This window comes from Raphanus sativus, chromosome 2 (genome assembly GCF_000801105.2).
Source record: "Raphanus sativus cultivar WK10039 chromosome 2, ASM80110v3, whole genome shotgun sequence".
Lineage (NCBI taxonomy): Eukaryota > Viridiplantae > Streptophyta > Magnoliopsida > Brassicales > Brassicaceae > Raphanus > Raphanus sativus.
In genome coordinates this window covers 18150272-18221163 of record NC_079512.1, presented here as the reverse complement: position 1 = coordinate 18221163, position 70892 = coordinate 18150272, and the positions used below count along the sequence as shown (strand labels likewise).

Sequence of the window (70892 nt, the reverse complement as noted above, 5' to 3'; positions counted from 1 at the left end):
GAACCTGGCCAGACACATAAATTCCGTTCCGTTGTCACTACGGACAGTTTTGACTTCCTTTGAAAACTGTTTAGAAGTCATGCGACAAAAATTTTGAAGTACTTGTCTAACTTCCGACTTCTGTAGAAGGAGATACGTCCACACTGATCTGGAGAAATCATCGACAATAGTGAGAAAATACACGGCTCCAGAAGATGATCGAGTTCGATATGGACCACAAACATCACAATGAATAAGCTGAAAACACTCTTTAGTTTTATTCAAACTCTCATAAAAATTTTCTCTAGTTTGCTTAGCCTCAAAACAAACGTCACAAGGACTATGAGGAGCAGTTTTATTCAAAGACATAGGTAAAAACGATAACACTGAAAACGAAGGATGTCCTAGCTGCTGGTGCCATGGAAACTGATCAACCGACTTGTGAGATTTATCGACCACTTGAACACGAGCAGCCATAACCTCTTTGAAGAAATAAACCCCATCTCTCTCTTCACCTGCTCCAATCAGCGTCCTCGTGAAACGATCCTGTAAAATAGACAATGTATCCGTTAGAATGGCAAAACAGTTTGTCTGTCGTAAGAGCTTGGAGACTGAGATAAGAGAGCAGTTTAAATTGGGGACAAACAACACATTCGACAGAATGATATTATTTGACAACTGAAACACTCCAGTATGAGTCGCATAGGTCTTGTTTCCATCCGCGAACCCAATTGGGCACGGTGGAATACTCTTAACATCTTTCAGAAACGAGAGTTCTCCAGTCATGTGATGAGAAGCTCCTGTATCCAAAATAAGATCACCATATTGCTTACCAGTCAGCTTATCAGATGATCTAGTTTTCTCATTAAGCATCTGAGTTAAAGCCTTCCATTGTTCCTCGGTGAATGCAGGAAAGGTAGATGAGTTTGACGAGGTAGCATGAGCATTGTTAGCTCTAACCCCACTGTTTCTATTGCGATCTGATCCAGAGCCGCTACGTCCACGACCTCCTCCACGACCTCCTCTGTTCTCTCCGCGAGTCGTAGGTGTTTCTTCCCACCAATCGGGAAAGCCAACCAGCTGCCAACAATTTGTTTTATCATGTCCTCGTCGTCCACAATGAGAACAAGCAGGGATGCGGCGAGTCTGACTCTGATTACTAGACTCAGGTTGCTCCTTCTTAGTAACAAACCCGACGGCGTTGGTTTGTGTTTCTCATTCCTTAGCTGAGGCAAGGCGTTGCTCTTCTCTGATTACCTTCGCATAAGCTTCACCAAGGTCAATAGAAGAGTCCGACGCGATGATCCCTTGACATACGATCCCAAACCTGGATTCGTCTAAACCCATCAGAAACTGGTGCACCTTTTCTTCCTCTCGTTCGAGTTCATATTGAGCAGCTGCACTACAGCTGCACGCTGGAAGAGGTTTGAACGTGTCAAGTTCTTCCCATAACTTGGCTAAACGTCCAAAGTAATCCATAACCGACAGACCATCTTGTCTACAAGAAGCTAGCTGTTCTTTAAGATGATGTACACGCACTTTGTTTCCCACCGAGAAACGTTTACGTAAATTCTCCCACAACTTGTGAGAATCTGAGATGAAAGTAACCGTGGATCTCACACGCGCTTCAATCGACGGACGGATCCACCCAACTATCAGAGAATTAACTGACGACCAGAGCTCGAAATTTGGATCCTCTATTGACGGTTTAGGTATGGAACCGTCTACGAACCCCAGTTTTCGCTTAGCTCTTAACGCATTAAGCAACTCCGTTGACCACTCATTGTAGTTGTCACCTGTGAACAACACAGAAGTAATCACAGCTCCTGGATTGTCGGATGCGAACAAGGAGTACGGAGTTGATATGTTCACGACGGACTGCTCAACCTGGACAGCGGAACTCTTGATAACGGAAGACTCGTCTCCGTCGACCATGACTTGTGCGTTTGTTCTTGCTTAAGAACCACGCAACCACACAGACGAAATCAAACTTAGGTCACAGAGATTTTTATTGCTCTGATACCATGTAAACTTGAGAAGAAACTATAAACTCTCAACTTGTATTAACATGAACAACGACCTCGAGTGTATATACATAGGTGAGAACCGACTATAATATGTTAACCTAGATACAAATAGGAAATATAACATAAGTCAATGACGGTTTATCAAGGTCTTTCCTAATAAGAAATAAAGAAAGATATAAATAAACTGGTTCAATCCTATGCATTACATTCATGGTCCTTACTCATCAAATAAGTTCTCACTTGCCACCACCTCCTTGTCAAAGTAAAAGTGTATCCCAGAAGTTGCATTGCGAATGAGTCGGCCTGCATAACAATTTTGGAAAGTGTGGGAGGCCTCTTTGAAAAAACCTTAATTTGTGAAAATATTTGTTAGTATTTAAGGAACCATTTACCTCCTACAGACTTGGGGTTGATGCTAGCCGCTATCATCACTCTGGCAGCCACCAGTTTCTAGTCTCTTATCTTAGAAGGAGTGAAGTGAGGCTATTGGAGAAGAATGGTTATTGATCCGGTTTCCTTTCGCTGGTTCAATCTAATTATAGAATTGGTTTAGTTGGTTTAGTAAGATTACTTGTATATAAAGAAATTGTACAGTGACCGTTTAACACTAATGAAAATATCTTTCATTTCTAACAAACTCTCTCTCTCTCATCTTCTTCTTCCTCTCTCGACTCTGGATCGTAATATGGTATCAGAGCCATCGAGCTCTTCTTCCGTGTGATTCTTCTTCTGATCTCATCGCCTTCGATCAATTTCTTCATTGATCATCTTCTCCGATGGTTTCGCTGAAGAAAATTCCTCGTCGATCGACTCGTACTCGAGCTTCTACGAGCTCAGCTCGTCCTCCGACTCGGATCTCCTCTCGAGCTGCTACGGATGTCGAAACTCCTCCACCTTCTCCTCCGATCACGATCTCTCCACAGATCGGATCTCCTCCACCGACTTCTGTAACAACCTCGACTGATCCAGCTCAATCGCCTCTGTTTATGCACAGCGCCGATCATCCCGGTTTGCAACTCATTACTCTTCGTCTCGATGGAACTAACTATGATGATTGGAATGCTGCTATGCGTATTGCTTTGGATGCGAAAAATAAGATTGGATTCATTGATGGTTCCTTAACTCGACCTGATATCTCAGATCCATCTTTTCGCTTGTGGTCACGATGCAATATTATGGTGAAATCGTGGCTCCTTAACTCTGTCTCTCAACAGATATATCGAAGTATTTTGCGTTTGGATGATGCTGCAGATATTTGGAAAGATCTCAATGGACGTTTTCACATGACTAATCTCCCGAGAACATTTAACTTGACGCAAGAGATACAAGATCTTCGTCAAGGTTCAATGTCTCTCTCGGAGTATTACACGAAGTTGAAAACGCTATGGGATTATTTGGAAAGCACTGATGAACCTGAGAGACCATGTATCTGTGGTAATGCTGCACAACTTAAGCTAAAGGCAGAGCGTGCCAAGATTGTCAAATTTTTGGCAGGTCTCAATGAGTCTTATGCTATCATCAGACATCAGATCATCATGAAGAAAGTACTTCCTTCTCTGGTGGAAATCTACAATATTCTTGATCAAGATGATAGTCAGCGAGGGTTTTCTGCAATTACTCCGGCTCAGGCTTCGTTTCAAGTCTCTGAGAATTCATCTCTGACTGATCAAATGATCTCATATGTTCAAACAGGTCCAAATAAGGGACGTCCTATATGCTCATTCTGCAAACGTGTTGGACACATAGCTGAACGTTGCTACAAGAAACATGGTTTTCCACCAGGTTTTGTCTCAAAGTACAAAGCGTCTGAGAAGAGTGGATCTTCTGCTAAAACAGCTGCTCAGGTTACACTTCCCACACCTTCCCCTGGTGCTGCTCCATCTCAGACTGTTGAAAACATGATTGGCAACTTAAGCAAAGATCAGATCCAGCAGTTTATTGCCTTGTTCAGCTCTCAACTACAGGCTCCTTCAGGTTCGATTCACCCTGAAGAAATTCCATCAACTTCTGGTATCTCTTTTTCTCCTACGACTTATAACTTTGTTGGTATCCATATGGTTGCTCAACATCGTCTGTCTACTCAAACATGGGTGATTGATTCTGGAGCAACACATCATGTTGAACATGATAAGAATCTTTTTATCTCCATGGACTCTTCTATTACAAGCTCTGTTAATCTCCCTACGGGTTCCACTATTCGAGTTAGTGGAGTAAGAACTATCCGTTGAATGAGCACATTCTTCTCCATAATGTGCTCTTCATTCCAGAGTTCAGATTGAATCTTCTAAGTATAAGTTCTTTGACTGATGATATTGATTCTTCTGTAACATTTGATCCTTCTTCTTGCACGATTCAGGATCCTATCAAGGAGTTGACGATTGGCCAGGGTAGACGCCTTGGAAAACTCTATGTCTTGGATACTCACTCATCTCCAATCTCAGTCCATTCTGTCGTTGATGTGAGTACTTGGCATCAGAGACTTGGTCACCCATCGTATAAGAAGTTGGATGCAATCTCTACAGCTCTCGGAACCTCAAGATTAAAGAATAAAGGCAGCTCGTTTTGTCATACTTGTCATCTTTCAAAACAGAGGAAATTGTCTTACATCTCTCACAATAACATTTGTAAAGACAATTTTGAGCTACTGCATATTGATATTTGGGGTCCGTTTTCAGTTGAGACTAATGAAGGATATCGTTACTTCTTAACTATTGTGGATGATCACTCTAGAGCGACATGGGTTTATTTGTTACGCACAAAGGATGAGGTTTTACATCTCTTTCCAGTCTTCATCACACAGATAGAAAAGAAGTATGATACTAAGGTTAAGTCTGTTCGCTCAGATAATGCGCATGAGTTCAAATTTACAAAGTTTTATCGAGATCATGGTATCATTGCGTATCACTCATGTCCTGAGACACCTGAGCAAAACTCAGTAGTGGAGAGGAAACATCAACACATACTCAATGTTGCTCAAGCATTGATGTTTCAGTCTCACGTTCCTCTTTCGCTTTGGGGAGATTGTGTTCTCACTGCGGTTTTCTTGATAAACCTAACACCATCTAAGCTTTTGAAACACAAGACACCGTTTGAAATACTTACTGGCTCTGCTCCGGATTTCTCTCGACTGAAGACTTTTGGTTGCTTGTGTTATGGGTCAACTTCACCCAAGCAACACCACAAGTTTCTTCCTCGTTCCAGGGCATGTGTATTTCTTGGGTATCCTGCTGGCTACAAAGGTTATAAGATTATGGATTTGGAAACAAACAAGATATATATCTCTCGTAATGTTGTGTTTCATGAAGATCTTTTTCCCCTGAAGAAGGGTCCTAATCTTCAGGTACCAGAGTGGATCACACCATCTTCTGAGCCTCCTCTTGTTCCTTCTCCTTTATCATCACCCTCTACTCCTTCCATCCCTATCTCACCATCAGAAATTTCTAAAACTCGTGTTAAAAGAGTACCTGTTCATCTACATGATTATCATTGTTATGCACTTGCATCAGACACTACTCCATCTCTTTCATCTCCTTTTTCACCTATCATTACTCACTCTAAACTTTCCTTATCTCACTCCGCTTACATAAACTCCATCACTAAAATTCCTATTCCCACTTCTTATGCTGAGGCTCAGACAGATAAAGATTGGTGTGATGCTTCTGACTTGGAATTTAGTGCTATGGAATCTACAAAGACTTGGGAAGTTACTAGTCTACCGAAAGGGAAGAAAGAAGTTGGTTGCAGAGTCTTATATTCATTGAAATTCAACGCTGATGGCACTCTTGACAGACGGAAAATTCGAATTGTTGCCAAGGGATATACACAGAAAGAAGGATTGGATTTCAATGAAACTTTTTCACCTGTTGCCAAGATGGTTACTATCAAGTTGTTGTTGAAAATATCGGCTTCTAAGCGATGGGTTTTGCATCAACTTGATATTTCAAATGCATTTCTCAATGGGGATCTTGATGAAGAGATTTATATGAAACTCCCTGATGGCTATGCTGATAGACTAACCAAACAGGGGGACTCTCTTCCTCAACATGCTACATTGAGACTCAAGAAATCGATATATGGTTTAAAACAGGCTTCGAGACAATGGTTTCGTAAATTTTCTGAATCTCTGCTCATGATGGGTTTCAAGAAGTGCAGTGGTGATCATACTCTGTTTGTCAAAGGTCTTCTTGATGAATTTGTGGTCGTGTTAGTATATGTGGATGACATCATTATTGCTAGCACAAGTGATGATGAGGCTATGCGGTTGACAAGTGATCTCAAGAAATGTTTCAAACTTCGTGATCTTGGGGTTTTGAAATATTTTTTGGGATTAGAGATTGCTAGAAATTCAAGTGGGATCTCTTTATGTCAACGAAAATATGCTCTCGATCTCTTGACATCTGAAGGAATGTTGTCTTGTCGTTCATCCTCTGTACCTATGGTTCCTAATCTCAAGCTCTCCAAGACAGAAGGTGATCTTCTTGATACACCGGAAAAATATAGGCGTTTGGTGGGACGTTTGATGTACCTAACTACCACTCGTCCAGACATTACGTTTGCCGTCAACAAACTTTGTCAATATTCATCTGCTCCTCGCCTTCCTCATCTTCATGCAGTGTATAAAGTTCTTGAGTACATTAAAGGAACTCTTGGACGCGGCTTGTTCTACTCTGCTGAAGATGATCTCTCTCTCAAAGGCTTTGCAGATGCAGATTGGGCATCATGTCAGGATAGTCGTCGTTCGACAACTGGTTTCTCGATGTTCATTGGCTCTTCTTTGATATCCTGGCGATCAAAGAAACAGCCCACTGTCTCAAGGTCTTCAGCAGAAGCTGAATATCGGGCTCTGGCTTTAGCTACTTGCGAAATGATGTGGCTGTGTCAGTTACTTCGTGACTTGCGTATTCATCGTCTTCCTCTTCCGGTGTTATACTCTGATAGTACTGCTGCTATCTACATAGCCACGAACCCGGTTTTCCTTGAGCGGACTAAACATATTGAGCTAGACTGTCATACAGTTCGAGAGAAGCTTGATAAAGGTTTACTTCGCACTCTTCATGTTCGTTCTGAAGATCAAGTGGCTGACATTCTTACTAAACCTCTCTTTCCTCATCAGTTTCTTCATCTTATATCCAAGATGAGCATGATTGATATACACAGCTCATCTTGAGGGGGACTATTGGAGAAGAATGGTTATTGATCCGGTTTCCTTTCGCTGGTTCAATCTAATTATAGAATTGGTTTAGTTGGTTTAGTAAGATTACTTGTATATAAAGAAATTGTACAGTGACCGTTTAACACTAATGAAAATATCTTTCATTTCTAACAAACTCTCTCTCTCTCATCTTCTTCTTCCTCTCTCGACTCTGGATCGTAATAGAGGCTGTCAAAGCGATAAGGCATACAGTCATGTCCCTGCATAGGAAGAACATTGTTTATTTATAAATTAGGAGTTGTTATTAAGCTAGATGATATATAAAATACTCAATAATCTGTGTGGGAAGAGATTACTTATCAACTCGGATGTTAACCATAACACGTTGAGTTGACTGGCTGTGATCATCCCTTAGTCTATATTTGAGAAGTGATTTTGCCACATGCCATCTCCACAATCAATTTCACAAAAAAATGATGACATGGTTACTAAAATTGAGGACATGGCTTATAGTTAAATATGACATGGACAATAAGATTTATTGCTGATATATATTTTTGGTAAACTTTATAAAATATGGCAATAATTCATACATTACATTTAATGCCGATTTATATTTTTGGTAAACTTTTTAAAATATGGTAATAACTCATAAATCATCCCTAAAATAAATATATTCAAATATGAATTATAAATTTCGAAATTTTATTTAATTTTACTTTTATAATTATAAAATTTTTATTACTCAAATTTTCAAACTTTTCTACATCTTTTAAAAAAGTAAATAAATTTTTAATCGTAATATCATTAGTTTCTTTTAGATATCTAAAATTTTTAAAAATATTGTTTAGTTTTAATCTCTGTATTATTATTTGAGAAGTCAGTTTCCTATGTGTCGCGCTCACGTTAATTCTTATGATGGTTAATTATAATAGTATCCTTAATGAATCAAATATATCTATTTGTCATTATTAAAAAGAAAAAATTTCCTTTTTATTTTGGTTTCCTTCTCTAAATAACCTATATAATGAAAAAAAATTGTAAATTTTTAAAAACGAAAAATATCTTTTATATATAATGCGATTCATTAAAAGGAAACTTAACAAAATAATTTTGATTTTAGAGTAAATAAATAATTATCCCTTTAAAATATAATCTTAAACAACATAATATATATTTTAATATAATTATTTTATTTTAATTAATATATTTCTCAAATTTATTACAAAAACAATTAAGTAACATAACACAAGATATTTTAATGAATAAAAATGCATCTTTTATTTTCTAATTAAGTATCCTTTTATATTTTCCAAATCAAATATATAATAAAGAAAGTATTTAGAAAATTTATAGTGAAAACATTTTTATATGTGATGTGATTTCATAAAAAAAAGAAAAAGTTCAGAAAAATAATCTTGACTTTATAAGTTTATAAGTTATTTTTATGCAACTTCGTACCGATCATGACTTTACTTTCTAATTTTGTTTTTGCAAATTAACATATACCAAATTATAAAAGATAGTAACATACTTACATATCTATGATGAAGAACCAAAGGAATACAAGTAATTCAATTTGGTTGAGTTAAACTAGAAATAATATATTTTAGTTTGAAGGAATATATGTAACACAATATATCCACAAAATGAGTAATTGGACTAATCTAATTTTTAATACAAAATCAAACACTTAACTAAATATAATGTATTATTGTTCATATTAATATTTTTATAAATATAAACTATAGAACAATGTAACATACTATTAACTAATATGAGATCTCAATTAATATTATGAATATATATTAACCAACTATTGCAACTGTAAGTTCTTTTCTATAATTTATATATATGCATGAGGTTTCATAATACTATCGTTGTTATATTAATATCAATAACTTTGAGTCAATTATAACTTTAATTTATTTTTACTATTTAATTCTAAAAACATTATATTAAATTATACATAATATTTCTAAAATATATTTACAAATCTACGGCAATATCAAATTAAATGTAAACAACAAATTAATCAATATTTTAATCTATAGAATAAACAAATTATGGTTGAATCAGAAAATTAGATATTATCTTATATATCCAAAATTATACCTATAATTAAAATAAAATAATATTATTTGAAAAATAGCATACTGATTACAATATAAATTACATAGTAATTTAAAAATAAAAATAAAAATAAAAAATTATAGTAAACTATTTAATATATTCATTTTATAAATATTTATATCCGTGCATGCGCACGGAAAAATCACCTAGTTGTATGTAGTCCTAATGTCGCACACCTCACCCATGATTTCTGAAACAAAAGACATGGATGGTATGAGATGTTCTTATATTTTTTTGTGCACTGAGATATCTTTTATATATACTAGGGTTTGGACCCCCGCGAATCGCGAGGGAAGCTGTATATTAAAGTTGAAAAATACATATCTCAAAATATTTTAAATTATTATATGTTGATTAGAAATAAAATATACCAAAATACTATGCAATCCTTCAAACTCTTTTTTCAATATTGTTAGCAAAATATAATTAAAATGTACTTAACAGTGAGTTACATGAGAGTGACGTAAATCTTAAAAAAAATTTACAGTGTATAAAATGATAAAATATATAACTTTTGATGGAAAATGAAAATTTTAAAATATATTTTAGACTACTGAAGAAATTTTAGGTTAAATTATGTGATCATTATACAAATGAAAGAAAATACTTTTTGTTATCGGATAGAAACTCAAACATGGACAGTTTTTTTTGAATATTGAGTATCAGACTGTCCGTCATTATAATCTGCGAAAATAGTTATTTTAGCCATATTTAAATACTTTGAAGAAAAAATTTGAAACTGGCGAATTTTAGTGTTTAAATGTGTACACTAAGAAATAACCATTCAAATGTGAAACAAGAAAATATTGGAACAACTGTACATACTATCGTGCAATAATATTTTAATATTATAATATAATATTTATATGAAAAATAAACATTTAAAGATTTTATTTTAATTAAAGTGGTTGCTAAATAAAGTATATCTACTAAATTTATAATAGGAATATAACCATTTGATGATATCTGCTTTTTGTTATGTAGAGTTCTATTGAAACTTGAACATACCTATAATTTTGGTCTTTTCAATCATTTTTGTACATCTCTAATCGTACAATTGAAATGATTTTAATATTCTCTCTGTGAATTGGAACCCAATTCTACGTTACTTTATATAATTTATAATTAATAACCAAATTGTTTTAAAAAAATCTTAATTTGAGAGCACTGTCAAACTAAAATCTAAATTTGAGTTGTTGTTATATGAAATTAAATAAATAAAGTTCAAACTAAAACTATTAAAAATATATTAGTATAACAAAACTAAATATTTACATATTACAGTAATATATTTAAATGGTCGCAGTGATTCATTAAATACCTAAGAAAATATTTATTCTACAAATTAAATTACATTTTTTCTTTCAAAACATGTTTTTGTTTGGAATTGAACACACTATGATACTATTGTTTATGAGTATTTTGATTTGAGAATATTCAAAACTTATGATATGTTGTTGAGAAGTTGTCAAATAAATAGAGTTCAAAAGAGAAAATATTTAGGATTTTAATTTTTCTTATAAACATCGGTAAAAAGCGTATAATATATAATGTATAATAAATTAAATCTCTTGTATAATTAAAAAAATATAATGTATAATAACATTATGAAATAAATTTTAATGGAATGTCACATTCACAAAAGCCTTTTATTAAGATAACATGGTTATGAAAGATGTATAAATGATATTTTATATATTTATCTCTATAATATTATTTGAGAAATCAGTTTGCTATGTGTTATTCTCGCGTTAATTCTTAAAATGGTTAATTACAATGATATCTTTAATAAAAAAAATAAAAATTATAAGTAATGTCATTATTAACATTTTATAACCTTTGTTATGTTATTTTTATTTTAGTTTTCTTTTTATATTGGTTTTCAAATCACATATATGTAAATGGAAACTTAGCTTCCTAATACAAAGGACAATAAATTTGTATCACAATCCTTGTGACTAAAAACAAAAAAAAAAGAATGGTCGCAGTGATTCATTAAATACCTAAGAAATATTTATTCTACAAATTAAAATTATTTTTTCTTTTAAAACATGTTTTTGTTTGGAATTGAACACACTATGATACTATTGTTTATGAGTATTTTGATTTGAGAATATTCAAAACTTATGATATGTTTTTGAGAAGTTGTCAAATAAATAGAGTTCAAAAGAGAAAATATTTAGGATTTTAATTTTTCTTATAAACATCGGTAAAAAGCGTATAATATATAATGTATAATAAATTAAATCTCTTGTATAATTAAAAGAAAAATATAATGTATAATAACATTATGAAATAAATTTTAATGGAATGTCACATTCACAAAAGCCTTTTATTAAGATAACATGGTAATGAAAGATGTATAAATGATATTTTATATATTTATCTCTATAATATTATTTGAGAAATCAGTTTGCTATGTGTTATTCTCACGTTAATTCTTAAAATGGTTAATTACAATGATATCTTTAATAAAAAATAAAAATTATAAGTAATGTCATTATTAACATTTTATAATCTTTGTTATGTTATTTTTTATTTTAGTTTCTTTTTATATTGGTTTTCAAATCACATATCTGTAAATGGAAACTTAGCTTCCTAATACAAAGGACAATAAATTTGTATCACAATCCTTGTGACTAAAAACAAAAAAAAAGAATGGTCGCAGTGATTCATTAAATACCTAAGAAAATATTTATTCTACAAATTAAATTATATTTTTTCTTTTAAAACATGTTTTTGTTTGGAATTGAACACACTATGATACTATTGTTTATGAGTATTTTGATTTGAGAATATTCAAAACTTATGATATGTTTTTGAGAAGTTGTCAAATAAATAGAGTTCAAAAGAGAAAATATTTAGGATTTTAATTTTTCTTATAAACATCGGTAAAAAGCGTATAATATATAATGTATAATAAATTAAATCTCTTGTATAATTAAAAAGAATATAATGTATAATAACATTATGAAATAAATTTTAATGGAATGTCACATTCACAAAAGCCTTTTATTAAGATAACATGGTTATGAAAGATGTATAAATGATATTTTATATATTTATCTCTATAATATTATTTGAGAAATCAGTTTGCTATGTGTTATTCTCGCGTTAATTCTTAAAATGGTTAATTACAATGATATCTTTAATAAAAAAATAAAAATTATAAGTAATGTCATTATTAACATTTTATAATCTTTGTTATGTTATTTTTTATTTTAGTTTTCTTTTTATGTTGGTTTTCAAATCACATATATGTAAATGGAAACTTAGTTTCCTAATACAAAGGACAATAAATTTGTATCACAATCCTTGTGACTAAAAACAAAAAAAAAAAAATTTACTTTGACTTGAGAGAGAAACAATAATTTTATTTATCTGAGAAAATAGAATATGTTTACAAGAAAATGTCAATTGATTTATATAGACATGAAACAATACGAATAAAAGAGAACGAAAGGCAAGAGACATAACTCTTCTCTCTTGTACACTTTAACATAACAACTACTCTTATAAACAGACACAATTTTTAACATACTCTTTGATTCAACATATATAATTTCATATGTAACTATTACAACTGAACTCAATTTTAAACTGACAATCTATTTATATAAAGTACACTTTAATCACTCCTGAGCCTATCCACGTCACCATCCAGCCTGGAAATTCGTTTGTTCTCGCGTCAACACGTGTCCAGCCGTACTAAACTCGGCGTTTCATTAAGTCAATGTGTTGGGTTTGGGCTTATTTCTTTTATTTTTATGTCGCTGTGATCTGGGCTCCGACGGGATGCGATGCGTCTCTCCTCTTTGTCTGCGGTGACTTCTTATCTTCATCTGAATCGTTGAAACGCTCCCAGTTTTCTTTTCTTCGTGTTTAATCCCTTATTAATTTCGACAACCACCATCTAGCCTTCAATGCGATCTTTCTTCGCCAAGTTAGTCTATCTAAGACTATAAAAAAGTCAGCAATCTTCATCTCGAAATCATCTTCTATTTCCTTCTTAGTAGACTTATTCAGATTGCTAACTCAAAGAGGTTCATCGTCGCCTGCGAAAGCTTATTTGGCATACCATCATGAAGTTCTGAAAGTCTCAGAGAGAGAGGTGTCTCCATCAGTAATCGCTGCTTCTATGTCGGTTCTGTGTGCTTTGATATCGTCTCATCTCCTCAAAATCGCTAATAGCTCATTCAATGATTCTAACCCTTCTTTCATCCAGTATATCTCCACCTATAGAAAGGTAAGATCCTAATGCCTTGGGAATCATCCTCACAATTCCAATAGCAATATAAATTTCTTTCTCACTTTAATGGCTTACTCCTCTGTTTCTATTTGCTGATTTCTTTCCACAGTGGAGGTGTGGCTGCTCAGGTTCTTGGAAGCCAGAATCGGTGGCGATTTAATGGGTGTTAACATGCTCTTTGTCGATTCTCAGGTTCCCCGTTCTTAAACTCATAATAATCTCAGTTTTTATTCAAACTCCGCTTTCTTCTGACTCTTTAGTAGTTAGTTTCAATACCGCTTATTAATTATGTTTTCTTTTTGCACCTGTGTTTCAGGTGACTCTCATTCCAGCCACCATTGAAAAGGCGGTGCAGTTCATAAACAGCACTCGAGATTGAAGAGGTAGTGGTTCATGGTACGTACGATCCCTTAAAACTTAAAGAGTCTACAACTAAGGCAGAGCATGGTCAGGAGAAGTTACTGATGTGTAAGAAGTGTTTCTCTACGATTGGCAGGTCTGGAAGTTAGGTAGTTTGCTACACATATGCAACATGGTTTGCTCTTGGAGGCTTGGCACGAACTGGTAAAACATATGAAAACTATTTAGGTATGCGTGAAGGTGTTGTCTTCCTTCTCAAGAAACTAAACAGCAATGGAGGTTGGGGAGAAAGCTATGTGTCTTAGAAAAGGTAATGTCTCTTCTATAATCAGTTCTAAAGATTTAAGTTCCTGAAAATCTCTTTCCATAACTCTTGAGTGTTCTTGGATATGCAGAGATACATGGAATTAGAAGGAGGACCGAAGATCAAACCTGGTGCGAACCTCTTGGGCATTGATGGGTCTGATTCAAACAAGACAGGTTTGCCAAACATATGTTACATATCCCATTTCTCAATGTTTTCCTTAAAAAGGTATACTGTGTTTAACTAATATATTATTTGTTTAAGCAGGCCGAGAGAGATTTATTGCGTCTACACTGCCTTGGGAATCTGATCATCGATTCACATTTAGAAAACATACACTACTGACTATCCTCAACAGGTGCTACACCTCGCCTTCTTTGGATCAGAGAGATGTTTTAAATTTAGATTATCATGAAAACATATGTTTTTGGTGCTGGTGGTGTGCAGGAAATGACAGGAGTGTTCATGAAGAAGAATTGTATTCTAAACTGTTACCTACAAGGAAAATAACATATGAACTTTTGAAGAAATAACTCAGTGGAAGCAAGGAATTGTATTTGCAGAAACCATGAATTTTGTTCCGAGAACTCTTTTTCTGTTTTCTAACTATTACTGGTCACACAGACAAGTAGTTACAGATAGTCAAACAATAACAGTGTACTTACTTTATGCCAGTTCAAAATATTGAGTTTTATTAGAAAATAGCGTAACACATGTGTTACATTCCGAATAATTATGAAAACCAATGTATTATCCTCACATGAGAAACGAAGATGAAGAATGTTGCACATCAGATATATCTATTAGATCTTCGACATGAACTATCAACTTTAGCCATTTAAGATTATGATATCGGGTATGATGTAACGACCCTTTAGCTGAATGATTAAGACAATCAGCATATATCAAAAACAGTTGCCTGAGCTCCAACAACACAGTTTTTGCAAGGATAACCGTATCCTGGTTTTTGAAATCATAGGGTTCACAATGAATAACCCTTACAAGATTGCTCAAAATTCATCCCTCATAGTTTCTGTTACTATTAGATTAGAATACTTATTAACAAATAAGTGTAACGGACAACGGATAAAATAATCACACCTTGAATGAATTATTAGGGTGCATTGAGTTGTACATACACGTCTTGCATCCTTTTTTATTAGAAGTACATTCGGACAATCAAACCAGCTTTAATCATATCAATTAAAACATGAGCTTCTTCGTTATATACAGACAAGTTATTTCAAAATTTACAGTGGCCGAGAAGTATCTAACCACAAATGAATGCACTAAACCAGTTTCAGAAATAAAACAATATTAAAGAGTCTAATTTCTGGAACACACAAAGGCTCAGTGCATAATACAATAACGTAGTACATGTCCTCTGACTGTAACATTACATGACAAGCAACACATGGATCTTTTTTATAAATTAAAGTATCTAATCCTTTGACAAACAAGTAATCAATCAGACCACCGAACAAGGGGAATTTTTTTAACAACATAATTTTCAACTACAACAAACGATCACACACAATGGATGACCCAAAATATTAACACTTAAACACACTTAATAATCCAATGCTCCTTACGGCCCTAGGTAATACAGACTCAAAATAAACATTCTGAACTTATACGGCGGTTGTTCAAGAAAAAAAAACTCCTACGGAATACTATACGAATCTCAAACATATTCAAACCAAATATTACCATGGTATTGACACACTCATCAACTCGATTATACACTAACTAACTGATCCTTCAACCGCAATCCGTTATAGTTGTGACATACCCAGAATGATTATATCTTCCTTCAAGATTCTAATTTGCAAGATCGATGATCATGATTTCACTTTGTCTTTTAATCATCTTGGTACACACTTGGAGAACCTCCTCCATAACTACGAGAGAAAATAACTTCATTCTACTTACTTCAATTGTATGTACTTTAAAAAAATGAGACTTATTGGTATAGTTAAATTAATTTAAATAAACACCGAGAGAAACTATATAATTGTATTTTCAATATTTCATTATAGTTAGACAAATCTATATTTTTTCTAAATGAATAGTTAAAACTTTTGTAAAAGCATTAAGCACTTTGGTACTAATATTAGTTAAAAGTAAAGTAAACATTTTATATATTATATTAAAAATGTATTTACACGCCCGTCCGTAGGGCGGGTTTACCCTAGTGTATTTATAAAATGGAAAAACGTGGTCATAATATAATAATGCCATTATTAACATTTTTATAATATTTTTTATTTTTTTATTATTTTAGTTTCTCTTTTATATTGGGTTTCAAATAACATATATAAAAAATATTTTAAAAACAATGAAACGTGATATAATATAATATATAAAAATATTTTCGGACCCTCGCAAACTGTAGAGAAAATGATGTATTAATCTTTTTTTGTCAACAATATATTAAATATTTTAAATAATTATATACAAAAATAGTAGCCAGTATTATAATAAAATATAAAAGTGAAAATTTGTTAAAAATATTATAATTTATATAGCTAAGATTAAAAAATAAAAATGGATAATTTTAATATAATATCTATTATGTTTTATAAAAACAAAATTTTAACACTACTTAGTGCTAAAATAATACATATTATTTTCAAAGATTAGATTTGATGTTATAAATAACATATAGACTTTTTTAATTACATTTTCGTCTAAACGTTTCTATAGTGCTATGATTATAAAAACAGTTACAAGCATAATGGTATGTATGATTTTTTTTTTTTTTGAAAAGAATGGTATTTATGATGCATTGTTGACTTTTGTTCATGCGTATGTTGCTGAAAATGAACATAAGTAAAATAGTGGATTGCTTATTTTTTAATCTCTGATCTTTTGATAAACATATTTTTGTGAAATTCTATATCAGCAAAAATCGCTATGAAAACGAGTATTTTATCAGTAAATTTTATGCAATTCTACACTATTTGAAATATTTTAGAAATAATCAAATAATTTTTTTCTCAAAATTATAATTTGAAAGTATTATAAAATTAAAACCTATAACTGAGAAGATATTTCTACAAAATGAAATAAATAAAGTTAACAAACATCATTGTAATAATTCAAATGATAACTTCTCATGAAATGAATGTATGGTTTGAAAATGTTGTTTTGAACTATTGGTTTTTTGAATCCATGATACCCTAAAGAGTGATAATTCATTTATTTACGAAAACTGTTTGGTTTAGCTGTCAAAAGAGTTATAAGAAAATAAAGTAATCATTGTAAGAGTTGTTAAAAAAAAGTAGCCATTGTAAAGGAAAAAAACATCTGAATGTTTCTTTCAAAAAAAAAAAAACATCTGAATGACGAGATGCCTTTATTTCTAATATGAACCCTAAATAAATAATTCACGTGTAAATATTAATCTAAACCAGTAAAAAGTAAACTTCCTAACATAGAGAGAAGAATATAAGAAACCGTCTTCTTCTCTGCGGGCGGTAGTAAGAGCCAACAGCCACCAAAAAATTTCACGTGATTATTGCTTAAATTACAAAAATCTCTCTTTTGATGTTTGATGTGTCATCAAGTTAAACTCGATTTGTTTCTTCTTTATATCAGTTTACCGTTTCTCATGTTATTATCAACGGCTTTTTCTGCTGTTGTTCCTTAATTCCCTCTCTTAGGTTATCAACAGACATGTGATCAAAAAAAACAAAAAGAAACAGTTATTTCAGTTGATTCATAGTTTTTTCTACTTTTGGGTGCAAAATTTACTAACAAGTGAACGTCGATGACTTAATTTTTCTCGAGCGTTTTTCATTTTCTTCGTTTAAAAAGATGTTGATTGAAACCTCGATGACTGTGGATGATATGGAAAGAAATTGGGAGAGCGAGACAATTGTTTCCATAACGAAAAAATACCACCGTAAGTGATATAAAAGATCTGTAAATGGTAGGAGAATAAAATTGAATGGGAGTAAGAACTAGGGTTGGGCGTTCGGGTACCCATTCGGGTTTCGGTTCAGTCCATTCGGGTTTCGGGTTTTCGGGGTCAAAGATTTCAGTCCCATTCGGATATTTCTAAATTTTGGTTCGGGGTCGGTTCGGATCTTTGCGGGTTCGGTTCGGGTTCGGATAACCCATTTAAAATATTTTTAAATTTTCAAAATTCATTATATACTTTAAATTTTCAAAATCTATAAGAAAGATAATATATTACATATAAATTTTCATAACATATATGTCAAAATATCTTAATTTAATATATAAATTGGTTTTCTTTGAATATTTGGATAAAGAATCAATAGATATTTAACTATTTTGGTGTTTTCAGTATACTTTAGCTATTTTAAACATTTACTTTTGACTATTTGCATATATTTTCCGAGTATTTTGGAAAATTTAAAGGTATCTTATATATTTTTAATAATTTTAATATACATTATATATAAAAATAATGTATATATTTAAGTATATAAATTTATTTCGGATACATTCGGGTACCCAAAATATTTCGGTTCGGATCGGGTTCGGTTTCGGTTCTTTAAATACCGAAATTTTGAACCCATTCGGATATTTAATCAATTTCGGTTCGGATTCGGTGCTACTTTTTCGGATCGGGTTCGGTTTGTTTTTTCGGGTTCGGATTTTTTGCCCACCCCTAGTAAGAACAATGGCAAAAGAAAGTATTAAAGATTATATATAGGGGATATTATAAGAAATTTTATTTTTGAAAAGGTTGTGTCTTTTGGTTTCAAGAAAAAAAAGAGAAAGAGTTGCGTCTCTTGATAATCAATGATTCAAAAATGAAACGTTAGGACACACTAATTGATGATGTCATACATTTAAACGAAACTAAAACTCGACCATTAGATTTCATAAAGAAGCAATTTCTACCATTCAATTTAAATTTTTATTGTTCTATAAAAAAGTGCTGACATCAACAAAAACCAAAAAAATAGATTTTCTGAAGAGATGCGAACCAGGAGTCGCAACTCCTTTAACAAACGAACACAATGCTTCACTACCTATGCCGACACAAAGCTTCGACTAAATTCTATTTAAAAAAAAAAGATGACATCACCTAGAAGAAGTAGAACCCTTGGATTAAATACCAAATCAATCTGAACCGTTAGATCTTCATTTTATTTTCCTATAAAAAATACTGATGTCAAAGAAAACAAAAAATGGTTTGCTATTATATATAGATATAGAATTTACATAACAAATCTATGTGGCCACTATATACTTTTTAAAAAATAGTATGTTTTTAGTGTAGATATCTAGAATTTCACATAATAAACTTTTGTCGATACTGTAGACCTTTTCAACTCAGATATCAGAATATTCAACTACTAACAACGGATGCTGCAAATAGGAAGACGTACATGGCCGCTCGACATTTGTATTTTGCCAACGTCATCAATTGCTCGAGTTTATGGAAACTGAAAATCTCAGTGGAGCCCTCCTTTTAGTATATGTTTGAAAGTGTTGAGTCCGTATTGATAGACCCCTGAATCAGGCTTGACTGTGAAATTAAACAACGTAATCACGAAGCTTTAGTTTTTTACGCAAGTGTAAAAGTGTCTACTAAAATGAAACAAACTCATAAGATACAAATCTTTCCATCAACACCCATCAGCACATAACTTTAAGAAGGAAGAGAGCTGATGGGTGTTGGTGTTGATATGGTTTTCAAAGATGGATGTAGGATGAAGTGGACATCGTCAAACTGGAATCCATAACTACATACGTTTATCAGAAAAATCAATTGGAAGGGGAAGTGGAACAGTTACGCATTCACAGGAAGGAGAGGGGTCGGCGCAAGTGACGGGACCGAGAATTTGTGTTAAGTTAGTTCTATTTGGGCCGTTTGACATTAACTCCCAATCCTTATTGTTTGAGTTGAAATGTGTGCACGGCTTAAAAATAACGAAACAAAACCGTAAAATTTTAAGATTGACAGGTGTCTAATACACCATTCGGGGAAGGATCATTGGACCAGCTCAAGATCAGATCCATGTGGATTGGCTTATACTGTGTGGATCAGACTTTGATACCATTTTAAGATAGCTAAACTTCCAATTTAAAACCATAAATAGATTAGTCCATCTATTTTATATATGACTTAAATCTCTTTCAATTTTTAATGTAGAATTTTTGTCCCTAATATATATTTATTTTCAGATTTGAAGGAACTCAAATTTGTTTACGTATATAACTGCTGTGTGAATCTAGTTATGGATATAATCAAAGGACAACTTAACCTGTGACAGACTTGTTGGTCTGTTGTTGAGAAACTTCAAGTCCCTACTTTGAGTTATCTATTCTATTAATTTTCCAGCATGACCAATTGATATTTGTTATGTCCATTTAAAATATAACTGAATTTAAATATAACTGCATCTATACTAATATTATAACTGCATCTACGTATGTAACTGCATCTAATCTAACTGCAAAACGTTTAAAAAATTTCAATTGGGTCATTCTAGGTTTCATTTAACAATTAGGCCAATTAGTCACAATTTTTAATAAATAAAACTAGGTTTTAATAACTAAAGTGAACATTTCCATTTAACTCGGTCAAAACTTACGACCCATTTTAAAGTGCATGAAAAATTATTATGTGTAATAATAACATTTTATAAATCATTATACAAAATCAAATCACTAAAATTTAATGGACACATATCATTACATATATTTAGATACTATTTCATTACTAAACAAAATTGTATATAATTTGTTATAAAAAAAAATTACCTAACTATTTTGAATAAAGTTCAACATCACAAATTCAATACAGTTTTCAAAATTTCTTGATAATCATTTAAAAAAAAAATATTATACACAAATATAATTACAAATAAACAAATATATAATTACTTGAAAACACAAATAAAATAATTTTATTTGCGTCCTTTTGAGGACGGATCACAAATTTGATTCAACTTTTTGAAAAAAAATCGATTTGCGGATGCAGGTTATGAGTATTTTATTCGGGATGGTGCGGGTTGGTAGATTTTGGATTGCGTATACCCGCTGATCCGAAAAATATTTAAAAATAAAAATAAAAGTAAACATTTTTTTAAAAAATATGGTAATTGATAAAACAATTAAAATTTTTAAAAATATAATTTATTTATTATAAATATATTTTTATTTTTATAATAATTAAATTAAAAATTATACTAAAAAAATTTATAACCCGCGGATAACCGCAAAATTAAATGGGACGGATGCCGGTACAAATTATTTGTTCACGGGTTGTGCGGATCGTACTTTTTGACCAAAACGAAACTGAAACACGCGGGTTGGCGGGTTCGACCGGCAACCCAGCCCTACCGGATCAATTTTTTAAATTACTATTATTTAATAAAATATATTTTGATTAAGATTCACACACACACATATGATTGTAAAGAAAAATAAAAATATACTCACAAAGAAAACACAAATATGAGAACTAAATTAAAGTAAAAAATATACCCGCCCTTCAAAGGGCGGGTCATAATCTAGTTATTACATAAATCCATTTAGACCAGAGAGATGAGGGAATATGATCACCACAGAACATGAAGAAACTTTGAGAAAACATTGAGAAAACAACCCTTGTGAATTGTATTTTGTTTTTAGTATATTGTCCCACACTCAATTAACAATCTCATCAAGACAAATTGCATTAAACTATAACTTTCCCAGTTGGTAAAGACAGAACCATGTGAAACCCTGCTCTAATCTGCGCCACGCTCAAGACCGCAAGCTTCAAGGAATTTTCAGAGAGGTTTCAATTAATTAGTTGATCTTTCTATATATACACATCACATTACCCATTATTTCTATCATCAACAGAAAACAAGAATATATCCAAAAACTTGAATCTTTTCATAAAAACTTCAGAATCTTCAAAAGGATTCAAATCTTTAGATAAAGAAAATATAAATGGCTTTAGTGAGAAGTCTATTGGGTGCAAAGAAGATTCTTGGCCACTCTGTAACAGCAACAGCTTCTACGAGCAAAAGAGCAACCTTGGCGGCACCACCAAAAGGGTTTCTTGCGGTGTACGTAGGAGAGAGCCAGAAGAAGAGATATGTGGTGCCAATCTCATACTTGAGTCAGCCTTCGTTTCAAGCTCTTCTCACTAAATTCGAAGAAGAGTTTGGGTTTGATCATCCAATGGGGGGCTTAACCATCCCTTGTCCTGAATCTACTTTCATTAATGTGACGTCTCGGTTCCACTGATGATTATCCAACATATTTTTCTTTTAGTTAGACATAGACTTGTTCCTTGTAAATAGATGAGTTTTTCTTTTCTTTCTTCTATGTTCTAGATTTTTGAAGTAAATACCATTATTCTATTATATTTATACATTTTGGATAATGAAAAATAAAAGACAGCAACAATTTTGAATTATATTTTAGTTGCTGTTATCATATGGATCTTTGGCTCAATTAAACCAAAATTCTCAATTATTGAAGTCTTTCAGTTAACAGAGAAGACTGAGCAGTGCCAAGAGATGACATTAGATTGATTCACATTAACATCCATCCCTTCCTTTTATCAACCAAAAGAATTCTTCCTTGTATCTTTTGAGCTTTCAGTTTATAAGTTTGCTAATTTATTAATTTTCCTGGTTATAGTGGTTTTTTTTTTTGGTAAAGGTTATAGTGGTTAACAGTAGTGTTTTTTGCTAAGGTTAACATTAGTGTTTCAAAAAAAAAAAAGTAACGTTCAGTATGCTAGGAAGCCGTACGACAATCATATAGGAACTAAAATTTTCTCCGCATCTTTGACTTAGCTCTGCTCTTACATCTTATGTATAACTCACAGTCCGTGACAAAAAAAAAAATGTATAACCCACAGTCTGCTTAGGAAATATATTTCTTGTGATGTTTCTTAAAGCATTTCCAAAAAACACTTTATAACTTCATATTTGAAATATTTTTTTCTAAACAAAAAAAAGTTTCAAATATGAAACTTCAAAATATGAAGCTTCACTAATAAAAACTTCAAATATGAAGTTTGAAGTTTTTAATAGTGAAACTTCAAATATAGAGTATCATTACTCAAAACTTCAAATTTGAAGTTTCATATTTTTGTTTGCACTTTGGTCCTTACAATTAATTACGTATTACATTTTATGATTCTTAGATATTTTGTTGTTTATCATTTTATTCTTAAAAAGTCATATCTTATAATATTTCATATTTGTTTTCACAAATTTTAGTTTTACACATAAAACTAAATATAGACCTTAAAATAAGAAGTTTTAAAGTTTAAAAACATCTTTAGACATAAATATGAAGTTTAAAAACATCTTTAAACTTCAAATATGAAGTTTTGCAAGCTTCAAAATATAGTGTCTTTTTTTGTAGTTTAATATTTAGTTATGTATTTATACTTATAATTTATATATTTACAGTAAGATTTTATTAAATAACATTAATGTGATACTTTTTATATATGTGCTAGTTATTTATTTAATATATTTATATTAATTAGAAAAATATAGGGACTATAGTGGAAAATATAAATAATTTTGAAGTTAGGTTTGAAGCTAACTTTTGGGAAAAAAACATGTTGAAACTTCAAAAAAGTTTTGCAAACTCTAAAATAGAGATTCCTTTTCGAGATGCTCTTAAATGTCCCTCTGTTTCTCTCTTTTACCGTTTTTGTTTCCTCTTCATCTCTCCTACAACATTTCTATTCATTTAAAATATATAAGTTGAGCATGGTCAAAAATTATCTTGTTTATATGTAACCTCTGATTGGCACCAACAAATTCAAAATTTGACAAAACCGGCGCTTTCTTGTTAGCAACCAGCTTCTCCATTAGTCTTCTCATTGAAACTATAAAGGAAGTCAAGAGTCCGTCTATATTTGCTGTTGGAACTATTTTTGGACAAATTGCTTTGGCCAATATTCCTGTGGATTTTGCGGGCAATGTAGTTGTCGGAATGACCGGAGTTTGAAATTATTAGATTTTTTGTTACGAACATTATGTGTATTTGTATAATAAATTAAATAAAATCACAAATATCTTCAGAATTGATAACAGAAGACGTTTTTTGACTCTGTCCATAATGGATTCAACTTAACAAAGATCCTAAGCGGATATAATCAAAGAACAACTTAACATGTGACAGAGACTTGCTGTTCTGTTGTTGAGAAACTTCAAGTCCCCACTTTGAGTTATTATTAATTAAATCCATTTAGACCACATAGACGAGGGAATATGATCACCGTAGAACATGAAGAATAGAAACTTGCTGGTCTTTATTATTGACAATAGCATATGTCTTATCTAAAATAAATATCGAGAAAGCAAAGCCCTTTTGAAATGCATTTCGTTTTTCAATTAATAATTTCATCAAGCGAATTGCATTAAACTACAAGTTTCCCAGGTGGTAAAGGCAGAAGCATGTGAAACTTTCTCTAGTCTGCCCTACATTTCAAGACCACAAGCTTCAAGGACTTTTCAGAGATTTCAACTCATTCTTTGATCTCTCTATAAATACATATAACCATTTCTTTCTATCATCAACAAACAACAAGCAATATATCCAAGAGATAACTTGAATCTTTTCATACATCTTCAAAAGGATTCAAACTTTCAGAAAAGAAAAGAAACTAGAAATGGCTTTCGTGAGAAATCTACTCGGTGCAAAGAAGATTCTTGGCCGATCCATAACAGCAGCAGCACCAAGAAAAAGGGCACCCTCGTCGCCACCAAAAGGATTTCTTGTGGTGTACGTAGGAGAGAGCCAGAAGAAGAGATATGTGGTGCCAATCTCATACCTGAGCAAGCCTTCTTTTCAAGCTCTTCTTAGCAAATCTGAAGAAGAGTTTGGGTTCGATCATCCGATGGGTGGCTTAACCATCCCTTGTCCAGAGTATACTTTCATCAATGTGATTTCTCGGCTTCGATGATGATCATGCATCCACCATTTTCTTCTTAGAATTAGAGTTAGACGTCTTCATTGTATATAGATGTATTTTTATAATTTCTTTTCGGAAGAGTTCTTAAGTTTTGAAAGTAAATACTCTATTATCGACACAATCATGAATAATGTTATATTTATGCATTTTGGATCGATCATTGAAAAAGATATGACAACACCAATTGAACAGCTATTTAAATTGTACTTTATCTTCTGTTAAATTAAACTAAATGAGAGCATTTATCATATGGATTCGTGGCTCAATTTAACCAAATTATCATCCAATGAAGTCTTTTATCTTAAAAAGAAGACTGAGCAGAGAAAAGAGATACTTTAAACGGATTGAATCAATATTCGTCCCTTCTTTTTAGTTTATTAGCTTTCAGTTTAAGAGTTCTTTATTCTGTTTAACAGCAAGGTTCAAGCTGCTATCAAGTCGTAGTATGAATCATATAGAGACTAATATTGTCTCTGAATCTCTGCCTTAGCTCTTCCATCTTATGTATAAGTGTATAACCAATATCTGCTAGAATATGTCTTTCTTGTTCTGTTTCTTGAAATTTCCTTTGTTTCTCTCTTTTACGGTTTTGTTTGCTCTTCATCTCTCTAAGAACACATATTCATTCTCGTTGAAATTCTAAAGTTAAAGATTCAGTCTTCAACGTCAAGGGAGTGAATGGATCATCCGTTATAATATCTTGTCCTTAAAACACGCTTTAGTACTACCGTATATATCAGTCTTGCAACTCACGTTACAGTGAGGAAAACAAAGTCAGTGATTTGATCCAATCTATATTATCAAAAGAGAAGTACACATATAGAATACCCCTTAGTTTTCAATGTTATTTACATTTCCATACCACTGACATTAAATAATATTTTATATTTTAATGTTTTATATTTTCTACTTTGATTAATATGTTTTCCAAAATTAAGTTTGAACTAAATACACAATTAAATAATACTTCCTATTTTAATGATTTGTCTTTTTCACTTACATTAATGTGTTTTCTAAAATTAAATTTGAATTAAATACACTTCATTAACTTCTCAATTAAATCAATGTCAAATTAAAAAAAAACATTTTTATTGGACAAACAATTCATGAAAATTATAATATCAACTTTTCATTTAACAAATCTGAACAAAAATGTATTATCAAATTTGAACCAAAACTAGATAATATCCAAACGGATTTACCATTTTGTATCTAGAGAACCATAACCAAACCTTATCCGAACGAAATATTTCGGATATTCGAATGTATTTAAATCATATTTATATAGTTCAATATCTTAGCTATTTTTCGAGTTAATATCCAAGATATAAGTTATTTTAAGTTGCTTAAAATATTTGAAATATAAAAAATAGTCAAAAACATCTAAAGTAGATAAACAATAATCAAAACACCCAAAAAATATATATATTCTTCATCCAAATATTCAAGTTAAACCTATTTTAAATTTTTAATTTAGGTACTTTAGCTTACATTACTTAAATGTACATATTATATTTTTTTTTAGATTTAAAGATATTTCAAGATATATAAATTTTGAAAATTTAAAAACAATTTAAACGGGTTATCAAACCCACAAAGATCCGAATCAAACCGGAACCAAAGTTTATAAATATCCGAATAGAGTTAGAATCTTTAAACTCGAAAATCTCAAACCCGAATATATTTTAACCGAATTCGAGTGGATACCCAAATACCCACCCCTAACTTATTCAATATAAAACGATCAAATATTACAAATATATTATTTAATATAAATAAATAAAAACTAAAATTGAAAATTAATATCCGTGCGGTCGCACGGGTTAAAATCTAGTTTCTCTTATGTGCTCCGTTTTTTCTTTATCTGACAAAGCTCAAAAGCCTAAATATTTCCTATTCTCCTGAAATGATGAACTGAGACACATTTGTATTTTTTTTACATGGAAATGTCATATTTAATCAAATAAATAGATAAATTAGTACTGACAGATACCTGTGGTTATGTTTTGTTGTAGAAGAACAACAGGTCCCTACTTTAAGTTCTTATTAGATCAATTTCGACCATAGAGCTTAGTGAAAAGGCCATAGAACCAACCACTTACGTCTCTTCTTATCTCAGAAACATTGAGAAAACAAGCTCTTGTGAACTGCCTTTGGAGATTATCCAAGTAGACAAATTGCATTAATGCATTTTTTATACGAAAGACAGAACCATGTGAAATTGTAGTAGCCTTATCCCACACTTCAACACCACAAGTTTCAACGATTTGTCAGAGAAGATTGCAACTCATTACCTTCATTGATATTTCTATATATACACATAACTCATCCTTTCTATCATCAACCAACAACAAGCAATCCAATAACTTTTATCTATTCATACATCTCTTCCAAAGAATTCAAACTTTCAGAAAACCAAGAAAATAGAAATGGCTTTGGTGAGAAGTTTATTGGGTGCAAAGAAGATTCTTGGCCAAGCAACAGCTTCTACAAGCAAAAGAGCAACCATGGCGGCACCACCTAAAGGGTTTCTTGCCGTGTACGTAGGGGAGAGCCAGAAGAAGAGATATGTGGTGCCGATCTCATACTTGAGCCAGCCTTCGTTTCAAGCTCTTCTCAGCAAATCCGAAGAAGAGTTTGGTTTCGATCATCCAATGGGTGGCTTAACAATCCCTTGTCCTGAAGATACTTTCATCAATGTTACTTCTCGGCTTCAGTGATGATTATTCACCATTTTTGTTCTTAGAACCAGAGTTAGATTTATTCATTGTATATAGATGAATCTTTTCTCTTTCTTCTCGAATGAGTTTTCCGAAATGGTTATAAAATGAATTCAGTTTTCATGCAATCTACACGATCTCATGTATTACCTTTTGGATCGATCTTTGAAAACGAAATACACCACACTTGAATAACCTAAAACCAAAATTGCTTCATAGCTCAATTATGCTAACTCCTACTTTTTAACATCCGGATCCGTGGCGCAATGGTAGCGCGTCTGACTCCAGATCAGAAGGTTGCGTGTTCGATTCACGTCGGGTTCAAACTCCCGAACATTATTCCGGACTTTTTTTTTTCTATTTCCGTTTTTTTTTCCAGTAAGGCTTTCGCTGCATTGCGCCTGGTTCGGGATACTTATTTCTCTAAACAGAAAATTGTAAATCCGATATGATTCAAGAAAAAGGAAATCCAGCTAAGTAAAATACATCATGAATATATCAGAATTTGAAATATTTTTTATGTTTTGTTTTCCAGACTTATCACTAAATCAATCCTAAGAGTACAACAAATTATATGTATTTAATATAGTTTTTAGTATATATAAAGATGCACTTTGAAATGTTGTCCAAAGGAAATAAGAAAATCTTAAGTTGATATTGGTTTTTAGATTTATTCTTACAATGCTAAGTTCTATATGATTTTATTCGTTTAGTTAAATACAAAAAAAAAAAGATTGAACTGCAGGAATTGATATGCACTTTACACAATAGGGGAATTCAATTCAAATTTTGACACAGGCTATATTAATAGAAAACTACAAACTACTAGAATACAAAACTCCTATCTCTATCCCTTGTTTCCAGAAAAAAAAGAACCTATGCCTCTCTAAGGATTGGTTTATAGTAATTCAAACTGAGCATGCAATGTAATAAAGTTATATATTTCTTAATAAAACATAATTTTTTTTGACATCATTCTTAATAAAACACTAGATCATGACCCGCTCGACCGAGCGGGAGTCATTTTTTTTATCTTTGTTTTTACTAAATGTTATACATGATCGCCAATGTGTATTAATATAAAATTTTGATAAATAACAATGTGTACTAATGTGTTTAAATAAGCAATGTGTTTAATTACTAAATTTGATTTTTAAATTTTAAGATAACGTAAAGTAGATTTTTTCTGTATTATTTAAAATATATAGTGTTATATATTTTGTATTTTCAATATTTATCATACAAAACTTACATTGGGGTATTATTTATATGAAAATATGTGTAACATAATATATTTATATATTATATAAACATATGCAGGGTTTTATTTTTAAAATGTATTCTATATTGTTTAGTTTTACGTAGTATCGAGTTTGTATAATTCAATTTTGTGTTTAAAGAACAATATCAAAACTGTCTTTCGTATGTAAAAATAACATTTTGCAAGCGTGAGTTGTGTCTTTTTATTGTAACATAAAATTTTATATAAAACTTATGTTTTTTGTACATTACGAAATTTAATTTTTTAAAATAATTATTATGTAATTTCAAAGTGAATTTTATCTCTGAGTTCCAATATATTTTGTGTGTAATGGTTCAAAGCATTTTCGATATATATTATATTTCAGTTTGGTTTGTTTTTAGTATTATTGTATAAGTATAATATTATACAATATTACTATATTCTATACAATATATGAAGCTATGTGTTATTTGTTTTAGAAAGTAGATTAGGCCCAACGTAGTTATAAGAATAGTCATATCTTTATGTATGTGTCTATGACTTATCTACCTAATGTTATTCGTACTAATAAAATTAATATGACCAATGAAAGTATACTGATCAATTTAAAATGAATTGTATAGGGTAATTATAGAACGATTAGTATTTTTAGTATTCTTAGTATATATCTTATTTAAATCGACATGTAATAAATGTAAAAATCATATATGGAATATGGACAAAAAGAAGAACTGTATTTAAGGAAATACATCAATGCAAAGTTAGACTATGATACATATTATATATAAAAAAAAAAGACATTTAATTTAAATATATGAGATCCACCTTTAAAAATTTACCTAGAAGAAGTTGTAATGTTCCTATTTTAATAAGATAGATAATTAAGTACAGTATATACAAAAGAAAAGTTATATAGTATGTGGTGGACCAAAAGTATACATACATACGAGTTTCAAGTTAAGTAATATATTATATATGGCAGTAAAGTAAATACATGTCAAGTAATAAAACAAGAAATATGTGGAAAGTCTTGTTGAGTATTGAGTTACTAAAACAAGAAATTTGCTCTGCTTTTTTGCGTGTCTGTGAAGTCTCACTCTTACTCATGTTTCCTTGTATTATTACCAAACTAATTAGTTTGATGACACATGTGAATCTGTCTCAATTAACCACATGTAAGAAAAATATTTCGAAATTAATGTTGTGAAAGAAAACATTAAGAATTTTGGAAGCTGACTTTGGCTATCTTAAGGGGAAAAAAAGTCTTGCAGAGTCTCTCTCTCCCATACTTTGCCCATGACCAAACAGAGAGAGAAATAGAGAAAGGGGCTTTAGATTTAAGAGTGAGAGGTTGAAGAAGGGTTTCTAGAAAAAAGAAGAGATGGTGAGAAACAGTGGGTTTGGTCAGATCATGGAAGAAGGCGACAGTCCTGGATTCTTCAAGATTCTTAGAAGGGAAGACTTATCATCTGAGATCATAGTAATTTTCTCATCCTTCATCACCGAGTTTAGCTTCTTGCTAGCTTTTGGTTTAAAACATCGAATCTTTTAGGGTTTTTTTTCATGTTGAAATAGGTCTCTAAAACAAATCTACCACTTGTGGTCTTATGAACTTAGATCTGTTTCTTGGTGACGTTTTGCTCTGATCTTTTCTTTCAGATTTCTTGTGGGGTTTGTGTGTGAAATGATCAGACTATATAGTCACTGAAACCGAAGTAATGTTAGTTTCTTGATGTCCCTCTTTTGATATCTCTTGATTTTGTTGTGCCATTGCAGAGAATGATTCCTCATGACATCATAAGAAGCATCCCCGACAACTCGTCTTCCTTTAAGATGGTCTTAAAAGTGCCATGGGGAAGCTCATGGACAGTCAAAATCTCCAAGAACCCAAGTTTTCACTACATGGAAGATGATGGATGGAACCAGTTTGTGAACGACAACGCTTTGGGTGAAAACGAGTATCTTACCTTCACTCACGAGGCTAATATGCGCTTTAACGTCAACATCTACGAGCCAGATGGTATGGAGATCCTTAGACCAAGAGAATCTGCAACCATTGCTTCTAGTTCCGGTAAGTGCCCCTCTCTATGAGATTCTTTTGTGATGCTTATGCAAGAGACGAGTTTTAAATTTTTATTGTTGGTTTTGAATGAACACAGGTATGAACAAGGGAGAACGAAGGGAAGGAGCGTACAAACATGTGAAGGAGGAGATAGCGTCTTCCTCTGACTCGAGCTATCATTCTCTCAAAAAAGCTGAGTCTGCAGGAAGCAGACTGAAGAAGAAAAATGAGCTTAACTTGGGAAAGAAGAAAGCTGAAGAAGCCGAAAAACCCAAGAAGAGTACGAATAAGAAGAAGAAGAAGGTGGAGAGTGATTTAGAAGCGGGCATCTCATCACTTGTTCCACAGTTCAGTATCACGATAAAGAAATCACACCTCGTGTTCTTGGTAAGATAAGCAAAGACAAGATCAGCAAACACAGTCAGATTGATTATATATATATATATATATATATGTATGTAAATGTGAACTAATCCAGTGAAAGATATTTGTGTATTCAGGGAGTCCCAAAGGCGTTTATGGAAATGCATATGCCAAAGAAGACAAAGTGGTTCAAGATTCGTCCGGAAGGGAAAGATTCATGGGATGTTCTGTATTTGGTCACTGATGTTCAGTCAAGATTCTCTGCTGGATGGTCTCGTTTGTCCAGAGAGTTAGGTTTAGTGGTCGGAGATGTCTGCACATTCAAGCTCATTAAACCGTCCGAGATGCTTGTCAATGTCTCAAGACATGATGAGGATGATATTGAGGAAGAAGATGATGAGGATGAAAATGATGATAAGGATGAGGATGATGATGAGGATGATGATGAGGATGATGATGAAGATGATGAGGATGATGAAAGTGAAGATTAGTTTGAGAACTAGTGATAGCTTGTGTTTGGAGCCACATTATGATGTTGTGGTTTGACGTTAGGACTTGTTTTATAATTGTTTTCTTTCTTGGTACTCTGTTAAGAGTGTGACTTGGTATCCATGGATGAATCTAATCTCAGTTTGAGTAAACATCACAATCTATCTATGGTCTCTTCTCTTTCTTGATTGACAAAGAAAACTAGTTACAAACCTGTTCTTGTGTATATACAATCACTGAGATTTCTGAGCTAAGTTAGAAGAGTGAATCCATGAATCAAGCGTCTTCATAGCTTTCCCTGACGATTGTACTTCACGGGCCAAGGTTACTCCTTCCCCTAGCGTTTGGACTCTGTTGCTAACCAGAAGAGCCGCAGCTGCGTTTAGGATCTGAAACAAGATTTTGGAAAACAGAGATTAACGAACTACAGACAAAAAACGAGAATCTGAATGATGAATCCGTGTTAAACAAAACGTACCAATGAATCTGCTATTGACCCTTTCTCTCCTGAAAGCACACGTCTTAGCACATCAGCATTGTAGTCTGGACCTCCACCTCGCAAATCCTCAAGTGTACAACGAGGAATACCAAAGTCCACTGTCAAAAAGGAAATAACCTTTAGATTTAACTAACTCCCCCCATATGTCAACCAAGCTGCATCTACAATCTCTATATTCGAGAAAGATAAAAGAGCTAGAGAGTTGAGAGAGGAATCTTTACATGGGTCGAATGAGAACTCTTCAATCTTTTCAGGTGTTACATCATAAACTAGCCCTCCTCCTATTTTCATTAAGCCACCACAATGGTTAGTAATCATTAAGCCATAAGGTTAGTAATCAACGAACAATGGAACGTGATTGGTTTTGGGAAGAGTGAATCTTACCTAACGGACTCATTTCGTCTAGGCCATATGAATGAACAACCAATGCTCTTTTCATACCAAATAGTTGCAATGCCTTTGCCATCTTAAGAACCTATAAAACCACAAAAGAATAAGATAAGTAGAAGTCTCTTTTTTTTCTTCTTGTTGTTGATGAAGAATCTGATTCAGAGGTAAGAATGTGTACCAGATTTTTGTGGTAAACACCAACGACGGCATAAGAGACTCTAGCAGGATTAAGCATAGGTCCCAGTACGTTAAAAACAGTTTTTATTTTAAGCTTTTTGCGGACAGGACCAACGATCTTCATAGCTGGATGGTACATTGGTGCCATCATGAAACCAATCCCTGATTCTTCAAGACATCTTTTTATCCCTTCTGGTCCCAAGTCCATCACCACTCCTAGCGCCTCTAATACATCAGCACTTCCACAGGCAGAGGAACTCGAACGACTCCCTTGCTGCAAAACACAGATGCACTCACTTACTCTTTAACTTTTCAATACTACCACTTGTTTTAAGGATTTTCTCAGTCGTTATTACCTTGGCAACTTTTGCACCGCAAGCTGCAGCAAGTATTGAAGATCCAGTTGATATGTTGACAGTGTTTGCTCCATCACCACCTGTTCCTACTATGTCAACAGCATCAACTAATCCTTCTACTGTCCTGGCATGCTTCATCATTGCCCTAGCCAACCCTACAATCTACCCAGCACCGGATTATTTAAACCTAAATGTCTTCTCAGTGAAGTCTTGTAAAAATTGAAGTATATTAACGTTTTCATATACTTACCTCTTCATATGTCTCTCCTTTAGCTCTGAGTAGAACAAGGAAGGCACTAATGAGCGCCTCGTTTGCCTCGTTCAGAAGAAACTCGAGAGATGATTCAGCCTCGGATTCAGATAGATCAATCCGATCAATCAGAGATTCAATCAACTGAGAAAACAATACAACAGAGCAACCATGTTATGAGAAGATAGTAATGTCATGTCTCAAAAGCCGTTGCATTCTCAAACTAAACCCATCTAAGTAGTACATAGACACGTCCACTAAAAATCCATAAAAGCCATCAACTTTGCAAAAAGCCATACAAATGAAAAATTGAACAACTTACAGGACGCAATCACGTGTACTCGGAAGACAAAGCAAAAGTGAATCAGATACAGATTACATAACTACAAGATTTTATCAAGACCCTGAACTTTTAAAACTAAAAGTCTTTTAAACACATCTAAGTACTACATACACTAGTTGCTCAAAAAAGTACTACATACACCTTCCACTCAAAAAAAACCATAAAAGCCATCAACTTTGCCCAAACTATACAAATGGAAGTTGAGAAAGATACAGGACCAATCACGTGACTACCAGATTGATTAAGAGTCCCTGAACTGTTTGCCCCACAAAGATTAAAATTAGTCAAAAACTTTAACCTGAAAATCCGAAACGAGAATTCACCTGATTGAATGATTTGGTGGAAGAAGCGCTGGCATTTTCACAAACACCTGGCAGAGCTTCTAGAGCACGGCTCAAAACGAGACTCTGCGGATAAGCGGACGAGCTGCAGCCCAATCAGATTCAAAAAATATCAAGCAATGACCACAAACACAAAACAGTATCAGGGTACTGTGTTATTTATTACACTCTTAGTATAAACCTAAACCCCAAATCGGAGACTTACACGGGACTAGAAGACGGAAAGGAAGATCCGCGAATTGAGGGTACAGCTCCGATCGACGAGAATCGCCGCCGTGTCAACGCCGGGTTAACTTGAACACACATGATTCTTCCGGGACTCGAGACATCAGCTGGGGTGTTGAAGGAAGTCGCGATCCCCGAAAGCTTGAAGCCGGAAACAATGGAGGTGGGCACTGCCATAACTATATTGATTAACCAGTAACTAACTAGCTAGATCGGATCTCTTTTACAATTGTCAAAGCTGGCGCCTTTAACACTCATCTTTTTATAGATTTCAATTATGTTTGGCCTTTTATAGGCAATCCATTAATTTATTTCGTACTAAATTTTATTATATTTTGTCACAAATAAAAAAAAAGTAGAGAAATTGCCAAAAATACCATTTTCATAGTACCACTTTTCATGTTTACACTAACCACTTTTACCACTACTTTTAATGAAGGGTTTAGATTTGAACGTTTAGGATTTAGGGTTTAGATTTTATGTTTTAGGGTTTAGATTTGATGTTTTAGGGTTTAGGGTATAAAGTTTAGGGTTTAGAGTTGAGGATTTAGGGTTTATAGTTGAGGTTTCAGGGTTTAGGGTTTAGGATATTGAATTTAGGGTATATAGTTTAGGGTTTAGGGTTTAGAGTTGAAGATTTAGGGTTTAGGGTTTAGAATTGGGGGTTTAGGATTTAGAATTTTGGATTAAAATTTTGAAAAGCATATAAAAACAAAGATATAAGAATCTTTAACATTTTAATAAATAAGGTATTTTTGAAAATGTGTATTTAGTGGTGGTAAAGATGAATAATGGTACCTTCAAAGTGGTATTTTTGAAAATTCCCCAAAAAAGTATTCAATCTATACTATTAAAACACAAGGCCCTTTTTTGAGGTGACCTTGGAGTTTCAATATATTTACAATCTTATGCCACTGAATAAATTTTAAGCTATGATTTCAATTAAATTCTTTTATTTTTATTTTTTAATTTCTGCCAACAACCTAACCATTTCCACTTATTTAGTTAGTTTCCCATATTTATATATGTTTTAATATGTCTCTCCCATTGAAAAAAAAAGAAAATTTTGAAATTAAACATTTTTGATTTTAATCAAGTCTACGATTTTGTTAAATTTTGAAAAAGAAAATTTCGGCAAACTATCAAACAAATCTCCAACAATATATTTAGTTTTGCAAAAATAACTCAGAATATCCCATAATCAAATCAGTATATACCAATCTTGAAAGATTATATCGATTAAACTTGACCATCAATATACTTTTTAATTTTCTTTTTATCAAACCTAACCAACCTAACTAGCCGACTATTTACTCTATAAATAGTCATTGAACCATTTGGTTGACTCGACCATCTTTGCATTCTAATTTTCTTTAGTTCTTTTTTTTTGAAAAAGGCTTAATTTTCTTTAGTTCTTAGTTTTCATTCTTTGTTTTTTGCATCTTTTGTTGTCATTGAATTATATGTAGTTTGTTTAGTTCTTAATTTTCTTTTGTTTTGTTCCTTCAGATTCTAATTATTTGTTTATCGTCAACAAGCTAATAATTTGTGTTTGTTTGTGTAGGGACTAAGCTAATGTAACTAATGGATGCGTAGCATAACAAAAAGAAGAAGAAGAGAAGTCTAATATTGGTATTTCAAAGAAAACGTTGTGAGTTGGGTTTAAACTATAAACCGTAATTATGCTTTTTCTTCACATTTTGCCATGTTTCATCGTATTTTTATATATATTGTTGTTTATTATTTATATTTTAAATATAGGATAATAAACATAGTGTTTATGAAATCATATTTTTCGAAGATGAAAGGTTGGTTGCTAAAGAAGAGTCTCAAATACAAAAAAGACCGAACGGAAGAAACAAAGATGACGAAGAACCCGAGAGGGAGAGAAATCGGAGGAAGAGGTGCAAGAGGCAGCCAGTGTTTTTCGAGATTGACAGTAGTAAGACAAACTTTACGGCGAAGGAGGCTTGACAATGGTGAAGAGGCAAGCTAAACTGACTTAGATTTTATTTTTAGGTTATTTGGTTAATTTATTTCCTTACAAAAAAAAATTATTAACCAAAATTGTATTTATATATAGGCGGCAAAATAAATTGTTTATATATATATATATATATATATATATCATCAAACTTTTAGAATGGAAGATATACACAATCAATAAAAATCATTTTGTTGATTTCCAATTCATATGATTTTTAAATTGGATATAAATTAAAAAATATATTCCATTTCTAATATTTTTATTATATACAAGTAAAATATTGCAGACTGGAGAAAATATTGAGATATCCATAATCTCGGGATATCAATAATTAGAAAAAGATTTGATACTTTAGCGACAATTAACTGAAGTACTTATTTAAAATTCTTATAAAACTAAACGACATGTTGAATATTCATCTAGAAACTGAGCCACGTATTGTTTCAATTTAAAACTGCTTTTCATATCATCAGAAAGTTAAACAACAAACAAGATATTATTTATTTCAAAAAAATCTCATGATATATATTGGATCAAATAGGTTCAGCTTGAAATATTTAATATTCTTCAACAATTAATTATGCGAAGTTTTGGCACAATTTGGAAACCAATCCAAAATATATTACCTATGTCATGGTTTAGTAAAATGTAAACTTATTTCACAAAAAAAATCATATGTAGTAGAATATTCTTAATATATTTACCTTATAACTGTACTCATAACATATCGACTAAACATACAAACAATATATCTCAAATGACTTTCAACAAATTTATATGGGTTTATAGAAAAAATCACTAACCTCAATTAAAAATATATACAAAAATAGGTTTGCATCTATTAGTTAAATTTTATATTATATGTATATTAAACTTAGTTATAATAAGAATGAAAAAAAATTAGAAAACTAAATAAGATATATTGTTTTAATAACTTATTAAAGGTATAATACAAAAATTTAGCCATTTAAAAATGAAAATTAAATCTTTAAAACAAAACACCACACTATAAAAAAAAATATGATAAGTCAACTTTTATATCAATTATAAATTTCAAAAACTCAAACGTAAAAGTTTAAAATTTATCCTATGTAGTTTGAACAAAAATAGAATGTTAATATTTTTACAATATCAAAATTTATATTAAGGTGTAAGCGAAAGTACAATCTAAAATCTGTAATGAAAGTTGAATAATATATATAAAGTTGAAATTTACTAATATTTTACACATTCGTATAATAGTTGTAAAGAAAAATTACCTGCGCTTTGTAAATACACTGGCATAAGATTGTAATTATTGAGGAAAACAAGGGGATATGATTTGCAGAGATAATCTGTTTTAATTTTTTAAATGTCGTAGTTTGTAAACCTTTTTTCTAACACACTTATTTTTTATTTTAGTTGTTTAAATATATATTAACATTTCTAATAATTTTTTTACCATTGAAATATGAGACTTTTTTTGAGGTCATCTTAATTTGTTTTAGTATTTATAAATGTGCCACTTTAAACATCAGAAATTTAAATTGCTTACAATATCTTCACAAGATCTTTAGAATACTTGAACAAAACAATCAATACTATTAAAACTGGATCATGACCAGTTGATAAAGGTTATGTCCACATTAAAATATAACTACATCTAAAATATAACTGAATGACATAACTAAATACAACTGCATCTAGAAAACGTAAATAACCACCTTCTGTTTAAAAAACGAAACCACCTTCCACAGCCACTTATAAACTCCTATTTTATATATGGGTTATGTATAAGGCAACAAACAACAAATATCGAACTCATATTATATTTTATAAAAATATACCAAATTTAAATTTATGATCTACAAAGTATATTTTTGGAAGTAAGTTTAAGATTACTAAAACTATTTAAGTTGATATTATTATGGAATTATTATTTATAAAAATATATACTTATGAAGAGACCAGTTATAGTCAATATGTGACCTCACGAGAGCAATATATTTTTGAAACCAATAGTCATATCAACCCATTTGTAAATATATTTAACAGAATATATTAAAAATTATTTTCTTAAGACATTTTCAAAAAAAAAAAAATCGGTTTTCGGTGCGGGTTAGATTTTATATTGGTTTCTGGATATAACATTTTAAGAATCGTTCGAGTATATAGATCAAGTTTAACAGAGCACGAGACTTTGATTTTCGAGTCGATTCCGAATCGGATTCTTTGGGTATGAAACATTCTTGACTAATTATGTTAGGAAACTACTAAAAATATAATATGTTGCAAACTTTAAGAATAAAGTTTCAAAATAATCTCTTATATGCATATGGCACAAATATATAGTTATACAACTTGACAGATTTAATATATTTACCAAAAATTTACTAAATTAAATTAATATTAAATACAAATATTATTAAAAATAACACAAATATAAAATTAAATTTCTCAAAAAGGTAAAACAAAAAATATACCCGCCCTCTCAAAGGGCGGGTCAGAATCTAGTTGGTTCTGAAATACAGTACTATAAGATGTTCTAGAGAAAAATTTGAGAAGTTCAGATATATTTAAGATAATATTATTTAGTCTCATTTTAAAAATTATATTATTAATAATATTTTTTTATAAAATATTTTTGATTCTTATGTTTTGAATCAAAACATATTCTTACATTATGAAATTGAGGGAATTTTTTTTTTTAAATGCTGAGCAACAACAACGTTTATGTGTTTAGTTACGATGTGGTTGGTGGATATAACTTCTTTTATTTGTCACCAACAACAAACGTTATTCTTATTCTTAACAACAGTTTGCTCATATTTCCTCACATTTATCACACATCTAGAGAAAAAAGGGTAGGTAAAATAACGATTTACAAATAGCAAGTCCATAACCCAGGGAAGGAATAACAAAGTTTTTAGCAATTTGGATGTTAAACCTTTAGACACTTTAAAACTAGCGCAAACAGAATCAAAGCTTTGGAAAAATGCACAAATTATCTCTACACTAGTAATAGGACAACAGAACTCGGATCTACCGTCCATTTCAGGACGGTGGTGCTTTATTGATGGATCCTGGAAGGATAAGGATATGTTCTCGGGACAGGGATGGTATAGTACCCTTGAAGAGCATGATGGACTTATGAGAGCAAGAAATGTTAGGGCTTCTCTATCTCCTCTTCACTCAGAGATAGAAGCATTAATTTGGCAATGGAGTGTATGCGGAATCTGAGGCAGTACAAAGTTACATTTGCGACAGATTGTTTTCAATTGGTGAAGATGGTTTCTGAACCAGAAGAATAGCCTGCTTTTGCAACCTATTTAGCAGATATCGAGACTTTGAAAGGAAACTTTCATAGTTCAGATATTATTTACGTATCTCGCACGAAGAATCAAAAGGCCGACAACCTCGCTAGATGTGCTAGGAATCAACCGACCTTTGTCGTGCATATAGATGCAGAGTTATCAGTTTGGTTTACAGAGTCTTCTTGAGTCGGTAAAGTCGATGAAAAAAAAAAAACCCATGAAGCAACTACATGTTTGATCAGAAAAAAAATAAAGCAACTACTGAATTAATGTATTATCCAACAAGTGGCTTATTATGACCCAAGATAGCCCAATAAGCTTAAACGACTTCAAATATATATATCAAATCTGCCGGCCACAATCATTGGCGGAATTCTTTTTCTTTAAACAACTTCCTCCTCAGTTCTTGCAAGTCGTTGAACTTGAACGTGGGAAGATACCGAAGTTCGAGAACGTGTAAGCACGCAGAAGATTAACTAGCTGTACGAGGTCTAATCTAGTTTATTTACCACAATAATTTGTCGAAGCAAAAAAAAAAACATTTTTTTCATATTTGAATGCTTTAAAACGATATTGGGGGAAACAAGAAGAATAGACCATAGTTCTATCTCTCCCTCACTCATGAGTTCTTATTCTTCTTCTTCATCTTCTTCATCTAGAAGATACATTTATGATGTTTTCCCAAGTTTCTGCGGCCAAGACGTCCGCAAAACCTTTCTCAGCCACTTTCTCGAAGGGCTGAAAGGAAGTGGAATAAATACGTTCATAGACAATTGGATCGCGAGGAGCGAGTCTATCAACTGTGAACTCGTAAGAGCTATCAAGGAATCAAGGATTGCCGTCGTAATCCTGTCTAGAAACTATGCATCTTCGATCTGGTGTTTAAACGAGTTGCAGCTGATCATGAAGTGCAAGCTTTCTTTAGGACAGTCTGTAATGACAATCTTCTATGATGTTGATCCATCTGATGTAAGAAAACAAACCGGGGCTTTTGGCAAAGCCTTTGAGGAAACTTGTAAGGGGAAGACAGAGATACAAAAGCAAAGATGGAGACTAGCTATGACTCAAGTAGCGACTATTGCCGGAGAACATTCTGCATCATGGTATATACGGTTCCATCCTCTATTAAAATTGAAATTATTTCCCTATTTTCATATTAATTTTAGGCTTCAACTATTTGCGTTTTACTTATTATAACGGTGTGTTTACTTTTAAAATTTAACCACAATAAGTGTTCTAAATGAAGTTTCATTTTAAATATTTTAACATTTACACCGAAGAAAAAAGTTTCATTTTAAATAGTAAATACGAGCAATTCTTTATTTTTATAAATAGCAATCTTGTTATCCATGTGTAATCTGATGGGTTATATTACCGGAGGTGCATAGAAACAAATCACTATTATCAAGTAAAAATTTTAAGAAATAATTTAAATCTAGTATTATTAGACTTATCATTTCGTAAAGTAGTTTAATATTACAGTTATTAAAATGTTTGAAATAGTATGTTTTAGAAGTTTTTTTAGTAATTTTAATTGTTTTGTCTGCGGGCATAATCGATCATACAAAAATTTATAAATACATATTATCAGTTCAAAACTATCATAACAAACTCCTGCTCATATATCTATAATTTTAATAATAAATTGAACATCAAAATCTTTATATATAACTAACTGTTTTACAAAATATAAATATTTTTTATCACATAAAAAGTTGGAAACATTCATGTCGTGTAAATATTTCAGAAAAACTTTTATACACTAGTTTCATTTCTCATTAGTTACAATATTCTTCACATTTCTTACATACTTGGACATGCATATCCATACAATTAAAAGAAAAAACTCTAACAGATAAATCCTTCAAAAGTTTCTTATTCTGGGACGGCTATTGGATAAGTAACATTATAATTTTTAAGGTTTGTTTGAATTTGAGAGTTTTAAAAGCGATTTTGTAGACATATTAATATCTTCTTTTGGACAACAAACCAAATGATGCAAGTTTTAGTATTATTCATACGTTACATTTGTACATGTATGCAATATAATCATATCAAAGTCCGTTAAAATGTAGATGTAGTCACGTATAAGTATTTGTTATTTATATAATTTTTGACAAAAATCATTTCATATGATTTCTAAAGTTTAATCCGAAGAAATTGTAAAACTACTCATCACCATAAATAGGGCCTAACCATAAATATGCATGAATATACTAAAATATATTTTTGTCTAAATATTTTATATTAAAAATTGATCACTGTTATTTTGGTAGAAAATTAGCAAAAAGTTAATAAAACAGATTTTAAAGTGCTTTCGTGAAATTTATTATTATAAAATTTAAATTTTATAATTTTATGTGATATAAGTAGCTTAGAGCAAACATCATATAAAATTTTCGTTATGTTCTAAGTTCATCTCTAACGTAATTTCTTCCTTAGGGCTAGTGAAGCTGAGATGATCTTGAAAATCGTCGCGGATGTTTCCAATGAGTTGCCCTCAACAGATTTTAATCGGTTAGTTGGAATTGAAGCTCACGTAGCCAAGATTAAATCCATGATATCATTAGAATCCGACGAGGTGAAAATTGTGGGAATTTGGGGTCCTGCCGGTATTGGCAAAACCACCATAGCAAAAGCCTTGTATAATGAAGTTTCAATCATCTTCCAGCTTAAGTTTTATAAGGAAAATGCTGAGGGAAGGAAACAGATCATAAACACGCATGATGAGACTAGCTTGCAAAATCATTTGCAAAACGAATTATTCTCCGGGGTTTTAGATCATCGAAACATGAAGATACCTGAGTTAGGTGAGGCGGAAGATAGGTTGAAGCACCAGAGAGTCCTTCTCATTCTTGATGATGTCCCTGCTAATGAGCTAAAAGCTTTGAGAGATCTAATCCATGGTCTTAGATTTGGAAGTAAGGTAATTGTGATCAGTGAAGATATACGTACATTGAGAGGATATGGGGTCGACCATATCTACAGAGTGGCGTTTCCATCGCCCGAGCAGGCTCTGCAGATGTTTTCCTACTCGGCCTTTGGACAAAACTCTCCACCAAGAGGTTATCTGGATCATGCAAATGAAGTACTGAAGCTTATTACTCCTTATCCACTTGGTCTCAGAGTCTTAGGTTCTTTGTTGCGTGGGAAGAGCAGCTGGACAATGACACTGCCTAGGCTGAGAACCTATCTTATCCATAAGGATAATGTGGAGGAAGTACTTAAGGTTTCCTACGATGATCTATCTGATAAAGACAAAATGTTACTTTACCGATTTAAAAATTATGTACGTTTGGGTGAAAGCTTGAACAAGGTCATATTATTTCTTGCGGAGAGTTACTGGGATGTGGAGAAAGGAATAGAAACCCTAGTTGATAGGGGTCTCATCTCTACATCCGCAGATGGAGGAATTATGATGCACTATTTAGTAAAAGATATTGTTAGAAAGGATGTTTTGGCTAGGGGCCATAACATGGTCAATACTAATTAGGTCGCCGAGTACAGATTTCTCTTGTACATGACACGAAATTAAATTCTGGTCACAGAGAAAAGAATCTTTGTTATCCTATTGAAAAAAAAGCCTCTTTTTTGTCTAACATATTTCATTTCATTAGTCTAGTGGACATAAGATACAGCGCTGGGTTCGCGGATCAACCCACCCAATTTAACCCGCCAATCTGCGGATCGACTTGTTTTTATTCAAAATTCTGATTCGCATAACCCACAAAAAAATTCATATACCCAAATCCTTCCTGATATTAATTTATTTCTCCAATTTTTAATAAATGACGGCATAGAGATGCTTTTTGTTTTTGAGTTAAATAGTATTTCATTTTTCATTGTGTTTATGATAATGATATCTTATACTCTGTAATTTGTTTTTTATAGGTTAACGTATAATTAAGTAGATAGTTGGTGATGTTATTGTTTAAAAAGTATATAAAACAAAATAATTTTTGTGCACAAACTTAAAACGCTAATTAATAAAAAAAAACTGGAGTACAATTTTCAATAATCAACTGAAACGTTAAGAACCAAAATGAGGATATTTAAAAAAAGAGGATATTTTTTTAGGTAAATTGACAAAACAAGCTATAATAAGAATGTATTTGTCTTTTTAGACATATGCAATAATTGATCAGTTTTGGACATAATTGCTCTCGTAACAAAAAAAAATATATTTATACTTATACATATCAGAAAACTATGAAAAACAATATCATCATGATAATATATTACATTTTTATATATAAAAATTTAAATCTAAAAAATTTATATATGTTGAACTAAATTTGTTAGAATGTATATTGTAACCCTTTTCACAAGGATAAAATATATATTCTAATTTATATTATATGTTTTATAAAATTTATAATTTGTGTTGTAAATTCTTTTCTATGATCTATCCAAATAGAGAATATATCGGCTCCAGTTATAATCAAAGATCTTTGTTATTTATAAAATACATCAGCCCAGTTATTTGTATTTATTAGTTATAATCAAAGATCTTTGTTATTTATATTAATTGTAATGTCTTTTCTATGATCTGTCCAAATAGAGAATACATTGGCCCCAGTTATAATCAAAGATCTTTGTTATTTATAAAATACAAAATATATTGTAGTTTTTATTTCATTATAGAAAAATATTGAAAATGTTAACTTGTACTCTATATTTTACACTATTACTTATCATAGATAAAACAATGAGTTCTTACATGTATGCTATGTTTTAAATATAGTAGAACTTTAGTTCTAACTTTTTCACTATTTTCCATCTTTTTAGAATATTTATTCTAATATTTTGTCTATGTTTAATCCTTTTTAGACTATGTATTCTATATTTTATTATATACTATGTATAACTAATTTTAGCAAACAATCCTAACTAATTTTATTCAAATTTATCTTGTTTTTGACGTTGAGTTACATTGAATTCATCGATCTTCTTCTTTTCCGATGAAAACACCGAAGAGACCGCGGGAAAATCGTATTTCTCCATGAGAATGTAAATATATTGTGAAGTGGCGGAGTAAACGAGTGACAAGAATTCTTAGTTTTTAAAAAATTTAAACATTTAAGGTTAATAAATTATGTCATTTTTAATTATAAGGTTAATTTCGTATTTATAAAAGCAAATGTATATTGGGATAAAAGCCATGAGCTCAAAGGTAATAAGAAGACAGATGGTTTCTCAATATGGTTCAACTAGCCAATTTTTTCTAGAAAAATTTACATCTCAAGACACATTATGTCTCTGCAATTACACAATAAGACACATCTTGCCTTTGACACACTTTTTCCATGTGTTTTGTCTATGATGTCCTTGGAATCGCTGTGTCTCTCGTTGCCTTCTCCTTCTCCTCCTTTCTCGTTACTTTTTTTTTCTAACTAAATAGATTTTCCTGATAATTTTTTTCTTAAAGATAAAACCTTACAAACAACAAATCCAAATCCTTTGTCGATGAAATCCCTAACCCACTTATGTTGGAATCACTTTCTCTCGTCGATGGAGCCAAATCCCTAATCCACTGTCGATGAAATCCCTAACCCCACCTATGAACCACTCTAACCCATGATGGAACCACTCTCTCTCTCTCTCGTCAATAGAGCCAAATCCCTAACCCTACCGATTGAACCACTCTCATTCGTTAATGGAGCCAATCTTTCTCTCGTTTAGCTCCGGCAAAGGATTATATTTTTTGGATCTGCATTTTGTGTTTCAGAACAATTCTCCAAAAGGGTTCTCTGCTCAAGTGTGAACCTTAATACCCCTTCTGACATCTGAAGAAACAGAGAAGAAAGAGTTCTTACTCGTCGGAGTTATCAGGAGTCAACGTGTTATGTGGACGAGGAGCATGTTGTGGGTTTCAGAGCTTTCGAGCTGCATAAAAAGATTGAGCTTTTTTTTTGAAGAGATTGGAAAACTATAATCTGGAACCGGATTTGTATTAAGGTGTTCTCAACTCAATCGATTAGTATTTTGTATAAAAAGAGTGAGCTTTTTTTTTGCAGGTTGAGAAGTTGAGATCTATGTCTGAAGCAAAGGGAGGAGTTAAAGTCACTGATAAGCGCACTTCTGTTCCAGATGCTATGATCAGCGAAATGCAAGAGCTCTATGAGGCTAGGCAGATCATCCCTAGCTTTCAAAACCAGGTTCTTTCACTGAGTGTCCAGCTCCAATGCATTGCTCAAAACCTTGCTACTTTTTTTTTCCGATGGTGTGTAGTGGATTAAACCTTGTGCTGGCTCTTAACATTTCATGAACTATAACTCTTAACATTTCATGAACTATAACTGAGCTTATTGCTCTGACTCGTATTGTTTGATAATAAACACAATGAGCTCTTTCTTACCAGGTGAAGGCCATACGTGTCAGAATCTGAAACTTAAGCATGTCCCCTACGGTTAGTTAAACATCTTGTTCATATTACAAGTAAACACTTAAAGATCAATACTTTAACTAGTGTTTTAGATTCTAAGGAATGTGATTTAGTTTAAAATCTTTGTCTTCTTTTTTTCTGAACAGGAAAGAAAGATGCGAGTGTCCACATGAGCTTGTGTCCACATTTGTTCACTCATAAGAACTCGTGTCCACATTTGTTCACTCACATGAACTCGTGTCCACATTTGTTTCATCCACATCCTTTGTGTCCACGTTCTTCAATCTACATATTTTTCTAAAGAAAACTCAGATGAGTGGTCAAACTATATTCACCTACATTTACGTATGATTGTCTCTGAAACATTTTATGGTTCAAATTAGAAACAAGCAAGGAATTATATGATTTGTGAAAAACTATAAAAACAATTATGATCGCGTTAACATGAAACAAAAATTTAATATAAAATTAACATATATTATTTATTATAACTTGTCCACAAAATATATGACAAAAAACTTGTCCACAAAATAAATGAATTCACCTATATAGTCTATCATAACTTTTATATAAGAGTTTTCACTTTTTAAGCCATCCATTTCCACATTTTTTTTGTCCACACATTTTATATAATCTTGTTAAAATATTTAAAATAAATATATGAAAGTGGATCTTGAAATGTAGAGAAAATAAATTACAATCTATTGTAATAATTATATTTGTTTTATATATTTTAAATTTTAAGAAAAATCAAATAAAACATTAGATGAAAAGCTAACTAAACCAGAATATTGTTGTTTGACTTTGATACTTATTCTTGCCAACCGTTCGTTTGTTACATTGAACTCAGCAAGGGTATATCTGTCATAATACTGCCTCGGTAACAGATAATGTGTCTGTCGAGTGCAATGTATCTTATCTTGTAAAAAAAGAGAAAAAAGTGCCTGAATTGGTAATCAACTCTTTTTCTATTTCTTCTATGTTAGCTAATCTTTCTCGAAAGATTAGCTAACTTTTTTCTCCATTCAGATTTCAGACTTTGACTCTTTTGCTCTCTCTAACAAGGAAAAATTCCAGAAAATGAGTCAGACCCTATCCAAAGGTTCCAAATGCCCGAACTCGATGACGCTGGCAGCTAGGCAGGGTTTCAGGCCCAACAACTTCGCGGGCTTTAATAGTTAAAAACCTTAACAGTAATATATTATTTTTTTTAATTCGGCAAAACCCTAATTTCCTCAAGCTTCCCTTCCTACGTTCAACGACTGTGCCCGAAAAGACGATTAGATTATTAAGAATCGATCACTGAATTGAATTCTTACATTGAGTCAGAGCGTGAGCAGTTGCGGAGAAGATTGAATTCTCGAGTCCTCCTTGCTCTGTTCAAAATAGCTAATGTACTACTGCCTCCCATATTATCTCATTATAAAGTTTTAGGCGTAGTTTTTGATTCGCGAGTCCTTACATTAGGGCTTAATTAAAGGTAGCGTTTTGCTAAGAAATTACAATGCTGTTAGGTTGTATACCTAACAGGGTCAGAGAGAGTGTTATGTTCTATGTTTAGCTGAAACGTGAAAGTTTTAATCTTTTTCTTATTCTTCTTCTTTTGTTGTTGACAGAATATGCCAGAATCTGTGGCTGGACCAGCTAAAACGGGTAAGCTGCTGGAGATATATTGTCTTATTAATGATTGTCTGCTCGGGAGCTAGGTTTTTAAAATGAATCTCGTTTGCTTGTTTTTTTTTTTTTTTGATGGTCGGCAGGGAGCTCTCGTCATGAAAAGCGTAAAGAGGCTCGCTTGCAGAAGAACCAGAAGAAGCATGAATCTTGGCTTCAGCGTCAGGTATGAGTCTGAATCTTATCTTTTTTTTGACATCTATGGTTTTGTTTCCAAGTCATGATTTGTTAGTGTTTTTTTCCTTCTGGTTCTCAGAAGTTGCAAAAGGAGAAACGAGTATCATCATCAGTCCAGACAAAGACTACTGATGACGTGATCAAGTCCGAGACTTTTCTCCAGAGAAGTGACAGAGAAACTGAACATGTGAAATCAGTTAGTCCTAGTGGAAACAAAGATGATAAGAAGCCTTTTACACAAAAGAAAGGCGAGGATAGAGTCAAACCGAAGGAGAAGAAGATGCAAAGAGGACACAAAACGAAAGATCATCTAATGAAACCAAGGAAGAAGACCAAGTTCGAAGAGTTTCTTGAAATGGAGACACAAAGCGCTTTATTATCTCGTGACCAGGATGTTGAACTTGAGAGGAAGCTCGCAAAGAAGCTCAACGTCAAGAACGGAAAACTAAGAGGCGTGGATGATGGTATGAACGATTTGTTCGAAGGTCTTCCGTCTGTATTGGATTCTATGGAGTCTGAACTTGGTGATTCTCGTAAGAAGAAGGGTAAGAGAAAGAGATCCGAGCAAAAACAGAACTATGAGGTTGTTGATAAGCAAGAAAACGAAGATTTTGAGCTCGGAGAATCTGATTTTTCTGAGGAGGAAAGCGAAGAAGAAGAGCCTAAAACAAAAAGAGACCGTAAACACCGAAAGAAGAAGAAGAAGTCTTTAGATGAAGAGCTAGATAGTCATCCGATGGAGATCACAGAGACTGTTAACTATCAAGATTCACCGTCAAGTTTGGAGAAAGTAGAATCTCCTCTGCAGAAACCTAATCCTGAGAGCAGCGTCAAGTACGTTGCTCCTCATTTAAGATCTCAGGCCAGAAGTGAATCTGAGGAACACGCTAAATTACGTACACGGGTAAAAGGTATGGCTAGCCTCTGGTGTTTATAGTTCTGTAACCTTAGTTTGACATGCTTTGGTATGTGTTACAGGTCTTCTGAATAAGATGGCTGAATCCAATGTAGAAACAATAACCGCAGAACTTTCCACACTCTATCGCGTAAAGCTTAAATACCCTTCACAGTTCAAAAAATTGCTCCAGTTTCCATACTGTTACTGTTCTTACATGGTAACCCTGTAATATTTACTAATGCAGAGTGTTGCAAGAAGTGTGGCCTCTCAGATTTTCTGTGAAGAGGTTTTGGCAACTTATGCCAGAGGCAATGAACAGTTAAGATCTGTACACCTCTCTATAGTTTCAGCTCGTGTTACTGCTTAATTACATTGACTTACGTATAAAACGATTAGTGGCTAAACGTTTTGTCTTACTTGTTAAAGGTACGCTGTATTTGCTGCTTTTATAGCTGGCATGGCTTGTCAAGTTGGAATGGATTTCAGTGCACAGCTTATTGCTTCACTTGCCAAGTCTTTCGAGGTATGTCCATGAGTTTTTCCTGTATGAATCGCTTGTCAAATCCTCCATTACATGTTCCTTCTCACCATATTTGTTTAAAATACTGCAATACTTACAAATCATCTAATTTTTTTTTTTCAGGATGAATACCAGAAAGAGTACAGCCTCTCTTTGAATGGAATCACTCTTTTACTTTCTTATCTCTGCAATTTGGGAGTTTGCTCCAGGTAATATTTTCTGCAGCTGCACATTTTTTAAGATTGCTGTTAACTTTATTTATGATTATTTTTGGGGGCTATTTCTGGGGGCTGGATGTGAACTTGTATATTTGTTTTGCAGTGATCTTATTTATGATTTCTTAATGACATTGGCGAACCGGCTGACTGAAGTTGATGCCTCAACTATTCTCACTGTTTTAGATAGTAAGTTTTATTATTACCCTTGCATGGTTAACTTAGGTGTTTTGAGATTTTATATTACATTTACTAAGTTCTTGATTATGTGTTGAATAGGTTGTGGAATGAAGATAAGAAGTGATGATCCTGTTGCTATGAAAACCTTCATCATAAGCATCCAGAACAAGACAAATGAAATTAAAACCTCCCCGGATATCAAGACTGATATAAATAAATTTACAGTAAGCGATCTATTGAAAGATTCTCTTCTTGAAGAAAATGTTTTGTTAGGATGTTTAAAGTCTGTTTCTTACTCCTGGATTTTTTTTCAGATGGAAAAAATGCTTGAAACCATTGCTGCAATCAAGAACAACAAGTTGAGAGCCAAAGAGGATTCTGTCCAGAACACAAGGGTAAAGAAGTGGCTTCAAAAGGTAATATCTCAGCTGTTTCTGCTTCTCACTACAGCTTTTGGATGAGTTCGTTTATGCTCTTTTTCTTTACAATTTGGCACAGTTGAGAGTGGAAGAAGTACTACTAAGAGGACTCACATGGAGCAAGCTGCTTGACACCGAGAAGAAGGGTCAGTGGTGGTTATCTGGCGACTTGGTGGTTAAAACAAACCACGCTGAAGATGTAGCACAAACAATGGACGCAGAGGTTGTTGAGGCTCAGAAAATGTTAAAGCTAGCTGATGCACAGAGGATGAACACAGACTCCAGGAAAGCTATATTTTGCGTGATCATGAGTAGTGAAGACTACATTGATGCATTTGAGAAACTTCTTAGATTGGATCTACCAGGAAAGCAGGATAGAGAGATCATGAGGGTTCTTGTTGAATGCTGTTTACAGGAGAAAGTGTTTAACAAGTACTACACAGTTCTCGCTTTGAAGTTGTGCGAGCACGACAAGAATCATAAGTTTACACTACAGGTAACATTTCTACCTATATTATAGAACCAGAGTTGGGTTATGTAATGATTCTTTTCTCTAATCATCTTATGTTGTTGGTTTATGCAGTATTGCATCTGGGACCATTTCAAAGAACTAGAGTCAATGTCACTTCAGAGATCAATGCATCTGGCGAAATTTGTGGCGGAGATGATTGTTTCCTTCAATCTTTCTCTTGCGGTTCTCAAATGTGTAGACTTGGCTAATCCAGTGCAGTTGACTCCAAAGAGAATCATGCACTTTCGGATGCTGTTCGAGGCCATCTTCGAGCACACTGAGAAACTTGTGTGGAACTTGTTCACTCGCATAGCTGTGAATCCAGACTATGAAGCTCTAAGGGATGGCATCAAGTTCTTCATGAAGGAGTACGTTGTGAAATCTAATAAGGCGATCTATGGGAAATTCAGGAAAGCCAAAGAAGCTCTTAACAATTCAGATGGATCGCTGCTCATGTGATATGCCTGGGCTAACAGTTTTCAAGCTCTTTTGAGTTTACTTTAGTTATGTCATTGTCTCTCTTACACTGTACACATTTTCGTTTGACTGAGACTTGGGTTTTTTGGAGCTACTATTTATTTAAGGTTTCTAAGTTTCAGGATTTCAAGTTTCATCAGCCTTAATAAAAACTTGTAAAAACGAATCCTTTTAGTTGATATTTGATTTTTGACTCTTTTTTTTAACATGAATTGTTTTTTTTTTTATAATTTTTGTTGATTTACCATGAATATAAGAAAATATAATTTGAAATTTGTACAAAATGCAGACTAACACAACAGGAAAGTAGAGGCAAATCAAAAACAACTCATAACCAAAGACGTTTAACATCTGACCTTTAAATGGATAGTGTTCCGACAAAGCTACAAGTGCAATCCAACCAACCTACAAAAACAGTAACAACAACTCTGAAAATCCAAGGCAGAGTTGAAACTCAACTCAAGATCCCTGTAGGTTCTGTGTTTGAAACAGTTTCCACAATTTTAGAAGAATCAATCTTTATTTCCTTTCAAGACCCCTTAGAAAAAAAAGATATGTTTCATCAGAGAAATGAAGGATACAAAACGAGAAACACAAACAGATCCAAACGATACATATCTCTCATCTCTCTCAGCAAGAGTTGAAACCATATGCATCAAACCTACTTGAACTAAAATATTTTTTTAAAAAAGGTAATTAAACCAAACAAAACAAAACACAAGCATTATAGAGTATCCTTCTTCAAATCATTCATCTCTTTTTCAAGCTTTCTTTCACTTGGCACTGGCGAGCTGGGAGCGGATGAGTTTAGCCGCATCAACCATGTTCTTCAGGGCAGGCTTAACCTCTGTGTACTTACGGGTCTTGAGCCCACAGTCAGGGTTAACCCAAAGGATGTTTTGCTCAAGAACAGCAAGCATCTTGTTGACTCTGTCTGCGATTTCCTCAGAAGATGGTATTCTTGGAGAGTGGATGTCGTAGACACCTGGACCAATTCCAGCACCGTACTTCACTCCTTCGCGGAACACAGAGAGAAGCTTCTCATCAGATCGGGAGTTCTCAATGGTGATGACATCAGCATCCATGTCGATGATGGAGTGTATGATGTCATTGAAGTGGGAGTAGCACATGTGAGTGTGGATCTGCAAAATACAACAAGATGAATAAGCACAGGTTATAAGCAACTGAGGAAGCATTTCACTCTAATAGAATCGAGCGATATGTGTTTAACGAAGCAAACCTGGGTGGTGTCTTGGACGCCACAGTTGGTGATTCTGAAGGAGTGAACAGCCCAGTCCAAGTAGAAAGCGTGCTCGGACTTCCTGAGTGGTAGTCCTTCTCTGAGGGCAGCCTCGTCAATCTGAATGACACTAATTCCACCTTTCTCAAGATCCTCGACTTCGTCCTTGATGGCCAAAGCAATCTGGTAACAGGTTTCGTGCCTACAAAGTTTACCAAAATGTATATGTTTTAATGTTTTGTTCTTTTTGCTGTAAGCTATGTTTTGTTTCAGACTAAGTTTTTTTTTATGTATGTACCTGGGCTGGTCGTTTCTGACGAAGGACCAGTTAAGAATGGTGACAGGGCCGGTAAGCATACCCTTCATTGGGCGAGAGGTCATGCTCTGAGCCATTGCGGACCAGAAGACGGTCATTGCCTTAGGACGGCTCACATCACCGTAGATAACTGGTGGTTTCACACAGCGAGATCCATAAGATTGAACCCATCCGTTTGCGGTGAAGGCAAAACCAGACAACTGCTCCCCAAAGTACTCAACCATGTCGTTTCTCTACAGAATTGTTGAAACATGTCTCGTCAGAAACATTAACAAGTACTACTAGTGATAACTTTGAATTAACATCACTCTACTTAGAGAGTTCAGGCGATTAACATTTAAAATTAAAAGGAAAACGCTCACCTCTGGCTCTCCGTGGACGAGGACATCAATGTCAAGTTCCTCTTGGAGATCAACAACTTTCTTGATCTCTTCCTTCATTGCCTTAACGTAGTCCTCCTCAGAAACCCTGTTAAGGAACCTTTAGTATCATACCGTTTAAAGAGATAGCAGGGATTAAATTTAGGAGACTAACTTCTTCGCCTTGTACTCTCTGCGAACTCTCCTGAGCTCTACGGTCTGTGGGAAGGACCCAATGGTGGTGGTTGGCAAGATTGGGAGGTTGAGCTTCTTCTGCTGAGCATCGAGCCTAGCACTAACATTAGTTGCACGACGGTGGTCTGAGCCCTTCAAAGCGGCAGCCTGAGATAACAATCAGAAAACATCCCATCAATAAAATATAAAGAAAATAAATCTTTGAACGTGAACATGGCTTCGGTTTGGGGTCAAACTTACAGCCTTCTGAACACCCTCGTTGGTGACTCTTGGGGAAGATCTCCTTGAAGCCAAAGCAGCAGCGTTGGCAGAGAAAAGGGCCTGAAAGAGAAGACAATATTAGAGTTCTAGTGCTTACCAAATCATTTAAATTGCTGACTATTCAAGGATTCAATAAAGACGCAGGTGGATAAAATTTCTGTGAAGAATAATACCTCATCCTTGTGACCAGCCAAAGCCTTGGCCAAAGCGTTCACTTCAACGACCTTCTGGGCAGCAAACGCCAACCATGACTTGATTTCGTCGTCAAGCTTGGTCTCGTTTACAAGATCGACGGCAGTGTGGAGAAGAGAGCAGGAGGTTGAGACCACAAGCTTGTCTGAATCAATGCAGAAAGATAACAGATCAACATTTGAAGTATTTATTTTTTAGTACTCCCGTAATCTTGTCAGGGGAGTCGGATAAAAGGTATATGAATCAGGAAGGACATAATACCTTTTCCAACAATACCCTCAAGTTCCTGCAAGGTGCTGACAGACGCAGCAAAGTCATTGGCCCAGATGTTCCTTCCGTCAACAACACCAGCGAAAAGGTACTTTCCCGCGGGGAAACTTGCCTTGACCAAATCAAGGGTCTTAGTGCCACGAACCAAATCAAATCCAAAGGCAGTCACACCCTTCAACGAAGTTAGGGTCTTGTATGTTTCAGCAGGGATATCAGCGAAGTAGGTCTCAACGAGAACATTCAAACCAGAAAGAGTTGATTCAAGTTCAGCATAAGCTCCAGTGAACGCCTGGAGTTTGTGGCCCTCAAGATCCATAACAAGGACAGGCTCGTCAAGCTGAATCCAGGTGGCACCAGCTGCCTTAAGCTCGGTAATAACCTCCCTGTTTACAAATCAAAGTCCTCATGTCAGAGTACCATTCATAGCAGCAAGGACAAGGATGGCAAAATAAAGAAAAACAAAGTAATTTCTTACTTGTAGACAGCGAGGACTTTGGGGAGAAGAGAGAGAAGGTCAAATGACTTCTCAACACCCTTGGCAGCCTTAGAAAGCAACAAGTAGGAGACTGGGCCAACAAGTACAGGGACGGTCTCAACTCCAAGCTGCATAAACATCAAAGATGATCAGGACTTTAGACAGAAACTACGACAACCATAGACTAATTAATTTCTGACATCTATGCAATCAGCCAACAGTGGTTTGTGAATACGCAAGTGGAGTATATTCTTAACATATCAACATCCTTTCCGTAACACCACTCAGTGAATCTAAGCTAAACACCTATGATCTCCAACAATTAGTAATAATGTCCTAGCTAATAAGAAATAGTGAAGAATGATAAACGTACAGCCTTGGCCTCCTTGTACTCATTCACAGCCTTGTGAGATGCGTAAGAAAAGTTGACCTCAGGGCCCAACTCAGGGACGATGTAGTGGCTGCATTTAAAAAAAAACATTATTATATTAGTCAAAAACTCTCAAAAAAAAAAAACACAACTAACAATGTAACTGCAAGAAAGCGTTGGAGACTACTCACTAGTTGGTGTCGAACCACTTGGTCATCTCCATGGCAGGAACAGAGGCGTTACCTCTAGCCATGGAGAAGTAAACATCCAACCCGATCTCACCACCGGTGTACCCGTACCTAGGTGGGACAGCACCGAGCATGGCGGTGGTGTCGAGAACCTGGTCGTAGTGAGCAAAGGTGTTGCTGGGGATGTACTTAGTCCCAGCCTCAGACATCTGTTTCCAGATGGCGGACCTGAGATCAGCAGAGACCTTCTGGAGATCCTCGGCAGTGCTCTTGCCATCCCAGAACGACTCCAACGCGAACTTGAGCTCTCTCTTGGGGCCCATGCGAGGGTATCCAACAATGTGAGACGCCATTTCGATTTACTTTTACTGCAATCAAACAAAGGATCAGTGTCTCTTGAATGGAGTAAAAAGACTTTTTATCATTATTATTAATATAAAAGATAATAAAACAAAGTCACGTGATCACAAAAAAAAATATATCGAAAAGTAGGTAGCCTTTGTCGTGTATATGAATTGAGATGATAAACGAGATGAGTCTACTACAACAAAGTAAGAATCAAATCACATTCAACATTTTTCATTACGAGATGTTTTTAAACCGGATCTAACACACACACACACAAACGAGCTGATCTGATCTACGGATCCGGATCCGGATCCACAAAATTCTACAAATGGGCCGACACTAACAAAGCTTAGATCTGTGATTTGATTAGATCTAAGTGAGGAAAGACAATACTAACAAACAGATCGCGGAGAAATCAAAGCTCAGATCGAATCACGCTAATAACAACAACGTGGAGAGAGGAGAAACGAAATGGGAAGGGGAAGGGTAGCTAAAATAAGGGAGACGTGGGGAAGCGATAGAGTCTCGGAGACGTACCTCGCGGAGGAAGAATCGGAGAAGAAAAGGTTGGCTACAAAGAAGAGAGGGAGAAGACGAGGAACAAGAGTGGCCTCTGTGACTTTATTTATAGCAAAACCGCTATTGAGATCTGGTGGTGCTCGATATTTTCGGCAATTAATCATATTTCTTTATTTATTTAAATCCTTCTTTTTTTTTACGGCTGTATTTATTCCCCTGGAATATACCAAATTTTAAGTCAAATAAATCAACTGTGGCTAGGAATACGATTGTGCGATACATGATACATTATTATTGCGATACATGTAAATATCTCCATTACAAATTTCTTGTGCAATACTGATAGTTGTTTTTTTTTGGTTATATTGTTTTGTTTGTTGTCCAAAAAAAAAGTTATATTGTTTTGTTTTTTAGTTAAGCTCACTCAAAAAAAAAGTTTATGACAGCAGTAAAGTGAAGTCCAATCATTTTATTAAACGTATTTAGAAAAGTACTAGAACTTGACCCGCCCGACCGGGCGGGTATTTATTTTCTATTTTTCATTTTTTGTTTATATTAAATGATGAATTTTTAATATCTACACATAAATCTAGATTGAAAATTAATTTTTGCAGTTATAATAAAAATTAAAATTAAAAGCTTAATGAAATATTCTGATATAAAATTTTAATTTCTTAATTAAAATAATATAGAGGTGGGTCATATTTTTTTCCAATTCCAAAATTTCAGCATCCCAAATAAAATAAATTTATAAATACATAAAATATATAAACATATTTGAAACTATATATAATTTCTATCAAAATAAATTTGTTAAAGAAAAATAATTTAGTGCTGTTGTTGTTTATTTAAAGAGCTTGATCCGTGACCGTATATATATATATATATATATATATATATATATATATATATATATATATATATATATATATATATATATATATATATATATATATATAAATTAAAATGTATTACATCATTATTAATAGATCATTTTAAAACATAACAATTTTATTTATTACTTTGAATGATTATATTTTGTGATTCTGATCGTCTATTATATCACAGTGTATCATATAAGGAATCCAATATCTATAACTAAATAGATTTATATTATGAAACCACTATACTAATAATATATGAATAAATTATTTTATATTTTATTTATATGTTATATAAATTGATTATGATGTGTGATCTTTTATTTTATTATTTATAATAATAAATATTTAAAATATTTATTATGTTGAAACAAAGTATATTGGGAAATCTATTTTCATAGAGATTTGATCAAGAAATTTTATATTTAAATTAAAAAAATAAATTAAATGCTTAAATCTATTATTTAAATTAGGAAAAGACAAGCATACTTAAATATAGGTTTAATAAAGACAACTATGATTAAGGAAAATGCATTTATAAATCAGAAAAGACAACTATAAAGAAGGAAAATTAATTTATTGCTTTAGTGGCATTCTAATGTAAATAACTTCAAAAATTTAGGGGTATTTTCAAAGTGTACTTCTATTTTAATAAGATAGATATTAGGGAATTAAAACGTGAAGGGGAGTTGGTGTACGTGGGAGGGATTAGTAGGAGTGGGTGGTGGCCTGGGACCCACGGAGGTTGGTGGACTGGAGATTTACGTTTCACAGTAACTACGACGGCGTTTTCATTGTCACCGCGAAGAGTATCCACATCGAGGCCTGTTCCACAGCGTTTTGGAAACCATGTTGGGGACTGACTGAACCTGATTATTTTTTTTTTTTATCATCAGCATAAAAACACACACTCTCATCCGGTCTCTGAAAACCATGCCGGTAACTCTGCATCCATGTGAACAACAAAAGACGGTTGTGTCCTGACACTTCGTGCTAGTCGATCTGCCTGCATATTCTGTTGTCTTGGTACATGAATAATCTCTGAGTTGATGAAGCCGTCTTTGAGGATCTTTATATCTTCCAAATAACTTGAAAAGCTGGCCATTCCTCTGGTTCCGAAACCATCTTTACCAATTGGAAACAATCCGTTGCAAACGTAACCCTGAACTGACGCAAATTTCTCATACTTTCCATTGCCCATATGAGAGCCTCTACTTCTGAGTGAAGTGGAGAGAGACTCGCTCTGACATTCCGTGCTCCCATCAAACTGTCAAAACCTTCTAAAGTACTATACCAACCTTGGCCCGAGAATCTGTCTTTATCTTTCCACGAACCATCTGTGAAACACCAACGGCCTGGAATTGCCGTTTGTGGTGCTACCTCAGCTTGTCGCACCAGAGTCTGTGTATCTGCATTTTGTGCATCAATCTATAGTGCTGATTCTGTCTCTGCCAATTTCAAAGTATCTCTCGGATCAACATCTAAATTACTGAAAACCTTGTTATTCCTTCTTTTCCAAATATACCATAGAATCCAAGCATACTGATGAGTTTCCATCTTCGGATCAATTCTCCAAAATAAATAATCCATATTTGTAAAAAGACCTTGATAGGGAAAAATAGCTGGACTAGAGGGGATATGTGAAAGAGCTCATACCTGGCGCGCTGGTGGACACTAAAAAAATACATGATTTATGGATTTCTCGGAAGCGCCGCACCTATCACAACATATGTCACCTCTTATCCCCCTCGCTTGCAAATTCTTTTTAACTGCTATGCACCCTGATACCAATTGCCATAGGAAATGTTTGAGCTTTGGTGGACATCTTACTTTCCAGCAAAATGATTTCAAAGTATCAATTGTAGGTCCAAATACTATTATTGGTTTCTCCTTATCATGATAAACTCTCTCCACTTGGTATCCTAATTTCACTGTATATTTTCCGTTGTTTGTGAAATGCCATCCGTCCCTATCCTCCAACTGATTCCTACTCAGCGGTATACTTTCGATGATTTTTACATCCTGAGGATCCACTAAAGTCCGAAGTGCCTGCGAATTCCAAGTTCTTGTAGTTGAATCAATTAGAGAATCAACTGTAAGATCAGGGTGATTAGTATGAAGGTTTTTGTTTGCTGGTCTCAGGCGGGTGGATGGGATCCAGGGATCATTCCATACTGAGATAGAAGATCTTGTTCCCACCCTTTTGATTAGTCATTTGCTAACCAGAGATAATACTCCTCCAGCCGTACGACGGGGAGTATGATCGGATCGGTTCTAGGGGTGAAACATTCTTAAAGTACCGTCCTTTAAAGACCCGTGAGAATAAAGTCTTGGGTTTCTCTATCAGGCGCCATAGCTGCTTTCCAAGCATCGCCGTATTAAAATTCGTAAGGTCTTTGAAGTCCAAGCCTCCTTCCTCCTTACTTAAAACTAGTTTATCCCAAGATTTCCAATGCATGCCCTTTGTACTCCCGTCTGGGCTCCACCAAAATTGTGCTACCGCACTCGTTAATTTCTTTGCAGTCGCCTTTGGTAACCTATAACACGATATCACATGATTTGGCAATGCCGTTATCACTTATTTAATGATCACCTCCTTCCCACCTTTGGTAAAAAATTTGAAAGTCCAACCATTTACCCTACTATTCAACCTTTCTTGTATGAACCCAAAGACTTGTATTTTGGATCCACCAATATTCTCCGGTAATCCCAGATAAGATCTCATTCCTCCTAGATTTTGAATTCCCAAAATATCTCTTAATTCCTGCCTGCTGGATTCTTCTATTTTGTGTCCAAATTGTATAAAATATTTCTGCTGGATTTCCAATATTATTTTTTGATGAAATTCATATAATTTAACTTATTTAACTAGTGAAAATTTTCAGTTTCCACTATTTATATCAACATTAGAAAATCTATAAAATAGCTTAGTCATAACAATAATACTTTTGGTCTAGTTCGCATTAATTTGTTTTCCCGATATTAGCAAATAATGTCCATTCCTCTTTAAATTTACTACTCTTTCTGTTTCTAAAAGATAGTCTTTTTAGTGTTTTCACACATATTAAAAAACGCATTAAATCACTATAATAAACTTACTGTTTTCTTTAATTTTCAACATTTTTTAGTCAATAGTAATCTAATAAAACTAATTAATTTTCTTAAAATTTGCAATTTTTTCATAGAAAATATAAAACAACCATCTTTTAGAAACAAATTCTTTTTCCAGAATAACCATCTTTTAGGTACGGAGGGAGTATTAGTCTATCAACTCATCATTCAAAGTTTAGGTATCTATTTTATTAATTTTGCAGTGTGACCATTTGATAAAAGTTATATCCAATCATTTATTTTTTTATTTAATTAATCACTTATTGTATCTTTATATAATTGTATCTGATTTATTAAAAAAACAACCACGCTCTATTTTTTAAACACTGTCACGTTCTATTTTCATCTTCTGTTCAAAAAACTACCAGAAAGCGTTGTTCGGAAGCGTACAGGATTTGATTGGTGGTTTTCTAGGTCAACAGATTTTTTCCTCTAAAACTGTTAGTTAGAAACAAATCTCCCGAGTAACTGAGTTAGAAAGTCACCTAATTTGGTAAAAGTTGGGATATCCATTGTTAAAGTTTCTGAAAAGATGATAGATTTACAATTTTTTACGATTAAAAATCTATATACTGTATTTGAGAAGTTTCATAATGTAAAAAAAAAAACAGAACGGCAACTGTAACAAATACAAGACAAAATTAGGTTTAACATAAAGAAGAAGATGTCACGTGGTCTCTCTCACGTGTATTTACAATAATAAAATGAGAATGAGCTCATTAATCAGTGCATGATCCATTAGCGCACAAGTTTTTTTTTCTTTTTTTTTTGCTAAAAAGCACACAAGATTTTTCATAATAAAATTTAAAAATTTTAAATATCAGAATGTATTTTGTTATAATTGTTTATCTCCTGACTAAAAAAGGTATCAATATTAATTGATAAGATATTGCACCCACAACTAATTCCAAATTTAAAGATATAATACTACTGAAATCAATAAATATATTTGGCTCCAATTCTCAAAACAAACTCTAACCCTATATATTCATATAAATATAGTTAATAAATAAAATTTTAATGTAGAAAATAAAAATTTATAAAATAAAATAAAAACTTTTAAAATTTGAATAATAAAATTGAATAAATATATTTACTTGGTAAAAATAACATATTACCAAATAACTAACATTCATATTATTTTATAATATAGTAGAACGGGTTACGATTGATATTTAAAAAAAACAGGTTATTTCATCAATCATGCAATATATTATAAAATACATAACAGTTTTAATAACTAAATAAATTTGTAATTTAGTCAAAACACTTTAAATAAATATAATCTGCTTTAACTTGATGAATATAATTATCACATATTTAAATGAATATGTATTAAGATCTCAAAATTAAATAAATTTAATCAGGTTTAAGATTTAAATGGGTCGGTCAAATTTGAGGCGGGTTTAAATAAGATTTATTTACTATTTTAACATCTTAACAAAGCATTTGAAATATCTTTATCGACATAATTATGTATTGATTATAAGAATATTTTTATTAACATCTTAAGATTTATATACGAATATGAATATGAAAAAGACAAAATATAATTACAAAGAAGAAATATGTTTTTAAAAAATAAATAAAACAAAAATATACCCGCCTTTTAAAGGACGGGTCAAAATCTAGTATATTCTATTAATTCTCCTGTATGACCAATTGATAAAAGTTATGTCCATCTTTTAATTTTTATAACTGCATCTACAATATAAAGTAAACATAATTGCATCTAGAATATTATTTAACTGTATTTTCCTAACTTCCTCTATTTTCACGTAGAGCATACAATACATGTGGGGTCCATGTTCTAAACAAGTTGACAAGTCGATTATAACAAATAATTTTACGGTTGTATTTATCGAGAGCATACAATATAACTGCCTTTAGAACCCATTGATATTTAGCTTTAATAGTTAAATATATTACGGTTATGTGTTCGAAAGAAAAATACATTACGGTTAGTTCTAAAACAAAGGAATGGGTCACGAGACCAATTAGTTAATAGGTTTTAACGGGTCTAAATAGATTTATATTATTATCATAGGTCGAAATTTAAATTCATATTTATGCTATTAAAATTCATAGATTTATGTTCACGTAACGTAACTAACTAAATGAATATACATAACAAATGGTTGTACAAGATCTATAAGTTATATGCAATTTGTACAAATCCAAACTTTTTTCTTTTTACAAACCCAAATTTAATAAATGGATACAAGTACAAGGTTTATATGTTATATGTAGTTTCTTTGAACCCAAACTAAATATACATATTTTCAAACAGAACGTTCAACTACATTCTTATTTAGGGATGAGAATACATGTGATGTTTCAAAATATAAATACTGATGTTACATTTTCATAAATAATATTCCATCACGAGAAAATAACGAGAACTTGGACAAAGATAAATCCTTTTGATTGACATTAAAATTACATATTTAAATTATTTTTTTGTTTTGACCAAAACGAAAAAAAAAAATTAAAATTATGATCCGACCTCAACTTTCAAACCATATATCTTATATAAGTTTCAAAAATTGTTTTATTCAAATAAAAATATATAACTGTATATAAATTTTGATAATAGATAAAAGGTTTATTATAAATATATTTTTATATATTTTATAATAATTATATTAAAGAATTATTGTTTAAAAATAAATAACTCACAGATAACCGTAAAATTAAGCGGAACGGGTACAAAATTATTTGTTTGCGGGTTATACGGGTCAGATTTTTTGACCAGAACAAAACTGAAACCTGCGGATTGGCGGATCAGAAGGCCGGGTTCGATCCGCAACCCATCCTTAACCGAACGTATACCGAATCAATTTTTAAATTGCCATTATTTAATAAAATATATTTTGATTTACACACAAATATAATTACAAAGAAACATACGAATATAATCACAAAGAAAACACAAATATGAAAACTAAATTTAAAACAAAAAATATACCCGCCCTTTCAAGGACGGGTCAAAATCTAGTTTGAGTGAAACTGGTCAGAGTCACGACTTATTATGTCAGGGATTTAACCTTTGTTGTTGTACTTATCAATCATCCATCATAGTATGCATATTTACATACTGATGATAATTAACACAACTTTTTTTGTCATAGATTACGATCTAAATTTACATTGGTTTTGAACGAGCTTGTAACAGTGCATGTTAAGTCGTAAGTTTTTCTCTTAGAAATTCGAACGAGAGAAAAGACTCAAACCTCCAGCAAAATGTATATTTTGATAATCAAGTGAGCTGTATACCCTTTACAGGATCATATGATAAAGATATATTTTTATGAAGGTGTAACTGTTCAGTGAGTATAGTAGTAGGTAAAGAAGGGGGTTATATATGGTTATGGTGTATATATTAACGTTACTGTTTAAGATAAATAAACAAAATGGTGAGTGGTATTAATCTTGCTGTTTGGCCACCAAACATTAATTCTTTAAGTTCCCTTCTTTTGATTTTTTTTTTTTTTTTTGAAACACTTTCCCTTCCTTTGATTACATGTACTTTTTCGAAAGAATTACACTTTACAGCAGTTTCTGAGTTTATTTTACATTTTAGGACAGTTTGTGCTATTAGGATAGTTTTTCTTAACGAAACCTACTTTCTAGTTATAACCTAACCTAACCAAATAAAGTTGTAACCAAAATTTTCAGACTTGCAAATAAGTCCTCATGAATTAAACCAAAATTTTCACAACTTAAAATTCATATTTGGTACTTGATATCTGATTTCTACGGGATTTAATCACAACTCTTCTAACAGACAAAATAAAATGGGTCCCACATACCATCTTCTTCTTCCTTTTCTCTTCTTAAGTTCTTTACCTTTTTGTATAATGATTGTTGTTTTCTTCAGAACTTCTTTCTAGAAAATATGTTTATAATCAACATCTTTATTACTTACTCTCTCTTTTGAGATATGTCAAGGTATATCTCTGATGATAGTATAATCATGTATACAACGGTGTCAATAGTGTGATAGATTCAAGCTACAATCATGGTGTTAATGTCTTCTCGCATCGCCATACTCTGTCTCCTTTCCTCTACACAAATTTTCTCTTTTGCAATCTTTCAAGTCCGATGAAAATCTTCAACGTTGTTGTCCTCGACCTCTTTTCAACGGTACCTTTAGAGGTCTTTGTGGTTATCTCAGCCTCCCTATGTGTCTCCGGTGGAATATAAATGGAAGCCGCTGCTACATCCCAGATTAGAACGCCATTATTGAACCTTGAAATCAAATTTCCTTAAAATTCATATTTGGTACTTGTAATTTCAATTATTTTTACTAGTGTCTCAAAATTTTCAGACTTGCAAATAAGTCCTCATGAATTAAACCAAATTTTTCAAATTTTTATTTTAGGCCCTATCAAATGAAATGGACAAATATATGTACTAAAAATCTCTAAGTGCATCTTTTTAGCAACTATACTCAAAATCACTAAATTAACAAATATCATAACTTGAGCAATGTACAGATGAATCAGTGTACATTTGATCTTTTGTATAATGTTGTACATGTAGACATTGTTATATATTTGTACATGTTGGCGATACTTGACACATTGAGTACCTTACAAGTATCATTTCCATACCTAAATTATGTGTTCAACAACATCATTCCATAACTAGATTAATATTATGTATCCCATATTATTGAAAAAATATTTCAAACATATGTGTACATAAATAATATATAAGAATGTACATGTGTACACAACAACGATTGTACACATGTACACACATGTTACATATATTAGTCCATTTCATTTGACAAACGATTGTATACATGTACACACATTGCATTTTAGACCCTATCAAATGAAATGGACAAATACATGTAACATGTGTGTACATGTGTACATCTTTGTTGTGTACATATGTACATTCTTATATATTATTTATGTACACATATGTGTACAAAAAATATGGTAGTGGTATGTACACATATAATATCAATGTTTATGGTATGATGATCTAAACAAACATTCACTCAAAAATGAGAACTCATTCCATTGATGTAAATCACATTTTCTTATCCTTACACTTACAAAGAGAAAATTAGTGCACATGTTTACATGTTTGGTTGGTGACGTACATGTGTAAAACAAATATGGTAGTGTACATGTGTACAACAAATATGTTAGTGTACATGTGGATGATAAAGCATTTGTGTATGCGGTAGTGTATATATCAAATGGCTTCAAAAGTTATAATGTACACATATATCGTTACAACAATGTACACAATAAATGAATCATAACCCATGGAAAAACAAGTTGTGCAAAGGTTAAAATGCACATTACTAAGTTTGGGGGCAAAAATCAAAGGTCATTTCTGCAAATCTGAAAGTTTGAAATCCAAAATGAAAAAAAGAAACTTGAAGGACCAAATGTGCAAAAAAATAGAATCTTGACCATTGTTGTTTCCAAGCTTCCACTCTATGACGGAGAGGACGACCCACAAGGATTCTAGACGGCGACGACTGTAGATATGAACACGACGGAGGTGATTCTTCTTTTTCGATGACAAATGAGGCAGCAGAGTGGTGATTCGCCTTAGGAGCTCGCCGTCGAGCAATCACACAAAGCTCGTTCAATGAAAAAGGGTGTGGCCGTTCAGTACTCGCTAATGAAAGATGATAAAAAATTAAGAACAAAACTATGGTCACTACAAATCTTCCATTAAAAAGAGAAAAAAGAAGAAGAAAATGTTGAAGATGAAATTAGGGTCGATACATATCAACCATTAAAGAGAGAGAGAAAATAAGATCAAACTTGTATGACCCATTTTATTAGAAGAATAAGTTTAGTTAGCTTTGTAGTCACGATAAACTGCCTTAAGAGCAATAAGTGCTCTATTTTGTAATAAAAATTCAGAAACTGTTCTATAGTGTAAATGACTCTACTTTTTCCTTCTGATCTAATTTTTGAATTTTCTTTATGTTCATTTCATAATGTTAAAATATTATATATTAGTGATGATACACCAATACTTTGACGGGTACAATCAAAAATCTACACAAACAATCTTTTAAGCCTCAGTGATTCCTTTCTTTTTTTAGTGCGTTAAACCATTCATGTGATTCCTTTTCTTTTTTAGTGCGTTAAACCATTCATAAGACTGAAAGTCTATAGTGGATCCGTATGTCACCAATCATTAATCCTCAGTTTTATTATTTCACCCAAAAGTTTAGCAGAGTCTAACCACAGCGCACATACACTACTTGATTATTATAAGCTATTTTGCGGGACTTGTGAGAATATTATAAGTTCAATAACCAGTCTGGACATTGGGGTACTGAAAATTGTGTATGTTTACTACGAGTTTCTAAATAATAAACGAAGAAGATGGTGATGTTGTAAACAGAGAATACAATCAACAAAATGCTTATTGAGTAGTAGTAGTAGTAGTAGTAGTTTGATTACAATATTGATGAAAACAATAGGTTAACTAAAGATTTAAATGATTTGTATTATGTGCTAGTTTATTACGAAAAATTGTCAATCTTTTTTCTTTTGCCACGGTGACAAATTGTCAATCACAACAAAGAAATTGAGCACCAGTCACATAAGACTTTAAGTAGCAAGCAAATTGCATATGCATCCTTAAATCTGGGTTGTCGGTGGATTTAGATCTAGCAGAGTTCACACGAGCATTTAATGAAGAAATTCATTTTTATTATTCTGAACAATAGCGTACTCTAAAGAGCTCAAAGGCAAAAAAAAAGGATATGTCAGTATTTTTTTTTTTTTTGACTAAAATATGTCAGTATTTAATAAAATGATTAAGCAAATTCGTATGCGTATTGTAAAAAAAAATAACTATACGACCATATTATATGTTTTACATCTCACACTTTTGTTCGCCATCTTGGGTTTGGTAGATTGTAATAATAAACAACGAATCACAAAATCCAAAAGCATCCTTATTGCTGGCTTATAAAACTTTGTAATTAAACTTTGATAAAGGAATGCTTTTAGCCATGTGAGTTTATAAAGACAAACATACATAAACAAGTTATAAAGATTAGAGATTCAGAAATGAACATAAATCTCAAGCACAAGGCTTCATATTAACAAGTGAGTATATAATGAAAACGGAAGCCAAACCTTTGTTAGATTGAATCCAATTTAAAAAGATTACAATGCTTACACAGCTAGAGCTGAACACAAAGCTTATGGTAGTAAGTAGTAACAAAGAAAATATTATTAATAATGTTTTCTTACTAGATAAAACCTCTTTGTTTCAGTTTTGGCTTAAACTCGATCAGATCTTGATGCGGTTCATGTCTCCCAATCTTTCATCTTCTTGCTCCCTTTCGTTTTCTCTATCATTCATCCCTGCCATTTTCTTGTTGTATTTTCCCCGTAGTGGATCATTGGAACTCCACCTGCACAAGATGCCCAAAAAAAAAACAAAGATTCAAAAAAGCAGACACAATACAAGATTCTCCCACCATAACCCCCATTCGCATTTGCTTTCAACGATCCAATTCAGTTATGAGCTTAACGTTGCTACACTCAAATGATTAAATAAGTCGATTTATTCAGATGCCTAAATGAGAGCTATTTAGAAAACTTACGGGTTACTCCAATCGGTTGTATGCGAGTCCATTTAACTCTTCCACTGCGACCAAAGTGCTTAACTTGCATGACTTTCGGCAGAATCGATTTGTTACAACCTACCTTCTCCCGTTGGAGGAGAGAAGTGACGCTGTAATATACCATCGGTTCCAACCGATCCCGCCTCGTCATCAGGATCCACCTGGAAGAAGGCTCCGTTGTGGTAGTACTTGTGCATGAAGTTCCACAGAGCTTGTTCTTCAGCCTCGAGACGCTCACGCTCTGCTACGGTTGGTGTCTCTCTCGTCTTTCGGTACAAAAACAGGCTTGATCATGGTGACACCGGGAATCTCATCTGCTGAATTAGTCTCGTACTCAGACTCCTCCTCTTCCTCATCTTGTAGCTCGTCTTCTTCTTCTTCTTCTTCTTCTAGAGAAAGTTATTCAGCCTCCTCTTGAGCTCTTTTGAGATTCTTCTCTCTCTAATCCTTCTCCTTCTTTCTTCCAAGGCATCTTCATCTTCTTCTTCCTCCTCTTGATTCCTCAACTCTTCTTTCTCAGTGGAAACAATCTCAGCCTGTCTAACTCAGCCGGTGATCAGCTCTAACTTCGTCACGGTTTTCTAGTTCTTGTCTGAGCTAGAGAGAAGATCTACGGAGTTACAAAGCTAAATTCTAACGGAGATTAACAATCAAAAGGATCAGAAGACGAATCAGAGACGGAAAAAACAAACCACGAAACTCGATGATACGGTAAGAGAAGATCAACGAAACGAGAAGGTAAAATTCAATCACGGGAAATAAACGAGCTTACACTTTGGAAGTTTTGTACGGATAGAAAATGAGAGGAGGAGGAGGAAAAGGTGAAGGGTTTCGAAAACGGGAAGTTAAAACGAAACACAAAGCCACGCGAAAACTCATTGTAAACTTTACTGGGCTTTAACGGCCTAAATATGGTTTATATTGGGCCTTCAATTTTAACATCTCGATCTAAAATGCTCTTAGCACTTGTTTAGTGTTAACTAGTTGCAGTGTCTAAAAATGCTCTTAGCACTTGTTTAGTGTTAATGAAAAAGACAAGAGATGATTACAGATAATACATTTGTCACATAATGAGATAAAACATTTTTATTATTTTTGAGTTTTATTGATATGATACATACAACAAAATTTTTATACAACCATTGTTTAGGCTAAAAACTGGACCTTATAGAATATGCTAAGCTTCCTAAAAGAAAGGAGCGATATGATGCCGAGGTGATTCTCACAAATAGTTACTTTACTGTCGTCTGCGGATTATAGAGTCTGATGTTCACTACAAGAAAACAGCGATATTCTGAGGGATATTCCGAGGGAAAGAAATTTCCTCGGAAATTTCTGACAAAATACCGAGGAAGTGCCGAGGAAACGCGAAACTTGGTTTCCTCGGTATTTCCTCGGAAATTACCGACGAAATTCCGAGGAAAGCCGGGTTCGTCGGAAATTTCTTATGGATTTCCGAGGAGAAGATGTTCCTCGGAAAAAACCGACGACCTCCGAGGAAATATTATAGCCGTTAGGGAGCCGTTAGAGAGCCGTTGGGAGATTTTAAATATTCCGAGGAAATTCCGAGGAAGTAGCCGTTAGCGTCGGAATTTCCTCGGAATTTCCTCGGTCTGTCTCCAGGATTTCATCTATAAATACAACCACCCCTCTTCGTCTTCATTCACTCCATTTCTTCATCATCCCTCCTACTATCTTTACATACGAATTTGATTGAAAAAAAAATGTCTTCTTCAAATTATCATCGTTCTTGGATCGATCGACCTCATTTGGATCCGAACACGAGATTGCTTACGGAAGAATACCAACGAGGTATAACCGAATTCATGGGGTTAGTTCGCCAACTACCGGAAGCAGAAACAGGTATGTTAAGATGTCCTTGCTCTAATTGTAAAAATAGAAAGATTATTAAAGAGTGGGATGTTTGGACTCATCTTTTATTGAGTGGATTTACACGAAGTTACAAAATTTGGTATCATCATGGGGAAACTGATTATGAACATTGTAGTACTAGCGAACCTCAGCCGGCGGTTAGATTAGAAGAACCAATTAGAACAGATGTAGATTATGGTGTAGGTACTGAGCAGATGGTAAATGATCATTTTAGAAGGGAAGATTTACCCAATGCAGAAGCTAGGAGATTTTATGATATGTTGGATGCTGGAAAGCAACCATTGTACGAAGGTTGCAGAGATGGTCATTCTGCTTTATCATCTGCTACAAGACTGATGGGCATTAAAACAGATTATAACTTGGCTGAAGACTGTGTGGATGCGATTGCTGATTTTGTAAAAGGTATTCTACCTGAGGATAATGTAGCTCCAGGTTCATACTACGAGGTTCAAAAACTCGTAGCTGGTGTTGGTTTATCTTATCAGGTAATAGATGTATGCAGCGATAACTGCATGATTTATTGGAGGGCGGATGACCAGCGGGTTACATGCAAATTTTGTGGGAAGCCTCGTTATAAAGATACGGGTGGAAGAGTTCCAGTTCCATATAAAAGGATGTGGTATTTGCCTTTGACGGAAAGGTTGCAGAGGTTGTATCTTTCTGAACGCACAGCGCAACGAATGAGATGGCATGCGGAGCACTCAACAGATGGTGAAATTAGACATCCTTCAGATGCAAAAGCGTGGAAGCATTTCCAATCAAAGTATCCCGACTTTGCGTATGAGAGAAGAAATGTCTACCTTGGATTATGTACTGATGGTTTCAGCCCGTATGGCAAGAGTGGAAGACAATATTCTCTATGGCCAGTCATTGTTACACCATACAACTTACCCCCAAACTTGTGCTTGCGACGAGAGTTTTTGTTTCTCTCCATTCTCGTTCCCGGACCAGAGCATCCTAAGAGATCACTTGATGTGTTTCTTCAGCCACTAATATATGAGTTGCAACAACTATGGGCTGAAGGTGCTGAAACATACGATATTTCGTGTAAAGAAAATTTTCAAATGCGGGCAGTACTAATGTGGACAATAAGTGATTTTCCAGCATATGGTATGTTATCTGGATGGACAACACATGGAAGGCTATCATGTCCATATTGTCAAGATAACACTGATGCTTTCCAACTAAAACACGGAAGAAAAACGTGTTGGTTTGACTGTCACAGGAGATTCCTACCACCTGATCATCCATATCGTAGGAGTAGGAATTTGTTTACGAAGAACAAGAAGGTGTTTGACAGTCCCCCTGCGGAAATTAGTGGGAAA

General features: G+C 33.1%; 8 protein-coding genes, 2 long non-coding RNA genes, 1 other non-coding gene and 1 pseudogene across 11 annotated transcripts; 9 read left to right on the top strand and 3 right to left on the bottom strand.

The window, feature by feature from the left end:
- Positions 1-12932: 12932 nt before the first annotated feature.
- LOC130498914 (uncharacterized) lies at positions 12933-14955 on the top strand. The gene is made up of 7 exons (XR_008937948.1): positions 12933-13537; positions 13650-13732; positions 13857-13936; positions 14037-14210; positions 14296-14380; positions 14472-14562; positions 14652-14955. It is a non-coding gene; the product is annotated as an uncharacterized LOC130498914 (long non-coding RNA).
- Positions 14956-21958: 7003 nt separating this feature from the next.
- LOC108835630 (auxin-responsive protein SAUR21-like) lies at positions 21959-22606 on the top strand. Its single transcript, XM_018608858.2, has one exon. It carries the CDS (start codon positions 22131-22133, stop codon positions 22428-22430), a length of 300 nt encoding a protein of 99 aa, XP_018464360.1. The 5' UTR covers positions 21959-22130; the 3' UTR covers positions 22431-22606.
- A 2094-nt stretch (positions 22607-24700) lies between these two features.
- LOC108835631 (auxin-responsive protein SAUR21-like) lies at positions 24701-25376 on the top strand. The gene has a single exon (XM_018608859.2). It carries the CDS (start codon positions 24826-24828, stop codon positions 25117-25119), a length of 294 nt encoding a protein of 97 aa, XP_018464361.1. The 5' UTR covers positions 24701-24825; the 3' UTR covers positions 25120-25376.
- A 2022-nt stretch (positions 25377-27398) lies between these two features.
- LOC108839722 (auxin-responsive protein SAUR21) lies at positions 27399-27976 on the top strand. Its single transcript, XM_018612499.2, has one exon. It carries the CDS (start codon positions 27558-27560, stop codon positions 27846-27848), a length of 291 nt encoding a protein of 96 aa, XP_018468001.1. The 5' UTR covers positions 27399-27557; the 3' UTR covers positions 27849-27976.
- Positions 27977-28100: 124 nt separating this feature from the next.
- TRNAW-CCA (transfer RNA tryptophan (anticodon CCA)) lies at positions 28101-28172 on the top strand. The gene has a single exon. It is a non-coding gene; the product is annotated as a tRNA-Trp (tRNA).
- Positions 28173-30330: 2158 nt separating this feature from the next.
- Positions 30331-32159, top strand: LOC108839719 (B3 domain-containing protein At5g18000). The gene is made up of 4 exons (XM_018612495.2): positions 30331-30571; positions 30868-31162; positions 31251-31540; positions 31654-32159. Exons 1-4 carry the CDS (start codon positions 30473-30475, stop codon positions 32005-32007), a joined length of 1038 nt encoding a protein of 345 aa, XP_018467997.2. The 5' UTR covers positions 30331-30472; the 3' UTR covers positions 32008-32159.
- A 6-nt stretch (positions 32160-32165) lies between these two features.
- LOC108839718 (anthranilate phosphoribosyltransferase, chloroplastic) lies at positions 32166-34856 on the bottom strand. The gene is made up of 9 exons (XM_018612494.2): positions 34567-34856; positions 34344-34446; positions 33678-33821; positions 33428-33589; positions 33073-33345; positions 32889-32979; positions 32726-32785; positions 32484-32602; positions 32166-32394 (listed from the first exon to the last, which is right to left on the bottom strand). Exons 1-9 carry the CDS (start codon positions 34761-34763, stop codon positions 32239-32241), a joined length of 1305 nt encoding a protein of 434 aa, XP_018467996.2. The 5' UTR covers positions 34764-34856; the 3' UTR covers positions 32166-32238.
- A 5631-nt stretch (positions 34857-40487) lies between these two features.
- On the top strand, positions 40488-43359 carry LOC108836495 (probable disease resistance protein RPP1). Its single transcript, XM_018609653.2, has 2 exons — positions 40488-40969; positions 42309-43359. Exons 1-2 carry the CDS (start codon positions 40488-40490, stop codon positions 43357-43359), a joined length of 1533 nt encoding a protein of 510 aa, XP_018465155.2.
- Positions 43360-45193: 1834 nt separating this feature from the next.
- Positions 45194-46656, top strand: LOC108839729 (uncharacterized). Its single transcript, XR_001947741.2, has 3 exons — positions 45194-46089; positions 46228-46275; positions 46398-46656. It is a non-coding gene; the product is annotated as an uncharacterized LOC108839729 (long non-coding RNA).
- Positions 46657-47459: 803 nt separating this feature from the next.
- Positions 47460-51534, top strand: LOC108839716 (uncharacterized). Its single transcript, XM_018612492.2, has 13 exons — positions 47460-47645; positions 47868-47904; positions 48012-48091; positions 48182-49013; positions 49081-49148; positions 49245-49318; positions 49427-49523; positions 49644-49729; positions 49842-49924; positions 50015-50139; positions 50230-50331; positions 50414-50830; positions 50918-51534. Exons 2-13 carry the CDS (start codon positions 47871-47873, stop codon positions 51302-51304), a joined length of 2385 nt encoding a protein of 794 aa, XP_018467994.2. The 5' UTR covers positions 47460-47645; positions 47868-47870; the 3' UTR covers positions 51305-51534.
- Positions 51535-51861: 327 nt separating this feature from the next.
- On the bottom strand, positions 51862-56217 carry LOC108839717 (5-methyltetrahydropteroyltriglutamate--homocysteine methyltransferase 1). Its single transcript, XM_018612493.2, has 12 exons — positions 56074-56217; positions 55192-55556; positions 55004-55091; positions 54631-54758; positions 54147-54538; positions 53867-54030; positions 53673-53753; positions 53413-53579; positions 53241-53346; positions 52861-53111; positions 52563-52764; positions 51862-52464 (listed from the first exon to the last, which is right to left on the bottom strand). The coding sequence occupies exons 2-12, from the start codon at positions 55539-55541 to the stop codon at positions 52096-52098; spliced, it is 2298 nt and encodes a 765-aa protein (XP_018467995.2). The 5' UTR covers positions 55542-55556; positions 56074-56217; the 3' UTR covers positions 51862-52095.
- Positions 56218-67056: 10839 nt separating this feature from the next.
- On the bottom strand, positions 67057-67964 carry LOC130494659 (uncharacterized; annotated as a pseudogene).
- Positions 67965-70892: the final 2928 nt, after the last annotated feature.

Bases quoted from the DNA above. Each gene is read 5' to 3' on its own strand.
- LOC108839719 (XM_018612495.2), top strand. From the start codon at position 30,473: ATGGTGAGAAACAGTGGGTTTGGTCAGATCATGGAAGAAGGCGACAGT. The intron at 31,163-31,250 runs GTAAGTGCCCCT...GAATGAACACAG, and splicing joins AACCATTGCTTCTAGTTCCG to GTATGAACAAGGGAGAACGA. The intron at 31,541-31,653 runs GTAAGATAAGCA...TTGTGTATTCAG, and splicing joins AATCACACCTCGTGTTCTTG to GGAGTCCCAAAGGCGTTTAT.
- LOC108839716 (XM_018612492.2), top strand. From the start codon at position 47,871: ATGCCAGAATCTGTGGCTGGACCAGCTAAAACGG. The intron at 49,014-49,080 runs GTATGGCTAGCC...TATGTGTTACAG, and splicing joins ATTACGTACACGGGTAAAAG to GTCTTCTGAATAAGATGGCT. The intron at 49,524-49,643 runs GTATGTCCATGA...TTTTTTTTTCAG, and splicing joins CACTTGCCAAGTCTTTCGAG to GATGAATACCAGAAAGAGTA.
- LOC108839722 (XM_018612499.2), top strand. From the start codon at position 27,558: ATGGCTTTGGTGAGAAGTTTATTGGGTGCAAAGAAGATTCTTGGCCAA.
- LOC108839717 (XM_018612493.2), bottom strand. From the start codon at position 55,541: ATGGCGTCTCACATTGTTGGATACCCTCGCATGGGCCCCAAGAGAGAG. The intron at 53,580-53,672 runs GTAAGTTTGACC...TTGTTATCTCAG, and splicing joins ACGAGGGTGTTCAGAAGGCT to GCTGCCGCTTTGAAGGGCTC. The intron at 52,465-52,562 runs GTTTGCTTCGTT...TGTATTTTGCAG, and splicing joins GCGTCCAAGACACCACCCAG to ATCCACACTCACATGTGCTA.
- LOC108836495 (XM_018609653.2), top strand. From the start codon at position 40,488: ATGAGTTCTTATTCTTCTTCTTCATCTTCTTCATCTAGAAGATACATT. The intron at 40,970-42,308 runs GTATATACGGTT...TTTCTTCCTTAG, and splicing joins GGAGAACATTCTGCATCATG to GGCTAGTGAAGCTGAGATGA.
- LOC108835630 (XM_018608858.2), top strand. From the start codon at position 22,131: ATGGCTTTAGTGAGAAGTCTATTGGGTGCAAAGAAGATTCTTGGCCAC.
- LOC108835631 (XM_018608859.2), top strand. From the start codon at position 24,826: ATGGCTTTCGTGAGAAATCTACTCGGTGCAAAGAAGATTCTTGGCCGA.
- LOC108839718 (XM_018612494.2), bottom strand. From the start codon at position 34,763: ATGGCAGTGCCCACCTCCATTGTTTCCGGCTTCAAGCTTTCGGGGATC. The intron at 32,603-32,725 runs GTAAAGATTCCT...CCTTTTTGACAG, and splicing joins AGAGTTCTCATTCGACCCAT to TGGACTTTGGTATTCCTCGT. The intron at 32,395-32,483 runs GTACGTTTTGTT...ATCTTGTTTCAG, and splicing joins GGTCAATAGCAGATTCATTG to ATCCTAAACGCAGCTGCGGC.